At 44.4% G+C, this 72,089-nt stretch overlaps 1 long non-coding RNA gene across 1 annotated transcript; it reads left to right on the top strand.

Annotated features, from left to right (window-relative positions):
• The first annotated feature begins 37,655 nt into the window (after positions 1-37,655).
• Positions 37,656-50,645, top strand: LOC137525693 (uncharacterized). Its single transcript, XR_011022975.1, has 3 exons — positions 37,656-38,123; positions 48,404-48,542; positions 50,557-50,645. It is a non-coding gene; the product is annotated as an uncharacterized lncRNA (long non-coding RNA).
• The last annotated feature ends 21,444 nt before the right edge of the window (positions 50,646-72,089 follow it).

The following is a 72,089-nucleotide window of genomic DNA, read 5'->3' as shown; positions in this document are numbered from 1 at the left end:
TTGTGATCACTATGTGGTAGCACTCAGACCTTGTTAGTATCTGTGATATTATCTGTGTTATTATCTAGACCAGTTGCTGGGTGTTGATGATCAAGGACCTCACACCTCAGTCTAGGGAAACTGTATATTATCTGTGTTATTATTTAGACCAGTTCCTAGGTGTTGATGACCAGGGACCTCACACCTCAGACTAGGAATTAGCTTTACCATCTAGTTATACTCAGACCAGTTCTAGGGTGTTGACGATCAAGGAGCTCACACCCAAGACTAGGCATTGTTGATTATTTGTTATGACCTTCTGCTTTCCTGACTACTCTTCTGATCTCTGATTAGGTACTTCGCTATATCTTATACTCTGTTGCCGAACTCTGCTTGTCTTAGGATTCCGCATCTGTCTCCTGTCTCTGTCCCTGATCTGTCTGTCTGTTGCCGACTCGGCTTGCCCGACCTCGAGAGCTATCTCCTCAGTCAAGAGATAGCTCACAGACTTGGGAATGACACCCTTCTTGGTGTCACTCACACTCTGTCCTTCCTACTCCTAGCCTGACCCCTCTCACGGGAGAGTCTCAGGCTTGCGGAAGGAACGTGTTACTGTGCAGTACTCCTTACTGCTGTGCACCTGCTCCTCAGGTGCAGTCCTCAAAGTATTTCTGTTGCACCAAACACTCTTATTATCCAGGTGTCCAGAGGTTAGAGATATATCTGATTATCGGTGATACTGCAGATCATCAATAATCGGGTATATATATCTGTATTCTCCGTGATACTGCAGATCACCGGTAATCAGACCCTCTCTGTGTTACACCGATCGTTACACTGGCCTAGTTGTCAGCCATATTCATCTATCTAAAAATGGTTCAATTACTTACCCATTACCTAACTTATTAACTTTTATAATTCAAAGTAAACTTTTTGGTTATGCTTCTTGGGAGTTTTCCTGTGCTCACTTGGAGAATTAACTAATTGATGGTCTAGGAAATATTAGTTGTTTTTTTCTCAGAAGATCTTAGACACAACTGGAGCTGGTAAACTCTGTCTTACGGTATTGGCCTTACATAACTGCTCAGTTGATAATGCATATGATATAGGAAGGGTAGATAATGCTGAACAGAAAAAAAAAGAAAACAAAAACAGTAAAGGCAGGTCTAGGCAATCAATAAGAAGGAGGCTCAATGAGGAGTATGGTAAAGACTGGAAAGAGCTAGAAAACAGAAGATAAAGAGAGACACACGTGCAGAGACAGTGCCTAAAGTGAAAGAGGATAGAAAAGGAAAAAGAAAGTGGAGAGAGCAAAGATGATTTAATTAGTTTTGGTCCAAGAATTGATCTTGTCCCTAGTCTGAGATTTTTAGGAACAGGAAAAATTAACCACCCGGCGGTAATCCCAACTGAGTTTAGGCTCCACTTTGGGATCTGAAAGCGGTAAACTCGAGCTCAGTTCGGGCTGGCAAAAACCGCTGCGTGCTCTGCTTTCTCGGGTCCTGATCAGCGGTGGCCAGCGGGACCCAGGATTTTCCTCCATGGCCGCTGGAACCCCCATTACCTCTCTGATCTTCCGGGGACCCAGCGGCCAATCAGAATGACGGAGCGGTGGTGTGCGGCATGATGTCAGGGGGTGGCGTGGGGTTATGGGAGAGGGAAGGAAGTTAAAAAAATTAAAAAAAAAAAATCTGATTGGCCCTAATGTGCATTATATTGGATACAAGGTGATTTGTATTCAACAATGCAATGTTGCCATTTGCTTCCTGGCTGCAGCTGAGCTAGGTGCTGTGATTTGTGTGATCTGTGCAATTTGCTGATCTGCTGGTCTACTTTCTGATTACATGTTACTGATTTTTGCCTGGATTTTGACTATTCTCTCTGCCTTCTGCCTGCAGTGATTTTTGTCTGCTGCCTGTACCGACCTCTGCCTGGATTTGACAACTCTCTGCCTGCCATTTGCACTAACCTCTGACTACCTGTCATTTGCTATTGAGTCAGCCACCAGAAGGCATTTCACTGTAGAAGCGTTGGTGGAGATTGTGGACAGCGATCCTGATCTGCAGTCACTGGCGGACTCGAGTGACAGCGACACACCTGGAGATCTGTCATCTGACCTAGGTCGGGACAGTGACAGTGACTCTATCACCACCAAGGTAAGTGATGTACCGTGTTTGGTGCCCCATAGACCACACTCCGGTTCTGCCACCACCCCCACATTTCCTTTTTACTGGGGAGCCTGGCCTGAAGATAGAGTGTGAGCACAACCCCCTGGCCTACCTGCAGCTCATCTTCACAGACGCAGTTATTGAGGAGACTAATCGCCATATCTGCAGGACATGGGAGCCGGACACCAAACAGGACATTTGGTTGTTTTTGGGCTTAATTATTCTTCAAGGAGTGGTGGGGAAGCCCCTGCAGAAATGGTATTAATTTGGACCACCAATAAGATCACCGCAACCCCTTGATGTGCGAATATCGAGTTAACCTGATAATTAAGTATTTGTACTTCGCCAACAATGACACCTTCGAGGAGTCCACCCACCCTGCTCCAAAACGAAAAAAGATCTGGGAAGTGTATCAGATGGTGGTTGACAACTTCCGGACTACTTATGTACCAGAGAGGGACATAGGCGTGGACGACAGCCTGATGGCTTATAATGGGAGGCTGAGTTGGGTCCAGTACATAGCATCCACTTTACTTTGATGTAAAGTCATACATGCTATGTGAGTCGGCAATGGGTTACATTTGGAACACTGTATTGAATACCGGAAAGGGCATCAAGTTAAACCCCAGGTTCAGTGACTATGGAGTGGTGACATCCTCAGTACTTTCCCTTGTTGAGCCTTTACTGGACAAAGGCTATTGTGTCACAACTGACAATTTATATAGCTCCCCTGAACTGTTTGAGATCCTCATCAAGCATAAGACTGATGCCTACGGCACGGTTAGGCCTAACAAGCGGGAGATGCCATCAGCATTTGCCAAGCAGAAGCTGAAAACTGGGGACACAGTTGCTTGGCAAAAAGGGAAAATGCTGGCTCTCCGCTGGTGTAACAAAAAAGATGTGTGTCTCCTCAGCACAGTTAACAACACCTCCACTGTCCCACCAGAATGAGAGGAGGAAAAGAGATTGATAAACCTCAGGTTGTGGTGGAGTATAATTTCATGAGGGGTGGAGTGGACAGAGCCAACCAGGAGAGTTCCTTTTACCCCGCAGTCCACAAACAACAACAAAAAATAATACTACCTGAAAAACCAGACTGCAGCAGATGCCAGAGTGGGGTGCCAGGCCTCCTACATTGTGAACCCGGAGCGCCTCACTGGCCATCACTGGCCATCACTTCATGGAGTATATAGCACCCACTCCCCCAAAAAATACACCAACCAGGACATGAGTTGTTTGCTGCTCAAAGACTGACGAGAAGGGGTAAAAAGTCAGAAAGGAATCACGCTTCCACTGCCCTGATTGTAATGTTGGACGGTTCCCTGCTTTAAAATTTACCATACGTGGGAGGTGTACTAGGTATACATGTACATACTGTATAATAATCTGCTGCCTTATTTGCGCATTTTTCCTATTTTTTCAGTTTATTGATAAATGTAATTATTTCAACAAATTTGTGTTCTAGTCTTTTATTTATATGCAGAATGTCTACCAGACCTTTATTCTGATATATTTTGGTGAGTTAAGACTTAAGAATTGGATGCCTAAAATTGTTGAAAAAAATTTACTGCTTTTGGCTCATAATTCCAGACGGAAATGCACCGCCAGGGAGGTTAAGCCCATTTAACTCTGAATTCATCTTTAGTCATTTTTGAAGAGAAAACATTTATAGCTTCTAAAAGGTACAAGTATTGTATTAGATTTGACTACCTCGTATATGTTAGGTGGATTTTATTGATCCAGTTTTTTACAATGTTCTTATGTAAGCAAAAGCATCTGCATACCCATGTGCAAGAAATGGTGTGCAAAGTACAGGATATTGAATCATGTAACAAAAAGGAGAGAAAAGACTGTACATAAACTGCACCACCAATACAAAAAGATAATGCCTGAGATGACAACGCGCTTTAAACTGGGGTTCAAACAAGAACCTCAATTAAAGAGTGGAGACTTGGGTCATACAATAGGAGCAAAGCTAAATAAGGTGCAAGTGTTAAAGAAGATAAGAATCCGTGACCTGAAGTGCAAAGAAGCATATGCTCATAGTCATGCTAACAAATAAAGTGAATCATATAATCAAATAATGATAGGCAGGCATGCAGCTGGACAATGTGTAACTACCAAGTGGTATAGCATGCTGTACTGGCCCAGGACTCCACAGGATAACCAATTGTGTGATGTGAGGCTCAGGCTGAGGGAGGCATGAAGAGGCTCCATGTGTGGTGTGGTCCACGTGACCACTTCATCAGGAGCTAAGGATTATGGGGTTCTTTCATGTGTATATAGCTAGGATGGGTGGCAGGATTGGCCAATACGTAATTGTAATTGCTTGCACATGTAAGGAGCGCTCCGGCGAGTTCGCCGGAGTACTTCCTGTTCAGTGAACGGCACAGAGCCATGCTCTGTATGGCTGGGTAGTAGGCGGCGGATGTGCGTCAGCACAAGCTGGAAGTATCCGGCTGTGACGCACCACAGCTTAGCTACGGTGGCCCGCAAGTTCACAATGCCTTTCTTCTTGCCACTCTTCCATAAAGGCCAACTTTGTACAGTGCATGACTAATAGCTGTCCTATGGACAGAGTCTGCCACCTGAGCTGTAGATCTCTGCAGCTCGTCCAGAGTCACCATGGGCCTCTTGACTGCATTTCTGATCAGCGCTCTCCTTGTTCGGCCTGTGAGTTTACATGGATGGCCTTGTCTTGGTAGGTTTACAGTTGTGCCGTACTGCTTCCATCTCTGAATGATCGCTTGAACAGTGCTCCGTGGGATGTTCAAGGCTTTGGAAATCTTTTTGTAGCCTAAGCCTGCTTTACATTTCTCAATAACTTGATCCCTGATCTTTCTCGTGTGTTCTTTGAACTTCACGGTGTTGTTGCTCCCAATATTCTCTTAGACAACCTCTGAGGCCCTCACAGAGCTGCTGTATTTGTACTGACATTAGATTACACACAGGTGCACTCTATTTAATCATTAGCACTCATCAGACAATGTCTATAGGCAACTGACTGCGCTCAGATCAAAGGGGGACGAATAATTATGCACACACCACTTTGCAGTTATTTATTTGTAAAAAATGTTTGGAATCATGTATGATTTTCGTTCCACTTCTCATGTGTCTACCACTTTGTGTTGGTCTTTCATGCGGAATTCCCAAAAAATCTGATTCATGTTTGTGGCAGTAATATGACAAAATGTGGAAAACTTCAAGGGGGCCGAATACTTTTGCAACCCACTGTATGTGCTCTATTTGGCCTGTGAACTTGCGGGCCACCGTAGCAAAGCTGTGGTGCGTCACAGCCGGATACTTCCGGCTTGTGCTGACGCACATCCGCCGCCTACTACCCAGCCATACAGAGCATGGCTCTGTGCCGTTCACTGAACAGGAAGTACTCCGGCGAACTCGCCGGAGCGCTCCTTACATGTGCAAGCAATTACAGTTACGTATTGGCCAATCCTGCCGCCCATCCTAGATATATAAACATAAAAGAACCCTATAATCCTTAGCTCCTGATGAAGTGGTCACGTGGACTACGCCACGCGTGGAGCCTCTTCATGCCTCCCTCAGCCTGAGCCTCACATCACACAATTGGATATCCTGTGGAGTCCTGGGCCGGTACAGCTATACCACTTGGTAGTTACACATTGTCCAGCTGCATGCCTGCCTATCATTATTTGATTATATGATTCACTTTATTTGTTAGCGTGACTATGAGCATATGCTTCTTTGCACTTCAGGTCACGGATTTTTATCTTCTTTTACACTTGCACCTTATTTAGCTTTGCTCCTATTGTATGACCCGAGTCTCTCTGAGTCTTGTTTGAACCCCAGTTTAAAGTGCATTGTCATTTCAGGCATTATCTTTTATTTTGAGGTGAGGCATTGTTTAATATGACATTATCATGTGTCTTCATAAAGGGTTTTGTCTCAGTGGTTATAATACCTCTTTTTAAATGTTTTTATGGTTCTGGTTGTTCAAAAAAATGTGTACTTTTTGAATATTGTATTGGCGCTGCAGTTTATGTACAGTCTTTTCTCTGCTTTTTGTTACAGGTTTTTCACAATGTTATTATTACTAGCTACAATGAGGATCAGGTCAACCATAGGTGAGATGTTACTAAATGGCCAGCACAGCTTGGGGTATGAGGATAAACATGGTCCATAACAGTGTAAACGAGGCAGAAAATACATTATTGGGGGCATTCCAAAAGCCCAAAATGCTTTGCACCAGGTATACAATATTTTTGACAAGAAGCTGTAGAAAATAAGCTGTAGAAGCTGTAAATGAGCGCAGGTTTAAGCTGCTATTTTTATGGAATATACAGTAATTCCTGTGTTAATATCAAATGCATCTTGGTTAAGCTGTAAGAAGAAAATGGTGGGCTCTACATTGTATAAAAACGTATCCCTCTTTTCAATCATCACCCAAATGAGGTAGACCAAAGAGGAGCTGAGGGTGGGCACAAGTCAGTCCTTTTGTGAGCCTTTTGAGCCCAGCTGTCTCTGTGCAAAGGGAGAAACGCTGTAGTTTGCGCACAGATATCTAGGTCAGTTTTACAAAAATACATTTCTTTGGAATAGTTATATAAAATATGAACATTGTGTGATTAAAGGACACCTGTAACTTAACAAAAAACATTTGACAGTTTACTCAGTAGGGGAAAGCCTCTGGATGGTCCAGAGCCTTCCTCGGTCTTCCTTCTCCCCTCTGTTCCTCTGCTGGGACCCTTTAAGCAATCTTCGACTTTAACGCTCACAGCCATGCTCATCTACTTGTACAAACATGGCCACACTGTGCAGGTACAAAATACAGCCGCTCTTGTGTGTCTTACTGTCTTTTTTTCACCATGCATGAGCAGCTACTTGCTAGTTGCTACAACATGGGCACGGGTGGGTGTGTAGGAGCACAGCGGTGCAATGTAGCTGTGCTCCTAAACAGAGGGGAGAGCAGTCAGAAGGATGAAGATGGGCCTGCAGGGGAGGGGTTGAGGTGGAGCATCAACAGGCTTTTCTCTACTGATGAAAGTATGTACATATTTTAACATTATAGGTATAAGTTAATGAATTACATGGTTCCCTGTTTACCTTTCCTAATAGTAAAATCAGGAGAGTGAAGTAGAACTTTGTGCAGCACTGTTGTGTATCACTTTTGAATTAATATGCATTACCTCCACCATACAAACATGTAAACAGAAAGTGCTGTGTTCATTTTGATTACATGAAAGAACAAGATCTGTACCAACCCAGATACAATACTTCAAAACACTAATTACATCTCTATTAACCTTCCTGGTGGTAAGCCCGAGCTGAGCTCGGGCTATGCCACCGGAAGGCACCGCTCAGGCCCCGCTGGGCCGATTTGCATATTTTTTTTTTTGCTGCACGCAGCTAGCACTTTGCTAGCTGCGTGCAGTGCCCGATCGCCGCCGCTACCCGCCGATCCGCCGCTAACCGTCGCGCCGCAGCCCCCCCCCCCCCCCAGACCCCGTGCGCTGCCTGGCCAATCAGTGCCAGGCAGCTCTATGGGTGGATCGGAATCCCCTTTGACGTCACGACGTCGATGACGTCGGTGACGTCATCCCGCCCCGTCGCCATGGCGACGGGGGAAGCCCTCTAGGAGATCCTGTTCTTTGAACGGGATCTCCTGATCGCCGATCGCCGGAGGCGATCGGAGGGGCTGGGGGGATGCCGCTGAGCAGCGGCTATCATGTAGCGAGACTTTGTCTCGCTACATGAAAAAACAAAAAAAAAATAAAAAAAAAAAGATTTGCTGCCCCCTGGCGATTTTTTAGCAAACCGCCAGGAGGGTTAATCTGACAAAGACAACCAAACTATAGTTTACATCCATTCCTTTAATCTTTAAAAAGCTGCATCCAGTAACTGTATAAAGATAATATACAGATCTTTAGATGCAAATGTTTTTCTATGACCTTTATTCTGAAAACCAATAGAAGTAACCTGGACCACTGAAAATGTTAGATGTTTGATTGCAATCACACTGTTTAGGCTTATTTTAACAGCATGTCAAACATTTTCAAGTTATTTTTCTACCTAATGTCTCCAAAGTAGGGTTGCCATTCTGGTATCTGATTAAGCAATCAGTTAGTGCACAGTTTTTAGTTCTGACTATGATGCCTTCCTGTTTGCAAGGCTGTTGTGAATAACATGATAAAGGAGGAAATCAAGAGAATCAAGCCATTTATCAGATTAGCAGTAGAGCCAGAAACTCTTATGCTGGGAATACACGATGAGATTTTTCAGTCGATTTACTGTCCGATCTTATTTCCGATCGATTTTCCAATCGAATGCCTAGTACACACCATACAATTTTCTGTTAGATTTTTCCGTTAATTTTTCTGTTTTATGCTGGGAATACACGGCTCGATTTTGAGCCATTAAGATGGCTCGATAGATCATTTCTGACATGTCTGATCACCGTTCAATCGCTTTTCCGCTCGATTTCTCATTGAAGTGAATTGAAAAAAAGATAAGAAAAATGAGAATTGAGCGGGCAAAAACGATCGGGCGCAGAATCGAGTGCCAGAATCGACCCGTCTATTCCCAGCATTAGATTATTTTCTGTAGAGACTGGTCATTATCTCTGGTGCATTGTCTTCTGGTTATCTCCTGCTGAGTAGAACAATACCTACTTGCTAGGCAGATAGATGGTTAGGTAGATAATTTCCAACACGTTGGAAATTATCTATCTGGCAGGTCAATCTAATGTTGGGAATACACCATGAGATTTTTTGGCAGATAGATGGTTCGATACAGGGGCGTCGCTAGCCCTGTTTTGGGGGGGCACGTGCCCCCAATCTATCCTGGGGTGCCACGGATCTCCGCCCGGCCCCCTCTGGCAGCGGCTTCCTCCAGCCGCCGCGTCACTCAGACCTCAGGATCAGGCGGCGAGCCGGTGACCAATCGTGCGGGCGCTAGGACCCAGCGCCCGCACTGATATGCGGAAGTGACATCACTTCCGCATATCGAGCGGGTGCGTCCAGCGCCCGCTCTTACTGGTCGGGTCGCCGCTGATCCTGAGGTCTGCTTCAAGGTAAGGGGGGTGGGGGGAGCAGCGGCGGCGGGGGGGCCTCCCTGGCACTCACTCACTCCCTAAAGGGGCTCCCTGGCACTCACTCACTCCCTAAAGGGGCTCCCTGGCACTCACTCACTCCCTAAAGGGGCTCCCTGGCACTCACTCACTCCCTAAAGGGGCTCCCTGGCACTCACTTACTCCCTAAAGGAGCTCCCTGGCACTCACTCACTCCCTAAAGGGGCTCCCTGGCACTCACTCCCTAAAGGGGCTCCCTGGCACTCACTCACTCCCTAAAGGGGCTCCCTGGCACTCACTCATTCCCTAAAGGGGCTCCCTGGCACTCACTCACTCCCTAAAGGGGCTCCCTGGCACTCACTCACTCCCTAAAGGGGCTCCCTGGCACTCACTCACTCCCTAAAGGGGCTCCCTGGCACTCACTCACTCCCTAAAGCGGCTCCCCTGGCACTCACTCACTCCCAAAAGGGGTTTCCTGGCACTCACTCACTCCCTAAAGGGGCTTCCCCTGGCACTCACTCACTCCCTAAAGGGGCTCCCTGGCACTCACTCCCTAAAGGGGCTCCCCCTGGCATTCACTCACTCCCTAAAGGGGCTCCCCCTGGCACTCACTCACTCCCTAAAGGGGCTCCCTGGCACTCACTCCCTAAAGGGGCTCCCTGGCACTCACTCACTCCCTAAAGGGGCTCCCTGGCACTCACTCACTCCCTAAAGGGGCTCCCTGGCACTCACTCCCTAAAGGGGCTCCCTGGCACTCACTCACTAAAGGGGCTCCCCCTGGCACTCACTCACTCCCTAAAGGGGCTCCCCCTGGCACTCACTCACTCCCTAAAGGGGCTCCCTGGCACTCACTCCCTAAAGGGGCTCCCTGGCACTCACTCACTCACTCACTCCCTAAAGGGGCTTCCTGGCACTCACTCACTCACTCCCTAAAGGGGCTCCCTGGCACTCACTCACTCCCTAAAGGGGCTCCCCCTGGCACTCTCTGACTCCCTAAAGTGCCTCCCTGTCACTCACTGACTCCCTAAAGGGCCTCCCTGTCACTCACTCACTCCCTAAAGGCCCTTCCTGTCACTCACTCACTCACTCCCTAAAGGGCCTCCCTGTCACTCACTCACTCACTCACTCACTCACTCACTCACTCACTCACTCACTCCCTAAAGGTCCTCCCTGTCACTCACTCACTCCCTAAAGGGGCTCCCTGGCACTCACTCACTGCCTGAAGGGCCTCCCTGGCACTCACTCACTGCCTGAAGGGCCTCCCTGGCACTCACTCACTGCCTGAAGGGGCTCCCTGGCACTCACTCACTGCCTAAAGGGGCTCCCTGGCACTCACTCACTGCCTGAAGGGGCTCCCTGGCACTCACTCACTGCCTGAAGGGGCTCCCTGGCACTCACTCACTGCCTGAAGGGGCTCCCTGGCACTCACTCACTGCCTGAAGGGGCTCCCTGGCACTCACTCACTGCCCTCACTGCCTAAAGGGGCTCACTCACTGCCTAAAGGCACTCACTCACTGCCTAAAGGGGCTCCCTGGCACTCACTCACTGCCTAAAGGGGCTCCCTGGCACTCACTCACTGCCTAAAGGGGCTCCCTGGCACTCACTCACTGCCTAAAGGGGCTCCCTGGCACTCACTCACTGCCTAAAGGGGCTCCCTGGCACTCACTCACTGCCTGAAGGGGCTCCCTGGCACTCACTCACTACCTGAAGGGGCTCCCTGGCACTCACTCACTACCTAAAGAGGCTCCCTGTCACTCACTACCTAACTGGAGGCGCCTGTCACTCACTAGCTAACCTGGGGGTCCCTGTCACTCACTACCTAACGTGGGGGCTACCATATTAAGGGGGGAATCTGCCTATTTATGTGAAATGCTGTCTATTTATGTGCCTCATGACTGCTGAATTTGTCTTGTTGGGAGCCTTATGATTTGTTGGGGGCCTCAAGATTGCTGAATTTGTCTTGTTGGGGGCCTCATGATTTGTTGGGGGCCTCATGATTGCTGAATTTCTTGTTGGGGGCCTCATGATTTGTTGGGGGCCTCATGATTGCTGAATTTGCCTTGTTGGGGGTCACATGATTGCTAACTGCGAGACTATGGGAAAAGCTGAATCCTTATCATATGAGACAATAGCATTAAACCTACTTTTTTAGCTTTTTAAAACAGAAAATAAAACTGGGAGGTTCTAAAAAATTGAATACATTTTTCAGGAGTAGGATGGATGAAATTGTTTATCTTCACAGTTTATGTTCAACTTGGATTTTCCATAATGTTCATGTATGAGTTAAAACGTTTGTACAGTATTTAGTTTAAATTGCGGTTGCCACTTTGCGATAGATAAGTGACTTTTGGGTTGCAGTTTGGGCACTCGGCCTCCAAAAGGTTCGCCACCACTGTCATAATCTAATGTCCCACCATTGCTAGGTTCATGTAAATTTGTTTCCACCCGGCCGTTACCACACCTATATTCTGGTCCATGGCCCACCCATTTTTCGGTGCGGCACGATAAGCACGCCGCACAACGTGATCCTCATATTTTTGGCACGCTAGCTGCAGTGTGCTGAATTCTGCTGCCTACAGTATGTACAGTATACGCTGTTCTCTAGTTGCTGCACTGTGTGCTGATTTACCTCCAGTGTGTACAGTGAAAGGTGTTATGCTGGGAATACACGTTTCGTTTTTGCCTTCGTTTTAGCCTTCGTTTCGTTCGGTAAACGAATCGAGTGTTGAAAACGTATGTGAAAATAGTCATAATCTCATTATAGTTTCGATTAATAGACCCCAAAAACGAACGACTAGTGATCGAACATGTTTGATATTATCTCTCTTTATCCATCTAATCGAGCCATTGGTAGGCTTGATGGCTGTTCAGATCGATTATATATTCGTTTATGTTAGTCCGTCCCTGTAAAAAGGGATTTTCGTTTCGTTTCTTTGCAGCCTTCGATCATTGGAAAAACGAAACCATCAGAATCGGAAAAAAAAACGAAACCGTGGGTGGTGATATTAACCGTATGTTCGATTATTTCGGGATCGAGAAGGACAAAAGGCACAATCGAAACGAAGGTTTAAACGAAGGCAAAAACGAATCGTGTATTCCCAGCATTACTCTGTGCCTTTACTGAGTGTAAACCAGCTATATTGTATGCTGATCCCTGCTACTTTCAGTATGTACAGTATTAGCTGTAAAGCCTGGTACACGCATACAATTTTGATTAGCCAATTTTAGCTCTGTTCATAAAATTCATTGTCTGTTGGCCCACTTACTGCACGGGGGTGGTAAAATTGGGGGTCAGTAATTGACCAATCAAAATTGTATGTGCGTATAGTATACATCTTTGATCTATGCCTATACTGATTGTAAATTATCCAAATAAAGGACAGGGGGCTCCATCCAATATTTCGATGGGCAGGCCCGTTATCTGTAGCTTACACCGCTGCTAAGTTCATGTACATTTGGCCCCACCCATGGTCACGCCCACTCACCGCATGACCACGCCCATTTTTGCCGCGGCGCGCGCAATATAACTCCCCGCCTGGTGCCCACAGATGCCCCCGATCTCCAAGGACCCTAGAAACGCCCCTGGTTCGATATATAATTTCCAACAGGTCTGATCTGATTTTCAATCGTTTTCCTGATCGGTTTCTCATAGAAGTGAATGGAAAAGATTGGAAAAACCATTGGACAGTAAATCTACTGAAAAATATCATTGTGTAGAACAGAAAATCTAACAGAGAATTGTATGGTGTGTACCCAGCATTAATCTCTTAATTATGTCTGTTATATATTATCTCTGTTATATCTCTGTAATGGTGGCCATACATGGTACAATTTTTTCATCCAATCTTACCATTTCTATGTAGTATAAGGGTAAATTAAATGAATATACTGAAACGATAATTTAGGCAGTTCCCTTATATTACATAGAAATGGTAAGATTGGATGAAAAAATTGTACCATGTATGGCCACCATTAGAGGGCACACCACCCACACCAGATACCTGTTTACATATCTTACATTCCTGGATGTCTCCCAGCTATCCAGTCAGCGAGGAGAGGGATTGTAATTCTGAGCTTTGTTGCAGGGAAGAGAAGCACACTGGAGTTTCTCACCTGTCACGGGCATCTGTGATGTGTCGTCCCTGTGTGATCAGCACCAGCTGGCTGATCTCTGCCAGCCCGATCTCCTGCACCTTGTGTAATCACATGAGGTGCAGGAGAACCAGGAAGTAGGAAGGAAATAATTATGGCAGCCTCCATATACCTCTCACTACAGCTGTCCTTTAAAAAGCTCTTGTGGTGTGCACCAGCCCTTATTTAGGAAAAGCTCAATAAGGGGCAGCAGCAGAAAACTAAAGCAGATTCTGCTGCAAATTCATTTCATAGAATACCACCACTGATTTCTACTGTTCAGGAAGTTAGAAAGGATCTGTACTGAAAATAACATAATTCATGAAGTTACTTATTATTATTTTTTCCAATATTATTTTATAGAGATGGGACGACGAATCCGGCGAATCCACGAATCCCTCGAATATTGGGAAATATTCGAGATTCGTGGATTCGAATCCCGACGCCATTTTCCACTTTACGAATCCGCCGAATCCCGATGCTGCATCGCCGCGCATCCGCCGCTCGCACTCGTCCTCCTCCGACCCGCGCCTCCTCCGACCGCCCCGCGCCTCCTCCGCCCGGCCGCCCGCATACTTTGTATCAACTCACCCGTCCAGTGGAGCGCAGACAGAGCGGCAGACCTCTCGCTGACTTCCTGGTTCCCTCTAGTGACTGCTTTTACAATGACGTCATCAGTAAAAGCCGGTCCGGCCACTAGAGGGAACCGAGAAGTAAGGACGAGGTCTGCCGCTCTGCGCTCCACTGGACAGGTGAGTTGATACTTAAGCAGGGGTGAGCGAGGAGGCACGGGGGATGGAGGAGGCCATGGGAGTGAGCGGAGGAGGCACGGGGGGGGGGGGGGGGGGAAGCGACACCTACCTACCTACCACTTTACCTACCTACCTGCCACTATACCTACCTAAGGGCCCCCTATACGTACCTACCTACCTACCGGGCACTATACCTACCTACCTACAGGCCCCTATACCTACCTAAAGGCCCCCTATACTACCTACCTACCACTATACCTACCTACCTACAGGCCCCTATACCTACCTAAAGGCCCCCTATATGTACCTACCTACCTAAAGGCCCCTATACCTACCTAAAGGCCTCTATACCTACCTACCTAAAGGCCCCCTATACGTGCCTACCTACCTAAAGGCCCCTATACCTACCTACCTAAAGGCCCCTATACCTACCTACCTACATACCTACCTATACTTAAGGCCTTATACCCTGCTACCTATACTGAAGGTCCCTTTAACTACCTACCTACCTACAGGACACTATACCTACCTACCTACCGGCCACTATACCTACCTACCTACCTACAGGCCACTATACCTACCTAAAGGCCCCCTATACGTACCTACCTACCTACCTACCTAAAGGCCCCTATACCTACCTACCTACCTAAAGGCCCCTATACTTACCTACCTACCTACCTACCTAAAGGCCCCTATACCTACCTACAGGCCTCTATACCTACCTACCTACTTAAAGGCCCCCTATACGTGCCTACCTACCTAAAGGCCCCTATACCTACCTACCTAAAGGCCCCTATACCTACCTACCTACATACCTACCTATACTTAAGGCCCTATACCCTGCTACCTATACTGAAGGTCCCTTTACCTACCTAAAGGCCCCTATACCTACCTACATACCTACCTATACTTAAGGCCTCTATATACCCTGTTACCTATACTGAAGGCCCTATACCCTGCTACCTATACTGAAGGTCCCTTTACCTACCTAAAGGCCCCTATACCTACCTACATACCTACCTATACTTAAGGCCTCTATATACCCTGCTACCTATACTGAAGGCCCCTATACCCTGCTACCTATACTGAAGGCCTATATACCCTGCTACCTATACTGAAGGCCCATATACCCTGCTACCTATACTGAAGGCCCATATACCCTGCTACCTATACTGAAGGCCCATATACCCTGCTACCTATACTGAAGGCCCATATACCCTGCTACCTATACTGAAGGCACATATACCTTGCTACCTATACTGAAGGCCTATATACCCTGCTACCTATACTGAAGGCACTTATACCCTGCTATCTATACTGAAGGCCCCTATACCCTGCTACCTATACTGAAGGCCCATATACCCTGCTACCTATACTGAAGGCCCATATATACCCTGCTACCTATACTGAAGGCACATATACCCTGCTACCTATACTGAAGGCACATATACCCTGCTACCTATACTGAAGGCCTATATACCCTGCTACCTATACTGAAGGCCCATATACCTTTCTACCTATACTGAAGGCCCATATACCTTGCTACCTATACTGAAAGCTACCAATATTGAAGGCACCCATACCTAGCTAGCTATACTGAAGGCACCTTTACCTCGCTACCTATACTGCGGGCAACTATACCACGGATTGCACAATTCGTATGTGCAGGATTCGTTAGATTCGGGATTTGAAAGGTTCGAGATATTCGAGAACCTTTTTAGATTCGGATCCGGATTCGGATTCGAAGAAATTGTGGATTTGTCCCATCCCTATTATTTTACAAATGATATAGTCAATGTTTACCCATTGTACAATCTTACCTCACCCTTGCCTCACCCCGATTTACATTCTGAAATTTATCACAGGTGGCAACATCTTTAGTGCTGACAGGTGCATCTCTGTTTAATGTTTGTTTATTCTGTGTTCTGAAGCCTGTATAAATCAGTAGGAGCAACACATGGACCCATACTAAATTCACATTTTATTCTGAGTTTTCTCCTAAGTGATATTTTCACTCATTATCAATAACATGCCTTTTATTCCACCAGTAAGTAAGAAAATACTCAAAATCATTTTGACAGTACTTTTCCACCTACTTTTTGGTACTTTTTCAATTGTAAAATCCTGAACAGTTATTTTAAAGAGCAGATGAAAAATTACTTTCAGGAGAAAATGTAGATGAAAATCTTAATTGCATAGGGGCCCTGGCCTTCCAAAATGCTCTCGGAGGAGTTAAATATCACTATATAGCAATATATAGCTATAGGAAGTGTTTCTGGTGCTGAAACCAGAATATTTCATGTAAAAGTGGGTATTAATAAACTACAGTCTACTTCATGTCACTATGGTGCCTTTGTACATGCATGCAAAGATATAATGAGTAATAAACTATAGCTGTCTGCATTTATTTTTTTGTTTTAAAACAGTTTACTTTTGTTTGACAAATGCTATACAAAAGTAATAACATTAAACACAAGTTGTTTGAGTGGTCAGCATCTGTGATCGACAAAAGTAAGAGAATAGGCAGCTATAACAAAGGTACATCATGTCTCGCAATGGTAATACTAGGGGAATCAATAAATTCTTAGCAAAAGGCCAAGAGTCGGAATGGAAAGAAGAAAAAGGCAAAAATAAAGAGTATGACTAAACTGATAAGCTACTTATAAATTTACAGCTTACAGCTTATAGTGCAACCCCTTATGCTTCACATTTACGAAATAGTATAAGAATTCTTTAGCACCCACAACCTTAAAAGCCAAGCAATACTGAAAAGAACTCAAAAACTCAGCACTTACATAACTACCCTACTCAGCTTTCTGTTGTTCTGTATATGGAATATTGATCTACAAAGCCACTTATACCATGCTATGTTATGCTGTTACGGTATGTTTACAGCATGTCACAGTCATTGATGTTCATATTATTATCACTATATCAACACTGTTTTTTTATTCTATTACTTTGTACTTGTAGTAGACTTGTATTTTTATTTTTTTATCTTTCATTTCTTTTTTTTTTTTTATTTACGTCTGGGATCAACAAAATACCCTGTATTGCACATCAACAATCGCAGTGATTGTGACAAAATGTACATATATTCATTTGTTCTAGACTTTTTCTTACCTGATGAAACCAGATATTTCTGGCTAAACAAATTATGAATAAAATCTTTCATTCAAATTGATTGATCCACAGCACTCTTGTTTAGGAGGTACGTCATCACCTATAATATGTATATGTATATATATATATATATATATATATATATATATATATATATATATATATATATATATATACATATATATATAGCCTCTTGATGTAGTCGTAAAAGACAGTATATTTCTCAAGCTTGTCATCACTGTTACAAATAATTTCTTCCCTTTCCGTGCTTTAATGATGGAATACACTGTGCGACATGACAAAAAAAGTCTTCGGCGATAGTTCTCCTTCAGCTGTCAATGTCAGTGACTTCTGAGGTTAATTGTAAAGCCCTCATGCATGCTATTATCCCCAACATTTCTAGGTATGTTTGGGAGAATACGTAAAAAAAATCTAAAGACCTTATAGTTTTTGAGAAAATAAATTTTAAATCTACAATAGGAAAAAAAAGTTTCCAAAGGCAGTTAAATGATGGCTAAGGAATCTCTACCCATTGGGAATTTTCTGCCACGGCTTCTTGTAATTCAGTACACAGACAGTGTAACGACTAAAAGGACACCCCAGGCCTAATTTATTGCTTTTGCCATGGAATATTGTACAGCCCCAATACTACTTCTTGTATGAGCTCCATCCATAGCAAGCACCGGCCAGAGCTAGTGCTATAGTCATATGGGAATCATCAATCCACCGTGGGACACCACCGGGAACTCACAGCACGGGAGTGGACATTGCTAAAGACCAATTGATATGCTGACTATACACCCAGGCTGCATAAGTATATATGGGAAGTGCAGGCAGAGACCATCTGTTTTTATGCTGTTTTTTGTTCTTATGATCTCATCTTTGGAGTGACATTGTTGAATTAAATGTTTGGAAAAGAAAGAGATCTATGTGGCTATGATTCTTGACCCAGCTACATCTGGCTATATCTGAGATATATAAAAGTGTATGATCCATCTGCATGTTGAGATGTTTAGCATCTGGGGACTCGTTCGCTGTAGTGTAGAACACTTTTTTTCTTACCATCACAACGGGAATCTCTGTGCATGTGTAGTGATGCTACTTAAACTGTATTACACTATAGCTTCAATTCACTAAGCTTTATCAAACACTTCATCAAACGTTTGATAATTTACCTCATGGGTAAAACCTAATTTTGAATTCACTAAGGTGTTATAGATTTATTGAACGTTTTATTAATAAAACATTTGACAAATATACAACACCTTAATGAATTCAAAATTAGATTTTGCTCATGAGGTAAATTATCAAACGTTTGATAAAGTGTTTGATAAAGCTTAGTGAATTGAGGCCTATGTGGAGCGCTATGTTTTTGTAGGTTGTCTGAAACATCGGAGAGAGCAGCAGAATTGCTGTTACGTTTAAATCATCCATCTATGTTCTGATGTGAGGCAAGGGAGCCTTCCAGTCCAATCACGCTGTATCTGTAAAGCATATGTTCATCAACCTGGGTGCTCAAACCCATTGTCTGTCAGTGGGCCTGTGCTACCCCCCCCCCCCCAATGTTATTGTGCAGGAATATGGGCAGTGGCAGAAATACAAATCGTGGGGCCCACCAGCATTACTTTGATAGGGCCCCCCGACATGCACACCCCTTCTCTTGCTTCCCTTTGTGACCCTCACAGTCTGGGGGTCCATCTTGCAAGGGTCATAAAAAAAAGTGTGGCCTTCATAATCTTCACACCCATATAATGTGTAGCCACAAAAACAGCTGCTCTGAAGGATGAACTCCTTTACTGGAGGAAGGGAAGGTTAGTGGTTTGGGCCCCATCACAGCTCTGCCCCCCCTGCAGTTGCAGTGGCTGCTCCCCTGTAGTTAGGCCCCTGAGAATGATTGAACTGAAAATACTCACCATTCCTGTGGATTAAATCTTTAATACGGTGTCACTTTATTGGTAAATCTTGAAAATATAACAGAGACTGCCACATTCTAGGTTTCCTTCTTTATTTGACCTTAGCTCTGCTTTTAGTAAATCACCCCCAATGGGTCGGAAGAATCTACGAACCTGCTGAATAAAATCTTCAGATGACATATAACCCTGAATCTATACACTGAATGCTGACAGATGCACCTAGTGATATATATTTACACGTCTCCCAAACATATACGTTACATATGACATACTATACATCTATTACAGGCTAAATGAACTAATCCTGTCTAAGGCTCACACAAGATTTACTTTTATAAACCCCCGAAGGCACGGAAGAAGAAAACAGAGCATGCAATAGACTCAGTATAAATCAACCAAATAATATTGAACTTTCAGAAACACCTTACAATAATCTTGCACTCTGCTCTTCCACAGCCTGGGGTTCATATATATTACTGTCATTTTTATACTGTTTTTCTGCAGCTGGTAATTTTCTCCCCATCTCATTTTATATTTCCCAGTGGACTCACCGGGTTAAAAGCGCTGAGATTCTTCCTCCATTCACTTATTAGAGGTCTTCAAATTAAATTAACTGTGGCCAGTTGAAAGGTAGTAGCAATTTGTATGTAAATATTCCCAGAAAAGACTCATAAAAATAAATGATTGCCCTAGATAGTAGTCATTTTCAGGTAGCTATTTCAAATGAAAATATTAGATCCTTAGTATAATTACAGTTTCTAAGTATGATTATAAATTGAGTTGAAATAAGACGTTGCGCTTGCTACATGGATGTATGTGCATGTTATGACTTTAATTACGGAAAATGCCATTTGAAAAGAAATATTTCACAAGAACAGCTTAACTTGTTGCAATTTCAGTTTAGTGATACAGAATTGTACCTTGGATATAAGTATAGTGGCATATACAGACTTTCTTTTACGGTATGCCAACCTTTTTTTTTCTTATATTTAATTTTTTTATTATTATTATTATTATTTTATAAGGCACCATCATGTTTATAGTGCTGTACAGTTTAATAATATATAAAGTATAAGCAATACAGTTCATGTGGACAAACATGACTAACAATGATAATACTCAGTTATACAGCTCACCTTATAAAATGTACATGCGGCTAAGAGAGCAAAGTATATACAGCAATCTCATACAAATATCCACTTACCCCAGAGGGAAACCATATTTAAGGAATCAAATGCGTAAGCTCATGATCAGTTTGCTGGTAGCAGGGATATTTGTCTACAGCTGGAATTTTTTCTTGTCTAAAATTATTTCCCCTCTTGGATCAGTGGAGGAGAATTCTTAGCTTAACACTACTAGTATTGAAAATTGCAGGACTAGATGTAGGTGAGCAGGATTGTGGTTGCAGGGATGCTGTAATTGGTCACATTGACCATTTCTATAAACACTACACAGCCGCCACTATTTGAATTGAATTAGCTTGTGGCTGTTGTGATCCTATTGGTTAATCTTTTCACTGTTCCACTACAAACACTTGGCTATTACTGGAATATACAGATATATAAAAAGATCTAGAACCTGGATTTTATTATGTAGCTGTGATTTTCTTTGTGAGGTTGTTGCATGGATTAAAAGGTGCAGCTGAGGTACTAAGATGTATTCTGCACACTAATAGACATTTTTAATTGATGAAATGTTAGATGTCAAAATGTCAAATCTAACAAAAATCTATCAAAAAAACACACTTGACTGATTTTTGATCAAATGCTAATTTTGATCAAATTTTTCATCACAATTGTCATTTAACTCAAATGGTAACGAAATCAACCATGGGGGATTCCCTACTTGATTTGGTCATTTTAAATAGAACAAATATTATATCTAATGTGCAAGTTCAAAAACACTTGGGAAATAGTAACCATAATATGGTGACATTTGAGTTAACAGAGCTGTGAGCAAGGAGTCAACTAAATCTATGCATTAGAAAAGGGCCAACTTTAAAGGGGCCTTACAGTGAAAAACTGTAAAATTTAAAATATGTGCAAACATATACAAATAAGAAGTACATTTTTTTCCAGAGTAAGATGAGCCATAAATTACTTTTCTCTTATGTTGCTGTCACTTACAGTAGATAGTAGAAACCTGACAGAAGTGACAGGTTTTGGACTAGTCTGTCACTTCATAGGGGATTCTCAGCAAAGCTTTATAAAGATATTCCTGAAAAAGGATTTAAACAATGATGCTGTCCAGCTTCCCTGCTCCCTACACAGTTTTCTGGCAGTTGGACAGAGCAACTGCCATTCACTAAGTACTTTTGAAAATAAATATATCCCTGAGAATCCCCTATAAAGAGATGGACTAGTCCAAAACCTGTCACTTCTGTCAGTAAGTGACAGCAACATAGTAGAAAAGTAATTTATGACTCATTTTACTCTGGAAAAAATGGGCTTCTTATTTGTATATGTTTGCACGTATTTTACATTTTACAGTTTTTTTGCTGTAGTGCCCCTTGAAAAACTTTGAAGGACTACTGTAGGGGGGTAGGGAGAAAAAGAGTTGAACTTACCTGGGGCTTCTAATGGTCCCCGCAGACGTCCTGTGCCCGCGCAGCTGCTCACCGTTGCTCTGGACCCCACCTCCGGTTGACTTCCGAAATTTGCGACTTTAAAGTCGAAAAATCACTGCGCCTGTGCTGCCACGCCCTCTCTCCCGCTGAAGTCACCAGGATTGTATTGTGCAGGCCAAGTAAGGTCTGTTCTTGCACAGTACGCTCTTATGACGTCAGCGGGAGTGAGGCGCAGTGATTTTCCGACTTTCAAGTTGTAAATTCCAGAAGTGAACCAGAGGCGGGGACTGGAGCATCGGTGAGTAGCTGCGTGGGGGCGCAGGATGTCTGCGGGTGACCATTAGAAACCCAGGGTAAGTTCTAACTCTTTTTTTCCCCTACTCCCCTACAGTAGTCCTTTAACCACTTAGTGACAAGCAGGCATATTAAAAGGTCCTGCTGGAGCCTCTTAACGGCTCCAGGACATTTTACTAAGTCGAACACTGCTGCCGCTGCTGTGAGCGCTCCCATGTGCGTGCATGCTCCCATGCATGTGCACATGCACTCCCACAGGTTTTTTGTTTTTTTTTTGCACTCCCATGGCTTTTACCCAGAGATGAGTGATTGGGGATAAGCATTCAGTATGCCCTGAGCCAATCAGTAGTTAGAATAAAGGCTGATCACAGTTACAAGCCAGTAACAGTGTTCAGTCTGTAGAATGTTTGTAAATAAGTTATTTCCTCTCCTCCAGCTCATCTATCACCTCAGATAGCTGTCAATCAGCAATCAGAGGTGACAGGAGCTTGGAGAGAGACTCTGGTAGGCATTTCCCCCCTATAAAATAAAATTTTAACCCCATATTTGACTAATTAACTCTTTATCCCCCCCTCCTTAGCCAAATAGCCCTCCTCATTCTTACTTTTTGTACTTTTCCTCTCTCTACCCTCCCGACCTATATTTCTACCTTTACTCTTCTATTCTTTCTTTTCATTTTTCCATTAAAAATAAAAAAAAAAAACCTCTCTCTTTTTATTCTCATTCTTTTCTACCTACCTATAATCTGTCTATCCTATTGTTTTCTATGTGAGGGAGGCTCTTTTCTGCTGAGGAGGCAGCCGCGATCTTCCAGCAGAGCAGCAATGGTGGGGACGATTTGGGGAGCGAGTGTCTCCCTGAGACTGGGTCTGAGTCAGAATCTGACAAATCAAAGACTGCAGGGCCGCCATCTCGCTGTATCAGGAAGGATGAGGAATCCACTGACCCGTCAGGTGCCATAGCAGGGGGCTCGGTGGGCAGCATGGCTGCAGCTGGCAGCACAGGTCACACTGGAGCCAGGCCAAGGCGGGTTGTCTGGGCCACCACTTCCTGATGAATTAATTAGTGGCACCTGGTCACCCACCAACTTAGAAATTCCCAACAGCCCGCCTTTTACAGGGGCAAGCGGCATTTCGGTGCCCACAGACCATTTTAGGCCTGTGGACTTTTTTAGCCTTTTTGTGACTGAGGATTTGCTGCAGCATACTGTCATGCAAACAAATTTGTATGCGCAGCATTTTTTAGCCCAGAAACCCTCCTCTCGTATGTCCAGAAGATGGCAGCCCACCACTGTAGCAGAGATAAAAACTTTTCTGGCCCTAACACTACACATGGGCATACTCCAACAGCCAGAGATCCGCCTGTACTGGTCTAAGGACATTTTACACAGTACACCTTGTTTCCAGCTACAATGGGCAGGCAGCACTTTGAGGATCTAGCAAAATGTCTGCACTTAAATGACAATACTCAAAGCGCACTCAGAGGTGACCCTGCCCACGACAAACTTTTTAAGTTGAGGCCTATCATTGACATCCTCTCTACAAAATTTAGAGAAATATACACCCCAGAAAAAGAAATAGCAGTGGATGAATACCTCCTACCCTTCTACGGCTGATTGGGGATCAAGCAGTACATCCCAAGTAAGGCTGCATAATATGGGATAAAATTTTACAAGCTATGTGAATGTGGCACTGGCTACACATACGCGTTCATGATATACAAGGGGAAAAATAGCCTTTTACAGCCAGCTGGGCGCCCAAAGTACATGTCTACCTGTGGGATGATTGTGGTGGAACTAGCAAATCCACTCCTCCACCACGGCTATCATGTGTATGTGGATAACTACTACACAAGCGTTCCACTTTTTAAATTCTTGTACGCTCCCCAGACTGGCGCCTGTGGGACGGCAAGAGCAAATCGCAAAGGCCTCCCACCACAGGTAGTTAATAAAAAATTAAAACAAGGGGAATCCTGCAGTCTCAGGTGTGGTGAGTAGTGTTGGGCGAACAGTGTTCGCCACTGTTCGGGTTCTGCAGAACATCACCCTGTTCGGGTGATGTTCGAGTTCGGCCGAACACCTGACGGTGCTCGGCCAAACCGTTCGGCCATATGGCCGAACTAAGAGCGCATGGCCGAACGTTCCCCGAACGTTCGGCTAGCGCTGTGATTGGCCGAACGGGTCACGTGGTTCGGACCCGAACGCGCTCTGATTGGCCGAACGGTCACGTGGTTCGGGTAAATAAATACCCGAACCACGTCATATCTCCGCCATTTGTCTGTGGGTTTAGCTTTGGGTAGGCAGGCAGGGTAGTTCGCGCTCCAGCCACGCTAGCCAGGGTCCCCCCTGTCATTGTGTCACTGCTGGGAACAGTAGTACACCGCTTGCTCAGCCACACTATATAGCATTCTGTTTACTGCCACTCTGTGTACCTCGCTCAGCCACACTATATAGCATTCTGTTTACTGCCACTCTGTGTCTGCTGGGAATAGTAGTACACCGCTTGCTCAGCCACACTATATAGCATTCTGTTTACTGCCACTCTGTGTACCTCGCTCAGCCACACTATATAGCATTCTGTTTACTGCCACTCTGTGTCTGCTGGGAATAGTGGTACACCGCTCGCTCAGCCACACTATATAGCATTCTGTTCACTGTTCTGTGTCTGCTTGGAATAGTGGTACACCGCTCGCTCAGCCACACTATATAGCATTCTGTTTACTGTTCTGTGTCTGCTGGGAATAGTGGTACACCGCTCGCTCAGCCACACTATATAGCATTCTGTTTACTGTTCTGTGTCTGCTGGGAATAGTGGTACACCGCTCGCTCAGCCACACTATATAGCATTCTGTGCACTGTTCTGTGTCTGCTGGGAATAGTGGTACACCGCTCGCTCAGCCACACTATATAGCATTCTGTTCACTGTTCTGTGTCTGCTGGGAATAGTGGTACACCGCTCGCTCAGCCACACTATATAGCATTCTGTTTACTGTTCTGTGTCTGCTGGGAATAGTGGTACACCGCTCGCTCATCCACACTATATAGCATTCTGTTCACTGTTCTGTGTCTGCTGGGAATAGTGGTACACCGCCCGCTCAGCCACACTATATAGCATTCTGTTCACTGTTCTGTGTCTGCTGGGAATAGTGGTACACCGCTCGCTCAGCCACACTATATAGCATTCTGTTCACTGTTCTGTGTCTGCTGGGAACAGTAGTACACCGCTCGCTCAGCCAGAGTATATAGCATTGTGTTTACTGCCACTCTGTGTACACCGCTCAGCCAGACTATATACCATTGTTTACTGACACTCTGTGTACACCGCTCAGCCAGACTATATACCATTGTTTACTGACACTCTGTGTACACCGCTCAGCCAGACTATATACCATTGTTTACTGCCACTCTGATTCTGCTGGGAACAGTAGTACACCGCTCGCTCAGCCAGACTATATAGCATTGTGTTTACTGCCACTCTGTGTACACCGCTCAGCCAGACTATATACCATTGTTTACTGACACTCTGTGTACACCGCTCAGCCAGACTATATACCATTGTTTACTGAAACTCTGTGTACACCGCTCAGCCAGACTATATACCATTGTTTACTGCCACTCTGATTCTGCTGGGAACAGTAGTACACCGCTCGCTCAGCCAGACTATATACCATTGTTTACTGACACTATATAGCAGACTATATAGCATTGTGTGTACACCGCTCAGCCAGACTATATACCATTGTTTACTGACACTCTGTGTACACCGCTCAGCCAGACTATATACCATTGTTTACTGCCACTCTGATTCTGCTGGGAACAGTAGTACACCGCTCGCTCAGCCAGACTATATACCATTGTTTACTGACACTCTGTGTACACCGCTCAGCCAGACTATATACCATTGTTTACTGCCACTCTGATTCTGCTGGGAACAGTAGTACACCGCTCGCTCAGCCAGACTATATACCATTGTTTACTGACACTCTGTGTACACCGCTCAGCCAGACTATATACCATTGTTTACTGCCACTCTGATTCTGCTGGGAACAGTAGTACACCGCTCGCTCAGCCAGACTATATACCATTGTTTACTGACACTATATAGCAGACTATATAGCATTGTGTGTACACCGCTCAGCCAGACTATATACCATTGTTTACTGACACTCTGTGTACACCGCTCAGCCAGACTATATACCATTGTTTACTGCCACTCTGATTCTGCTGGGAACAGTAGTACACCGCTCGCTCAGCCAGACTATATACCATTGTTTACTGACACTCTGTGTACACCGCTCAGCCAGACTATATACCATTGTTTACTGCCACTCTGATTCTGCTGGGAACAGTAGTACACCGCTCGCTCAGCCAGACTATATAGCATTGTGTTTACTGCCACTCTGTGTACACCGCTCAGCCACACTATATAGCATTGCGTACTCTGCCAGTCAGTGTGTATATTGCTGGGATCAGTAATACTCCACTCACCGTCAACCACTATATGAGCTCAACATGAGTTCCCCAGAGACCTCCGCTGTGAGCAGCACTCCCAACAACAGCAACAGCCAACGCCCCACGCAAGCTATAACATCCACCCCAGCAGCCAGTGGTCAGCAGCAGCCCTCCCCGGAGGAGAACGTTGTGTCCATCAGTCCGTCGCCAGAGCGATTAATGAGGGCTGCCATTGAGGAGATGATGGGGCCTGATGTGGAGGAGGAGGTCTGGCTCAGGCCAGCATCCCAAGTTAATGTTGAGGACGATGAGGGGTCTGTGTCTGGGGATGTTGGGGTGGCAGAGGTGGTGGGTGGGTCAGACTCAGGAGAAGAGTTGTATGATGAGGATGATGATCGGGACCATCTGTATGTGCCTCAGAGTCCGACCCCGGAAAACATGTTGTATCGTGTGTTTAGGTACTAAAATCTGCGTTCCCTCCCAGTAGTGTTGGGCGAACAGTGTTTGCCACTGTTCGGGTTCTGCAGAACATCACCCTGTTCGGGGTGACTATATAGCAGACTATATAGCATTGTGTTTAATGCCACTCTGTGTACACGGCTCAGCCACACTATATAGCATTGTGTTTACTTCCACTCTGTGTCTGCTGGGAACAGTAGTACACCGCTCACCCGCCACTGTATAGCATTGTGCTCTGTGTCACTGCTGACAATAGTGGTACACCGCTCACCCACCACTGTATAGCATTTCTGTACTGCCACTGTACTGCTGCCAGTCAGCGTGTACTTTAAGGATAAGTGAAATGAGGAAGAAATCCGGTGAAAGAGGGAGGGGCAAGGGAAGAGGTGTTTCCCCTGACAGTTCACGTACAGGCCACAGGGGAGCACCCAAGAAAACCCACTCAATACTGCCCATGTTGTCCAGGACAACAACCCTCACAGATCCAAAAGAACAGGACCAGATAATTACTTGGATGACCTCTCAAGCGTCCAGCAGTGGGTTAAGCAGCACCAGCACATCACGCACGAGGTCCGAGTCCTCAGCCAGTTAAAGTCTGGGCTTTCTTTGAAGACTGCACTGAGGATGTTACCATGGCGATTTGCAAGGTGTGCAAGACCCGCCTGAGCAGGGGGAAAAGTATTAACAACCTCTCCACCACCAGCATGAGCCGCCACATTCTATCCAAACATCCCACTCTGTGGGCAAACGCGGCAGGACAGGGTACCACCAGCAACACTGCCTCCCTTGGGTTCACCAGACTCACCACCAGACCCGCCTCAGCAGCAGCAGTAGCCCAGCCATTGCGTGGTTCACAACATTCACAAACATCAGACGATGCTGACACTGTCACTTTCCGGACTAGTGCTCTTGAGGTCTCCCAGTGTTCATCAAACACAACAACCAACAGCCCTTCGGTGTGCAGCGCTACGGTTGAGTTGTCTGTCTCTGAGATGTTTGAGCACAAGAGGAAATTGCCAGCAAATGACCCCCGGGCCGTGGCAGTAACAGCCAGCCAGCATAGCCAAGCTTCTGGCCTGCGAAATGCTGCCATATCGAGTGGTGGAGACAAACAGCTTCAAGGGCATGATGTCAGTGGCCATCCCACGTTACGTTGTTCCCAGCCGCTACCACTTTGCGCGCTCTGCAGTGCCTGAGTTGCATGAGCACGTGGTCAGCTAAATAACCCGAAGCTTGAAGAATGCCGTTGCCTGCAAGGTTCACCTCACCACTGACACCTGGACGAGTGCGTTCGGCCAGGGTCGATACATCTCCCTTACCGCGCACTGGGTGAACCTTGTGGAGCCTGGCAGCGATTCCTCACCTGCTACGGCGCGGGTGTTGCCCACGCCGCAAACAGCTGGATAACAACAGCAGCACCTACCTCTCTGACTCCTTCTCCTCCAACGCATCTCAAAGCTGTACCTCATCCGGAAATGCTAACCCAGCACCAGCAGCAGTAGGATCGTGGAAGCAGTGCAGCACAGCTGTTGGCATGCGTCAGCAAGCGTTGCTGAAGCTGATCTGCCTTGGGGATAAGCAGCACACAGGGGAGGAAATTTGGAGGGGAATAAAGGAACAGACGGATTTGTGGCTGGCACCGCTGGACCTGAAACCGGGCATGAAGCTAGACACCTGGCACGAACTGGCAATGTACGCAATAGAGGTGCTGGCTTGCCCGGCAGCCAGCGTTATGTCGGAACGCTGTTTCAGTGCTGCCGGAGGCATCATCACAGATCGGCGTATCCGCCTCTCCACAGAAAATGCAGACCGTCTGACTCAAATTAAAATGAATCAATCCTGGATTGGAAACGACTACGCAACACTCCTGGACCCCAACCAAGTAACATGACCGATGAACATCTGGGATGGTTTAGCGTTTCCGGTCCCTGTTTATTGAACCTCTCATCTGTATTACATTTATGACTGCATGGCGGCAAAAAGCATTGCTGCTATATCCGCACGCTTTTTGTCCTCATGCAAGGCCTGGGTTGTTGTGTCTCACAAAGCGTGGCCTTCTCCTCCTGCGCCTCCTCCTGTTCCATCACGTGTGCTGCTGCTGCTGCTGCTGCTGCTGCTGCTGCTGCTGCTGGGTTACCGTTGCCGGTCCCTGTTTATGGAACCTCTTATCTTTATTACATTTATGACTACATGGCGGTACAAAGCATGCTATCCGCACGCTTTTTGTCCTCATGCAAGGCCTGGGTTGTTGTGTCTCACAAAGCGTGGCCTTCTCCTCCTGCGCCTCCTCCTGTTCCATCACGTGTGCTGCTGCTGCTGCTGCTGCTGCTGGGTTACCGTTGCCGCGTGGTCCCTGTTTATGGAACCTCTTATCTTTATTACATTTATGACTACATGGCGGTACAAAGCATGCTATCCGCACGCTTTTTGTCCTCATGCAAGGCCTGGGTTGTTGTGTCTCACAAAGCGTGGCCTTCTCCTCCTGCGCCTCCTCCTGTTCCATCACGTGTGCTGCTGCTGCTGCTGCTGCTGCTGGGTTACCGTTGCCGCGTGGTCCCTGTTTATTGAACCTCTTATCTTTATTACATTTATGACTACATGGCGGTACAAAGCATGCTATCCGCACGCTTTTTGTCCTCATGCAAGGCCTGGGTTGTTGTGTCTCACAAAGCGTGGCCTTCTCCTCCTGCGCCTCCTCCTGTTCCATCACGTGTGCTGCTGCTGCTGCTGCTGGGTTACCGTTGCCGGTCCCTGTTTATGGAACCTCTTATCTTTATTACATTTATGACTGCATGGTGGTACAAAGCATGCTATCCGCACGCTTCTTGTCCTCATGCAAGGCCTGGGTTGTTGTGTCTCAAAGCGTGGCCTTCTCCTCCTGCGCCACCCTCCTCCTGTTCCATCACGTGTGCTGCTGCTGGGTTAGCATTACCGGTCCCTTTTCCTGGAACCTCTTATATGTATTACATTTATGACTGCATGCCGACAAAAAGCATGTTACCTGTGCAAAGAAAACAGACATTTCCCGCATTTAAAAGACAGTTTTCCCTTTGAAACTTTAAAATCGATTTTCTCAAAAACTATAAGCTCTTTTTGCTAAATTTTTTTTTCCTCTTGTACCCACTCCCAAGGTGCACATACCCTGTAAATTTGGGGTATGTAGCATGTAAGGAGGCTTTACAAACCACAAAAGTTCGGGTCCCCATTGACTTCCATTATGTTCGGAGTTCGGGTCGAACACCCGAACATCGCGGCCATGTTCGGCCTGTTCGGCCCGAACCCGAACATCTAGATGTTCGCCCAACACTAGTGGTGAGCTCCTCGCTGTCAAATTTAGGGACAAGAGAGACGTATTGATTCTCACATCAATCCACCACGAGGCAATGGTTCCTGTCACAACATGGAGGGAACGCATTGAAAAGCCAATGGCACTGGTTGAATACAACAAGGAGATGGGTGCGGTGGATCTTTCAGACCAAATGCTGGCACCCTACTTACTCAAAAAAAATGGAGGGCATGGTACAAAAAACTTTGTTTTTACCTGTTACAAATGGCCATGCACAATGCATATGTGGTTTTTAAAAAAACAGGCCATGATGACAGCTTCCTCCAGTTTCATTGGGCAATGATAAGGTCGATGGTAACTGAAAGTGAGCAAATTAGGGATGTCGTCACCCAGTGGCGTATGGTCCATTGGGTGCAGGGGGCGTGGCGCTCCGGGTGACAGGCTGGGAAGAGGGGTGTCAAAAAGGCCAGCTCGAGCTCATAACAGATCATCAGCAGCCAGCCACAGCCAGTAGTACCTATTTCGCCTCCCTCCTCTTCATTGATTGGCTGCAGCTGACCCAGACCCTGTTGGCCCCGCCTCCGTCACCTTGTCTACGCAGGCAACTTCTGAAATGAATGCACCTTCTGCGGAAGCCGGGGCTGCACGTGGGACACGTGGGGCATCCCTCTGTCGTGATCGGGCGGGGAGGATCGTTTATCTGCAGGATCCCTGCCGCTGCCACCACTGCACCTCTGCAACATGGGGCAACCAGACGCTGCCAAATACTTGTGGGCTGTGGCTGCTCAACCGCTACGAGAGGAGGATCCAGAGGCTGCCTGAGTCTCACCCACGCTGGCTGCTCTTGTGGCTCCTCAGCACGTGGAGTGCTATTCTCCCCCCACCTTCCAGGCTCACAGAGAAGAGAACTCAGAGGCCCTGCCGATGTCCAGGCTGGATCACTACATGAGGAAGAGGTCTGCTTGGACCAGGAGAGGCCTGACCACCGCAGCTCCTCTACCGCTGTGGCCATGAGAGACAGATGCCGCTGCTTCCTCGCCGACTAGCTGGACCACCATTCCAGACACAACCCCGCCTGACACCATGGCTGGAACTGAGCTGCAACATCTTCTGCTGCAGCAGCTGCAGACAGTACACCACTGGACATCCAGTGCCAGTTTCAGCCATCTTGCGGCCCTTGTCCTGGTCCTGCTATCTGAACTCCCGCCGTCTGCTGCCTATTTGCAACAGCCCCCTGGACACAGCGCTGCTACACTGACTATGCAGACCTGGAGTGAAGCTCTGCACCCCTCCTGCAAGATGTGACCCCTTGTGCCACAACTGCCGTCCCTACAATTCCAGGCCTCTCTCGACCGATGCTGGACTAGGCAGCGATGCTGAACTTAGTGGGGCCTACATTCACCGGTAACTAGTCTGCTTTTTTCTTATTTTTAATTCTTTGGCACTCCTTTTCTATCTTCTTTTTTATGTCTTTCTCTTGTCTGTCTCTCCTCTTTCTCTCTCTCTCTCTCTCTCTCTCTCTCTTCCTCACTGTCCCTCTGTCTTCTTTGTCTCATGTCTCTCCTCTCTCTTTCTCTGCCTGTCTCTGTTTTTCCTGTCTCTCTGTCTTCTGTCTCCTCTGTCTCTCCTCTCTTTCTTCCCTGTCTCTCACTCTCCTCTGTCTCTTCCTTCTGTCTGTCTGTGTCCGCTCTCTCTTCCCCGGTCTCTCTCCATCCCTCCTATTGCTTTCTCTCTGTCTCTCCCTTCTGTCTCTCTGCTCTCTATTCCTCCTGTCTCTCTCTCTCCTCTGTCTTTCGCAGGCACGTAACAATAGGGGATGCAGCCCATGCGTCCGCGGGGGGGCCCGGGCCCCCCCCTTCGGCCCGCTCATGGCTGATTTGGGGGGCTGGAGTGGTCGCACCATGAGGGGAAAGCTATGGCCACACTCAGTGGAAAGGGGGGAAGGTCCCATCCCTCCCTCACCTTGGGATTTCCCCTCTGTGCTCCCCTCCAGCTTCTAACTATACAAGTGCAGCGAGCGGAGCGGCGGGCAGCGGCAGGCAAACATACCTTCCGTGCGTTCCAGCGCAGACACTTCTCGCTCTAGTGACTGACACGGCTTCCTGTATAAAACAGGAAGTCGCGTCAGTCACTAGAGCGAGAAGCGTCCGGACGCACGGAAGGTATGTTTGCCTGCCGCTGCCCGCCGCTCCGCTCACTGCACTTGTCTTGTATAGTTAGAAGCTGGAGGGGCGCACAGAGGGGAAAGCCCGAGGTGAGGGAGGGGGGGACCTTCCCCCCTCCCCGCCGAGTGTGGCCATAGCTTTCCCCTCATAGTGCAAACCCTCCAGCCCCCCAAAACAGCCACGAGCGGGCCCTAGGGGGGGAGGGGGCCCGGGGGCTCTTAGTTACGCCCCTGGTCTCTCCCCCTGTCTCTCTCTCTGCTCTCTCTTCCACCTGGCTCTGCCTCTCCCTCCCGTCTCTATCTCTCTCCTCAGTGTCTACCTGTGCTCTCTCTTCCTCCTGTCTCACTCTGTCTATTCGTTCCCTCCTGTGTCTCTACCTCTCTTCCACCTCTCTCCTCTTTCTCTCCCTCCTATCCCTCTCTGCCTCTCTACCCTCCCTTCCCTCTGTCTCTCCTTCATGCCTCTCGCTTCTGTCTCTCTCTTCATCTGTCTCTGTCTCTCTGTCTCCTCTGTCTCTCCCTCCTGTCTCTCTGTCTCTCTCTTCCACCTGTCTCTCTCTCCTGTCTCTCTCTCAGCTCTCTCTTCCTTCTGTATCTCTCCTCTGTCTCTTTCTCCTGTCTCTCTGCTCTCTCTTCCACCTGCCTCCAGGGCCGGATTTCTGGGAAGGTCACAGAGGCCACGGCCTAGGGCGATAAAAATCAGCAGGGCGCAGGACTTGGAGAGATAAGAGGTCACATGTCAATGTAAATCACCTCTCCTGCTTTGCTCTGGTCTGCCTGAATTCCAGAGATCCCTGCATCTCTCTCACTTGTGCACTCACAAGTGTGTGTTATGGCAGTCAGCATCTGCTGTCACCTGTATGATGAGAGGGGACAAACAATCTGCTGTGAGAAGAAAAATATATGGGCTCACGTAGCAGAACTCTTGAGTTCCGATTCGTTTTTTTCATGCAGCACGCATTCACGGGCAGGAATTAGCAGCTCTCCCCCTCCCTGACTGTTGTTAGTTTATTACTAGTAGGTCAGGCTGTTAAAGACCTCAGAACTGTTAATTTTATGGCTTTTTTTTCTCCTAGAGAATGACAGCAACATTCTTTGTGCTAGTTTAACTCTTTCCTGGCTTTTTTTTGCCAGCAAAGAGTACAGTGTTGACCATCAGTGAAAGCAGGATGTTTTGAAACAGAATGACAACTGTGTTGCATTTATTTATATTTACAAAACAATCAATGCATCTCCTGCTGACTGTTTATATAGCTGTGTGCCTAACATCTTGTATACAGTAACACAGTCTGAAGACGGCTCATTAGCCAAAGGTTCACTGTTATTCTTTTGGTTAGCCAATAAAAAGTGTTATTCTGTTACAAAACTTCCTGCTGACTGATTTTAAGATCTGTCTTAAGTGTTAAATTGCCACTGTGTAAAGTACACCTGAGCTTCTGCTGGGTACACACAAATGTCATTTTCTGACAGATTTACTGTCAGATCGACTATTTCCAACATGTCCGATCTGCTTTCCAATCAATTTTCTGAATGATTTTTCATAGAAGTGAACAGCAAATTGATCGAAAAATTGAAATCAGATCAAACATGATGGAAATAATCGACCTGACAGTAAATCTGTCAGAAAATTGCATCATGTGTACATAGCATTACACTACATATATGCAGGGCCGGCGCTACCATAGAGGCAAAGGAGGCAGCTGCCCCAGGGCCCCAGAGCTTGTAGGGGGCCCCCAGTGGCTACAAGAGGAAAAACATTTTTTTCAAATCGACCTTATAGTTTTTGAGAAAATCAATTTTACAGTTTCAAAGGAAAAAAACATACACATTTAAAAACCAGCCGACTTTAAGGGTTAATAGCAAATCCACCTTAAATTCTAGAAACCCTAAATTTGCAGGATATGTTAAGGAGGTCATTGGGAATAAGAGGAAAAATCAATTTTTCAAAAACACCTTATAGTTTTTGAGAAAATCGATTTCAAAGTTTCGAAGGAAAAAAGTATAAACGGTAAATGTCACTTTTACTACCTAACGGTAGTGTAATTTTACATGTATCAAAAGAAAGAGCAATACATTTCCTGACGGGGTTTCCAGGGGGTCCATACGCAGCCGCAGCGCTTTGGCCAGGGATCGCTATACAGCCGCAATATGGCTGTATGAAGATCCCTGGCATTTTCTTTCCTATTTTCCCAATTTTTTTTTTATGTTTAGAGTGTGGTAAAAAAAATTTTTTTAATTATGTGGGGTCCCCCCTCCTGAAACTTTTTAACCCCTTGTCCCCCATGCAGGCTGGGGTAGCCAGAAAGTGGAGCTCCGACCGATTGGGGCTTCAAACCCTGACTATACCAGCTGCAAAAAAGGTCCCTTAATGCCAATTTTTGCTCCGGGGTATCTGTTGGGGGGGCCCCCCAGGTTTATTTTGCCCTGGGGCCCCATTGTTGCTTAAACCGGCCCTGCATATATGCCAGTGTGTGTGTAGTGTTGGATCCTTCTACTTACCTGTCTTCTGTTTTGGATGGGCTTCTCTGCATTGTGCTGCACTGTCCCCTATTCGTGGCTCTGACGGCAGCAAGGAGCACAGAGGACAAAGAAGCAGCGCTGTCCACTGGGGCTCCCTGTAATTTTGCACTCCTGTATGCATGTGCACAGGAGCCAAGGGAGTGTTATGGGTATGCGTACTTGACAAGTGCTGCTCATACATGAGCATCATTTCTGAAGTATGCAAGCCCAGAACACTATCGCCTGCTGTGCATGCAGACAGGAGCGTAAAATTACATGGAGTGGATAGAGCATGCACTGCTTCTTTGTTGAACCGGGCAAAGCAGCAAAACAGAGGAGGGCCCTTTTAAACTAGCCTGAATTGGACAGAATGGGGAAAGGGGGGGGCGGTTGGTGACAGCCGGCCTAGGGCGCTGGAAAGTACAAATCCGGCCCTGCCTGCCTCTCTCTCTGTTTCTCTGTTCTCTCTTCCTCCTGTCTCTCTCTCTGTCTCTCCACTTTCTCTTTCTCCTCTCTCTCTCTCTCTCTCTCTCTCTCTCTCTCTCTCTCTGTCTCTCCACTCTCTCTTCCTGAACTGGCTGTACACAATGGCTATATACAGGGAGATCTGACTATATACACTGGCTATATACAGGGGGATCTGACTATATACACTGATGAGGGATCTGGCTATATACTAATGGGAGATCTGGCTATATATACTGTAATTGAGGATCATGTTGGTTACCTAACCTAAATAGGGGTTTATCTAGCTACCTATACTATAAATGGGGGAGGGGGGTCATCGGGCTACCTATGCTAAAGTGGAGTTATCGGCTATCTAATCGCTGGCACATTGTATATATTTTGGCAAAACACTGCTGCATCATGTGTATTTGTAGGGAAACACTGCACATTGTGGCTATGCTACAATACCTATACTGGGGGCAGCTATTCCAGGATGCCTATACTGGGGGTACCTATACCTAGCATTACCCGCCGCTTAGCATGCCACACTCCTTCCTTTTTTTGGGTGGGGATGGGGTGTCATTTAATACCCAGCACCGAGGGTTAAATGCCCTAGGTACGCCACTGTCGTCACCCCAGTGCAGATAGATGACACCGTTCGACTAAGTGGAAGACATTTTCCAGCCCTGATACCCCCAAATGAAATCAAGCAGAAGCCACAGAAAAGGGTGTGCACTAAGAACAAGATGCGGAGTGACAGCAGATACCACTGCCCAAAGTGCTCCTCACTGACAGGACTCTGTGTTGCCGACTGCTTTGAGGCTTATCATACCCTCAGCAGTTATTAGACATCATTTTTATATTATTATTATTTTTTTAAATAACCCTACATTTTCACTTGACTTTATTTTCTCCTCTCTACTTACATTTGCCACCTAATGTCCCTCAAAGGAGCTCACAGCTACCACTAGTCTACATTTAACCTACCACAGCTTTTTTATAGTGTGTAAGGAAACCCTGAAGATTGGAGGAAACCCAAGACATCTACAACCAAATAGTTTTTCGCTTGGACTTTCTACTGCAAGGCGATAGTGTTAGCCACAAGACTTTACTCTGCAGACCAACCCATCTTCTGACCACTGGCTTGCTTGGCGTCTGACTCCATCCTGCTAGACCTGCAATGGTGAGTTCCAATGTATTTGTCATTAGTGTTAAGGGTGGTGATATAGATTTCACTTAGGGACTAAGCTTTTTAAATATGTATGCCATGAGGGTGTATTACAGCTGCATTTGCTAATAAGGGCTTGTAACCATTGGTAGTGTGCAATGAGAAAATAAAAAACACAACGTAGAAAAAATACACCTTTATTTCCAAATAATATATTGTCACCATACTTTGTACTAGGGACATAATTCAAACCTTGTGATAACCAGGACAAATAGGCAGATAAAATGTGTGGGTTTTATGTACAGTAGCAGTGTTTATATTAAAACTATAGGGGATGACATTGGAGAAATAGTGTATTTTTTCATTTTTTCCTTGTTTTTCCCTTTAAAATAGAAAACAAAGTAATTACTGAAAACAAATAGCAACCCCCAAAAAAACTAATTGGTGGTGAAAAAAACAAGATATAGATCATTTCATTGTGATTAGTAGTGATTAAGCTATTGGCAAATGAAAGGGATGAGCACTGAAAGGTGAAAATCGCTCTTGTCCGTAATGCTGGGAATAGACGGGTCGACCGGCGGCTCGTTTAGCCGCCAGATCGACCCCAGTCGCGTCCCCGCTCGTCCGCGCGGATCGATTACCGATCAAGTGGGCGAGGGTCGAGCGGCTTGATCGGGCCAGCTGAATATTATCAGCTGGCCGGATCAGCTGGTCGATACACGGTACAGAAATGTACCGTGTATCCCCAGCATTAGGGTAAAAACCTCCTTGGGGTGAAGTAGTTAAAAAGTTCCATGACTCACTAAGTCTGGTAGACTGGGATAGTAAATTGTAGGGAAATTACCCTGAAAGTAAATGGGAAGCTTTCAAACAGATTTTTAAAGAGGCACTGCAATGACATATGTAAGAATGTAATTCATCATTCAGGATGATTTTATAAAGGGGCACTATGGAAAAACTATACGTCTTATTTGTTTATGTTTGCACATATTTTAAATTTTATAATTTTTCGCCAGTAAAATGAGCCACAAATTACTTTTCTCCTATGTTGCTGTTACTTACAGTGGATAGTATAAATCTGACAGAAGTGACAGGTTTTAGACTAGTATATCTCTTCATGGGGGGCTTATCAGGGATTTATTTATTTTCAAAAGCACTTAGTGAATGGCAGTTGCTCTGTCCAACTGCCAAAAAGACTGTGTAGCAAGCAGGGAAGCTGGCCAGCATCTTTGTATAAATCCTTTTTAGGGATGGTGCACACCAGAGCGGGTTGTTTTTTCCACAACCGCAAACTCAGGGGCTGCAGCATTGTTTAGATTTCTGAGGCATTTCTGCCTCAATGTTCCAGTTCAGGAAAGTGGAAAACCTCTGAAAAACGCAAGATCAGAGCGGTTTTTCAGGCATTTTTGTTACAGAAGCTGTTCAGTAACAGCTTTACTGTAACAATATTTGTAATCTGCTACACAAAAACTCTCCAAAAAATGCTAGGCAACATGCCTAGAATTGCTCTGAAATCTGCTTTAAAAACCTCTAGCATTTGTGGATCTGCTAGAGGTTTTTGGTGTGCACTGGGCCTTAGGGGATATCTTTATAAAGTATAAAAGCCTTGCAGAGAATGCCCTATGAAGTGATGGACTAGGCCAAAACCTGTCGCTTCTGTCAGATGTCTACTAACTACTGTAAGTGACATGGAAATGGATTCATAAATTGGGAACATTTACACCCACGGGATTGAATATTGAATTTGATTTAAATTGTTTTATAGCTAATGACTGAAGGGTCAGAGGTAAATACGTAAATATATAAATATTGATTAAGGTAATATCTATTGTAGGATGCTGGGGTTATGTATAGATGGGTTTGGAAGGGTGGTATGATATTTGGACACTAGATGGCAGCAAACCGTGCACTACGTGTAAGCTTTGATGTGTAAATATGTATATTATGTGTTAGTTGGTAACTTCTATGAAATGTAATTTATATAGGTAGAGATGGGTAGAGAGTATGCTAATTATTGATACATTATTATTCAGCGAATGCACTGTATAAATTATTATTCAACTAATGCACGGGGGGATAGTGGAAATGTAAGTGGTATGCGACAGCGGAGGGTCCATGGGCGGAGTTAGGATAGGACGTCACGAAGGGAGATGCTCATTACCGGCTGGCATACTGGCAACGCGAGCCCCTGATGAGTCTTGATGACGAAATGCGTAGGGCAGAGCCAGTACGCCTGACGCATGTCACGGAGTGGAGGTGGAACGCGGAAGGACCTAGGTGGGTACACACGGCTAGGAGCGATACTATACGGAGTGTTGGACGCTAAGCAAGGGAGATCCACCGCTGTAGCACACCATCCATCTTTAAAGTTTCTTTTTTAATTTGTTTTATTAAAAAGGCCTAATATTAAAAGTTGATGCTGAGTGTGGATCACTGATGAGCGGGGTGAGACACACAATGTGAGCGTTATTGCCACCTGCAGATAGGTGGTTTGGATCTGGTGAGCCTCTTGTTTGATGAGGTGGTGGGAACACAGTATTGCACCGCTTGTCACCTGCACGGAAGTTTTGGTGAAGTTTGCCCTCTGAGAGATGAAACAGTATTACGCTATGTAAAGCTATCTTTCCAGGGTCCTGGGAGAACGCAGTGGATTATTGGTGTGGTGTTGTACAGATTCAAGTGGACTGACCATAGCGCACTAGAACAGGACATTGCTGATAATCGATTGTGGACATTGGGTTTGTGCAATCATTATATAGGTGGCGCAGCATATTGTTGTATTTACTGTAAGTGACCGCAACATAGGACAAGTACTTCTTATTTGTCTATGTTTGCACATATTTTAAATTTTACAATTTTTCACCATAGTGCCCCTTTAATTAAGTTATGTTCAGGCCTCTTGCACACTGAAAATCGCAATCCGATTTCCAATTCTGATTTGCGATTCCGATTTTCCCTGGATGCTATCAACACAAGAACAAAAAAAGCAGAATAAATGCAGCATGCAGTACCAATTAAAAATCGCAAATCTGAATTGCATGTAAGGCAATGCAATTCCAATTTTTGACTTTGACCTGATTTTACATGTGTTTCCGATTTTTAATCGATTCCGATTATTAATCGGTCCTGCATGCTGCTTTTTTTCTGCATTTTTCTTCTTGTGTTGATAGCATCCAGGGAAAATCGGTATCGCAAATAAGATTTGTGATTTGCAGTGTACATAAGGGCTTAAATCGCGTCAAAATCGCAAGAGGCCTCAGTAAGGTTGATGCTACTTGTATTTTTCTTGGGAGGTTTTTCTTGTGATCAGGCTTCATTCTAATACGGTACTTTTTTTTTGTTTTGTTTTTTTATACTCACCTTGCCTGAAGCATCACAGTGATCTCCCTGTTTGAGTCTGCCTATTCTTACTTTTTCAAAAGCATAATAAGTATCTCTATATTTTGACCAGTGACGGATACAGAATACAACAGGGGTTAGGAACTTTTTTGGCTGAGAGAGCCATAAACCCCACATATTTTAAAATGTAATTCTTTGAGAGCAATACAATATGTTTAAATTGGGACAGTAGGGCTGATGTCCCCGTTGCCATGGTGATGTGTACACAGTTGATCCTCCGGGCAGCTGAAGTGTCAGACATGTCTTCAGCTTCTCTTGGGTTTCAGCAACATCAGCAATTTCCCTTGCTTGTACAATTAGCTAGCTGACTTGGGGGTTAATTCACTTTGTAGGATGAGATCCTCGCACTTTGGCCCAATAGGCTGCCTGTCAAGTGACAGACAGCCTATTGGGCAAATCGATGTGCGGGGATCTCATGTATACAAGTCTTATGGCTTATTTCCACTTGGCCATTTCTGATTTGGCCACAGCTCCTGTTCTGATGCATAGCCACAACCCAAATCACTAAGCCATGCCATGCATGGTTATGGTGATTTGCTGCGTGCTGCAGAATTCTGCAGCATACCATACAGATTTGCACCAGAGTGTGATCTGGCTGGCAAGCCACTAGATAGATAGGCAGTGGACGGTCCTCTGTGCAACTTGCAAGTGAGGAAACACTGCAGATTCATCTTTATGGGAAATAGGCCCTTATGCACTATCATGGAAACATTTTCCCTTTATACTCACTGTCCATCTGCTGACTATAAGATGAAAGACTAAATGTGACTCAAGCAGCAACAAATACCATCATCCAACTCAGTTGGGAGATTTTTAGGATAGTTCAGATGACTTTTTGTGTGTTTCAAAAGGATACATATACCAAGTGTCCTTATTTATCCTTTAACAGTATTATAGGTATTGCTGCAAAAACCTCGGGACTTTGTTATAGAGGCTTTAGGTTTGTCTTAGCTATAATGAATATGTTGCCCCTTTTTGTGATCTTATGTAGAGATTAGTGTTGGGCGAACAGTGTTCGCCACTGTTCGGGTTCTGCAGAACATCACCCTGTTCGGGTGATGTTCGAGTTCGGCCGAACACCTGACGGTGCTCGGCCAAACCGTTCGGCCATATGGCCGAACTAAGAGCGCATGGCCGAACGTTCCCCGAACGTTCGGCTAGCGCTGTGATTGGCCGAACGGGTCACGTGGTTCGGACCCGAACGCGCTCTGATTGGCCGAACGGTCACGTGGTTCGGGTAAATAAATACCCGAACCACGTCATATCTCCGCCATTTGTCTGTGGGTTTAGCTTTGGGTAGGCAGGCAGGGTAGTTCGCGCTCCAGCCACGCTAGCCAGGGTCCCCCCTGTCATTGTGTCACTGCTGGGAACAGTAGTACACCGCTTGCTCAGCCACACTATATAGCATTCTGTTTACTGCCACTCTGTGTACCTCGCTCAGCCACACTATATAGCATTCTGTTTACTGCCACTCTGTGTCTGCTGGGAATAGTAGTACACCGCTTGCTCAGCCACACTATATAGCATTCTGTTTACTGCCACTCTGTGTACCTCGCTCAGCCACACTATATAGCATTCTGTTTACTGCCACTCTGTGTCTGCTGGGAATAGTGGTACACCGCTCGCTCAGCCACACTATATAGCATTCTGTTCACTGTTCTGTGTCTGCTTGGAATAGTGGTACACCGCTCGCTCAGCCACACTATATAGCATTCTGTTTACTGTTCTGTGTCTGCTGGGAATAGTGGTACACCGCTCGCTCAGCCACACTATATAGCATTCTGTGCACTGTTCTGTGTCTGCTGGGAATAGTGGTACACCGCTCGCTCAGCCACACTATATAGCATTCTGTTCACTGTTCTGTGTCTGCTGGGAATAGTGGTACACCGCTCGCTCAGCCACACTATATAGCATTCTGTTTACTGTTCTGTGTCTGCTGGGAATAGTGGTACACCGCTCGCTCATCCACACTATATAGCATTCTGTTCACTGTTCTGTGTCTGCTGGGAATAGTGGTACACCGCCCGCTCAGCCACACTATATAGCATTCTGTTCACTGTTCTGTGTCTGCTGGGAATAGTGGTACACCGCTCGCTCAGCCACACTATATAGCATTCTGTTCACTGTTCTGTGTCTGCTGGGAACAGTAGTACACCGCTCGCTCAGCCAGAGTATATAGCATTGTGTTTACTGCCACTCTGTGTACACCGCTCAGCCAGACTATATACCATTGTTTACTGACACTCTGTGTACACCGCTCAGCCAGACTATATACCATTGTTTACTGACACTCTGTGTACACCGCTCAGCCAGACTATATACCATTGTTTACTGCCACTCTGATTCTGCTGGGAACAGTAGTACACCGCTCGCTCAGCCAGACTATATAGCATTGTGTTTACTGCCACTCTGTGTACACCGCTCAGCCAGACTATATACCATTGTTTACTGACACTCTGTGTACACCGCTCAGCCAGACTATATACCATTGTTTACTGAAACTCTGTGTACACCGCTCAGCCAGACTATATACCATTGTTTACTGCCACTCTGATTCTGCTGGGAACAGTAGTACACCGCTCGCTCAGCCAGACTATATACCATTGTTTACTGACACTATATAGCAGACTATATAGCATTGTGTGTACACCGCTCAGCCAGACTATATACCATTGTTTACTGACACTCTGTGTACACCGCTCAGCCAGACTATATACCATTGTTTACTGCCACTCTGATTCTGCTGGGAACAGTAGTACACCGCTCGCTCAGCCAGACTATATACCATTGTTTACTGACACTCTGTGTACACCGCTCAGCCAGACTATATACCATTGTTTACTGCCACTCTGATTCTGCTGGGAACAGTAGTACACTGCTCGCTCAGCCAGACTATATACCATTGTTTACTGACACTCTGTGTACACCGCTCAGCCAGACTATATACCATTGTTTACTGCCACTCTGATTCTGCTGGGAACAGTAGTACACCGCTCGCTCAGCCAGACTATATACCATTGTTTACTGACACTATATAGCAGACTATATAGCATTGTGTGTACACCGCTCAGCCAGACTATATACCATTGTTTACTGACACTCTGTGTACACCGCTCAGCCAGACTATATACCATTGTTTACTGCCACTCTGATTCTGCTGGGAACAGTAGTACACCGCTCGCTCAGCCAGACTATATACCATTGTTTACTGACACTCTGTGTACACCGCTCAGCCAGACTATATACCATTGTTTACTGCCACTCTGATTCTGCTGGGAACAGTAGTACACCGCTCGCTCAGCCAGACTATATAGCATTGTGTTTACTGCCACTCTGTGTACACCGCTCAGCCACACTATATAGCATTGCGTACTCTGCCAGTCAGTGTGTATATTGCTGGGATCAGTAATACTCCACTCACCGTCAACCACTATATGAGCTCAACATGAGTTCCCCAGAGACCTCCGCTGTGAGCAGCACTCCCAACAACAGCAACAGCCAACGCCCCACGCAAGCTATAACATCCACCCCAGCAGCCAGTGGTCAGCAGCAGCCCTCCCCGGAGGAGAACGTTGTGTCCATCAGTCCGTCGCCAGAGCGATTAATGAGGGCTGCCATTGAGGAGATGATGGGGCCTGATGTGGAGGAGGAGGTCTGGCTCAGGCCAGCATCCCAAGTTAATGTTGAGGACGATGAGGGGTCTGTGTCTGGGGATGTTGGGGTGGCAGAGGTGGTGGGTGGGTCAGACTCAGGAGAAGAGTTGTATGATGAGGATGATGATCGGGACCATCTGTATGTGCCTCAGAGTCCGACCCCGGAAAACATGTTGTATCGTGTGTTTAGGTACTAAAATCTGCGTTCCCTCCCAGTAGTGTTGGGCGAACAGTGTTTGCCACTGTTCGGGTTCTGCAGAACATCACCCTGTTCGGGGTGACTATATAGCAGACTATATAGCATTGTGTTTAATGCCACTCTGTGTACACGGCTCAGCCACACTATATAGCATTGTGTTTACTTCCACTCTGTGTCTGCTGGGAACAGTAGTACACCGCTCACCCGCCACTGTATAGCATTGTGCTCTGTGTCACTGCTGACAATAGTGGTACACCGCTCACCCACCACTGTATAGCATTTCTGTACTGCCACTGTACTGCTGCCAGTCAGCGTGTACTTTAAGGATAAGTGAAATGAGGAAGAAATCCGGTGAAAGAGGGAGGGGCAAGGGAAGAGGTGTTTCCCCTGACGGTTCACGTACAGGCCACAGGGGAGCACCCAAGAAAACCCACTCAATACTGCCCATGTTGTCCAGGACAACAACCCTCACAGATCCAAAAGAACAGGACCAGATAATTACTTGGATGACCTCTCAAGCGTCCAGCAGTGGGTTAAGCAGCACCAGCACATCACGCACGAGGTCCGAGTCCTCAGCCAGTTAAAGTCTGGGCTTTCTTTGAAGACTGCACTGAGGATGTTACCATGGCGATTTGCAAGGTGTGCAAGACCCGCCTGAGCAGGGGGAAAAGTATTAACAACCTCTCCACCACCAGCATGAGCCGCCACATTCTATCCAAACATCCCACTCTGTGGGCAAACGCGGCAGGACAGGGTACCACCAGCAACACTGCCTCCCTTGGGTTCACCAGACTCACCACCAGACCCGCCTCAGCAGCAGCAGTAGCCCAGCCATTGCGTGGTTCACAACATTCACAAACATCAGACGATGCTGACACTGTCACTTTCCGGACTAGTGCTCTTGAGGTCTCCCAGTGTTCATCAAACACAACAACCAACAGCCCTTCGGTGTGCAGCGCTACGGTTGAGTTGTCTGTCTCTGAGATGTTTGAGCACAAGAGGAAATTGCCAGCAAATGACCCCCGGGCCGTGGCAGTAACAGCCAGCCAGCATAGCCAAGCTTCTGGCCTGCGAAATGCTGCCATATCGAGTGGTGGAGACAAACAGCTTCAAGGGCATGATGTCAGTGGCCATCCCACGTTACGTTGTTCCCAGCCGCTACCACTTTGCGCGCTCTGCAGTGCCTGAGTTGCATGAGCACGTGGTCAGCTAAATAACCCGAAGCTTGAAGAATGCCGTTGCCTGCAAGGTTCACCTCACCACTGACACCTGGACGAGTGCGTTCGGCCAGGGTCGATACATCTCCCTTACCGCGCACTGGGTGAACCTTGTGGAGCCTGGCAGCGATTCCTCACCTGCTACGGCGCGGGTGTTGCCCACGCCGCAAACAGCTGGATAACAACAGCAGCACCTACCTCTCTGACTCCTTCTCCTCCAACGCATCTCAAAGCTGTACCTCATCCGGAAATGCTAACCCAGCACCAGCAGCAGTAGGATCGTGGAAGCAGTGCAGCACAGCTGTTGGCATGCGTCAGCAAGCGTTGCTGAAGCTGATCTGCCTTGGGGATAAGCAGCACACAGGGGAGGAAATTTGGAGGGGAATAAAGGAACAGACGGATTTGTGGCTGGCACCGCTGGACCTGAAACCGGGCATGAAGCTAGACACCTGGCACGAACTGGCAATGTACGCAATAGAGGTGCTGGCTTGCCCGGCAGCCAGCGTTATGTCGGAACGCTGTTTCAGTGCTGCCGGAGGCATCATCACAGATCGGCGTATCCGCCTCTCCACAGAAAATGCAGACCGTCTGACTCAAATTAAAATGAATCAATCCTGGATTGGAAACGACTACGCAACACTCCTGGACCCCAACCAAGTAACATGACCGATGAACATCTGGGATGGTTTAGCGTTTCCGGTCCCTGTTTATTGAACCTCTCATCTGTATTACATTTATGACTGCATGGCGGCAAAAAGCATTGCTGCTATATCCGCACGCTTTTTGTCCTCATGCAAGGCCTGGGTTGTTGTGTCTCACAAAGCGTGGCCTTCTCCTCCTGCGCCTCCTCCTGTTCCATCACGTGTGCTGCTGCTGCTGCTGCTGCTGCTGCTGGGTTACCGTTGCCGGTCCCTGTTTATGGAACCTCTTATCTTTATTACATTTATGACTACATGGCGGTACAAAGCATGCTATCCGCATGCTTTTTGTCCTCATGCAAGGCCTGGGTTGTTGTGTCTCACAAAGCGTGGCCTTCTCCTCCTGCGCCTCCTCCTGTTCCATCACGTGTGCTGCTGCTGCTGCTGCTGCTGCTGGGTTACCGTTGCCGCGTGGTCCCTGTTTATGGAACCTCTTATCTTTATTACATTTATGACTACATGGCGGTACAAAGCATGCTATCCGCACGCTTTTTGTCCTCATGCAAGGCCTGGGTTGTTGTGTCTCACAAAGCGTGGCCTTCTCCTCCTGCGCCTCCTCCTGTTCCATCACGTGTGCTGCTGCTGCTGCTGCTGCTGCTGGGTTACCGTTGCCGCGTGGTCCCTGTTTATTGAACCTCTTATCTTTATTACATTTATGACTACATGGCGGTACAAAGCATGCTATCCGCACGCTTTTTGTCCTCATGCAAGGCCTGGGTTGTTGTGTCTCACAAAGCGTGGCCTTCTCCTCCTGCGCCTCCTCCTGTTCCATCACGTGTGCTGCTGCTGCTGCTGCTGCTGGGTTAGCGTTGCCGCGTGGTCCCTGTTTATTGAACCTCTTATCTTTATTACATTTATGACTACATGGCGGTACAAAGCATGCTATCCGCACGCTTTTTGTCCTCATGCAAGGCCTGGGTTGTTGTGTCTCACAAAGCGTGGCCTTCTCCTCCTGCGCCTCCTCCTGTTCCATCACGTGTGCTGCTGCTGGGTTAGCGTTGCCGCGTGGTCCCTGTTTATTGAACCACTTATCTTTATTACATTTATGACTGCATGGTGGTACAAAGCATGCTATCCGCACGCTTCTTGTCCTCATGCAAGGCCTGGGTTGTTGTGTCTCAAAGCGTGGCCTTCTCCTCCTGCGCCACCCTCCTCCTGTTCCATCACGTGTGCTGCTGCTGGGTTAGCATTACCGGTCCCTTTTCCTGGAACCTCTTATATGTATTACATTTATGACTGCATGCCGACAAAAAGCATGTTACCTGTGCAAAGAAAACAGACATTTCCCGCATTTAAAAGACAGTTTTCCCTTTGAAACTTTAAAATCGATTTTCTCAAAAACTATAAGCTCTTTTTGCTAAATTTTTTTTCCTCTTGTACCCACTCCCAAGGTGCACATACCCTGTAAATTTGGGGTATGTAGCATGTAAGGAGGCTTTACAAACCACAAAAGTTCGGGTCCCCATTGACTTCCATTATGTTCGGAGTTCGGGTCGAACACCCGAACATCGCGGCCATGTTCGGCCTGTTCGGCCCGAACCCGAACATCTAGATGTTCGCCCAACACTAGTAGAGATGTACGATGATGGAGTGCATCACTTTGATAATCACACATTATGTTTATTGCATTCAAGTTAAACCTAGGTACCAGCTCTCTTATGGGCTTTCAGTGGTGATAAACAACATTCCTTTCATTGAGTGAGAAGCTCTTTTTCATATAAATGTTTATCTTTTCAACAACAGCAATTCTCCAAGGCTGCATCAATTGATCTCTTGGCCACCAGCTTACAGTTTCCTGCCACTAGGAATGTCATCCTCATTAAGAGAGAGGATAGGTTTGCAAACATTAGAAACCAATTTGTTTAGGGCACTGTAACTCATTAAGCAGCAGAAACAATTACCACTGTATAAACAAATTTTATTTTTACTGCCGGTGTATTGGTCATACTGTGTTATGTGTTAGCAATCACTGTGGTTTATTACTAAATGGTTTTTAATTGCATCAATTACCTACACTAGATATCTTTGATTCTTTTGTGCTTCCTTGGTACAAAGCATATTATCTCCTGATTGCAAGATACAGTATGAAGAAAAGCTTACTATAATATTTATTTATTTATGTCTATGGTAGGCTCCTCCCCAATAGCATCTGGCCACAACTGTCAAATGCCTTAAAGAGAAACTCCGACCAAGATTTGAACTTCAGTAGCGTATACCCCCTTTTACATGAGAAATCTATTCCTTCCCACAAGAAACAAGAAAAGTACGAACTCTTGGCAGTTTCCTTTCTGTGAACCTTGCTGCATTGTGGGAAATAGCTGTTTACAGCTGTTTTCAACTGCCCAAAAAAAAAAAAAAAAAACATGCAGCAGCTACATCACCTGCCAACAGTAAAAATGTCACCATGTAATAAATGTCAGAATGTAAATCAGGGATATAAAAGATTTTACAATGGGCAAACACTGACTAAATCATTTATACATAATTATTGTAAAAATGAAGCACTTCTTTATTACATTATTTTCACTGGAGTTCCTCTTTAAGTTCAAGTAAAGGGCCTAAGTAAAGTTATAAGGTGCATCCCCCCACAGTTTACAACCAGTTTTCAATAGTTAAACCTGTGATCTTCATACACTGGTGTGATTCTATAAAGTTAAAAAAAAGTAAAAAAAAAATCTAACATTAGGCCTTTGGTCTATCTGTTTTATAATAGTACTCATAGTAGTAGTAATAGTATAATAGCACACTTCCTGTTGGTCCTTAATGCTGGATTTGTCTGTTTTGCACCTCTAGGCTACTCTTCTATTTATTGCGGAAACCCCTGTGCAGATATTCCCCTAATCCATGTGCAGTCCACTATGTGCAACTTTGTAGTTCCATTTACAGGCTTTTTCTTATACCAACAAACACTGGGACTGTTGCATGTAAAGAGGTAAAGCATGTGCACCTTCCGTCCGTTGCTTGTAGTGTTTATTAGCAGTGGATCACTTCCAAAATGAAGAATACATTACAGCATGGTCATAGGCATATACTGGCCTGTGAAGCAGCCATGGTGAAGGAGGTAAGCACACCTCCCAAAGTGATTTGGCAGGAAAAACCAAGCACAAGTGGAGAGTATTGCTTTTTTTAGTTTACTTTCTCACTTTATGCCTTGATGATATAGAGAGTGCCGCGCTATTGCTTTTTCTTGTATACAGATAAACACTGGGACTGTGACCAGACCCTGAATAGCCCTTTCTCAACGGTACTATAGTACCTAAAATGTAACTTTTAATAAAAATAGTAAAACGGGCCATACGCGTGAACAGATGCGCGATCGTTCCTTGCCGGTTCACAGAGCGGAGCTTCGTGAACAGCCTGCTAGCCATAATTGCGGCTAGCAGGCTGTTTTCTAAAGAAAGGGGAAATAATTCCCCTTTGTTTACCTTTGTACAGCGCTGCGATCGCCCTCCAGCAGCGCTATGCGGCAGACAATCGGCTGTCCCCCGGATTGAATGAAGCCCTCTCATAGGCTGATGCCTATGAGAGGCAGAGATGAGTTCCGATCGACGTCCTATGGCGATTAGGACAGCACAGTGGGGAGGGAGGGAGAGGGATGAAGGAGGGAGGGAAAACCCTCTCTTTTCTCATAAAAAAAAAGATTGCAGCAGCGATCAGAGACCTCTGGCAGAGTGTCCTATTAAGGACAACAAAAGGAGGCAAAATTCATTTGTGTGGTGAGTTGTAGGGCTGTGCAGCAACCTGACCAAGATGCACAGCCCTGTACTGAAAAAAATGGCCTAGTTACTAGGGAGTTGTAAGCTTGCGGTCCTGAAGTGGTTAATTCAGTGTTTGAGCACCATGGCAGCTGTACTGCATACAGTGGGATTGGGATGCGAAAGTTTGGGCAACGTTGTTAATCATCATGATTTTCCTGTATAAATCGTTGGTTGTTACAATAAAAAAAATGTCAGTAAAATATATCATATAGGAGACACACACCATGATATTTGAGTAGGCATCTTGCATGCCAGTCTTCACCATCCCTGCTGCCAGCTGTGCCTTCACTTTGCCCAAGCTGAGGGTCTTGGAACTGTACCGAGTTCCACACATGGTTGCCAGCTGTGGCGCTTAGCAGTGGCAATACTTGGAGGACCTGTGGAATGGTGTTTGTGGAAGTTACACCCCCCCGCCAATCTGTAGACACTACAGAAGCCAGCTTGGGTAATCTGATCTCTGCAAACAATGGCATCAATAATCAGCTGGGTTTGTCTTGCATGCTTTGCTCCTTACAACATTTTGCTGAACTTTCTGCCTACAATGTGCTTATGTGCCCCTTAATATTGGCTTGTACTCAAAGGCTTTTGCACGAGCTTGGCTTAATTTGATGCACAGATGCCCAAGTTGGAGAACTGTTCCTAAATAAGGAGTTGCTTGATTTCTGATCAATAAACATATGTTTTTTAACACTAATGGCTGGTAAAGCACTTTTTGTGGGGTTTGTTAGACATAAGTGTGCGAATCGGGATTATTTCCTTGCAGTAGAAAGACAATATGGTTTTCCTCCATTTTCCCCCTCCATTTTCCTCCTTACCTAAGCCCCATTTCCACCATGGTAGTCCAGTAGACAATTCCCCTACCGCCAATGGGAGGGAATTTGTAAGAGAGAATACACTGTTATTTGGGAAACTGAGGCTTGCAAACTACAGACCCTTCTAGGATTTTGAACTTAAAATTTAAGAGCCATTCTTCAAATGCTGGAGCCAAGAAATATCAAGTGGAGCTTAAAATTGGGAGGATGTTGAGATGAAATGTGGATGGGGAGAAATATATCTTGCTCAACCTGAAGACCTACATTATTAAATATTCAGCAGTGGCTATATCTCTATCTTGATTTCAATTTGATTTTGGCTATATAGAACTAGAAGAGATGTTATTCGCTGTATCTGACTCTTTTTTTCTTGCAGACACATTAGACCCCTTTGCAACCGGAAATGGGACGACCCAGCAGTAGAAGGGATTTCTGTTCATGAGCTTCAGCTGCTTTCCCTTTTTAGACACAATAAAGGCTAAATGTTTATTCATTCCAAAATTGCATCTGTTTAAAAAAACTGCACCTTCTAGCGGCCAGAGGGAATATATCTTCAAAAATTGTGGCTAACTGCTAGACATATTGGTCCATATCCTATTCACTTTTCTCCTGAGTTTTCTCCAAAGAGTTATTTTCAAGCCTTGCCAATCATATATAGAACCTTTAAAGTAATCCTGAAGCGAATATATGAAAAAAATGATACTATGGAAAGGGAAGGTTCTGGGTCCTATAGACCCTTACTGTTCCCCTCACAGCCCCCTCGTTCCAACACTGTCATCGCCATTCAAATCTCCCAATGGGGGAGGCTTCGGAAATCTTCAGGAGCCAAGTGCTTCCAAAGACAGGCGTCTTCATACTATTCATGTGCAAGTGCGTGAGAGAGCATGCTCAAGAAGGCGCATTATAGAGCTGCCCTTCTTCGGAGCACTTGGGCTCCCAAAGACTTCTGAAGCTTTCAGCAGTGGCACTGGGCAGTCTTCGACCCATTGGTCAAACACTGCTAACAGACGTGACAGAGCTGGAAGGAGGGGATAGTGAGAGGGACGGGAAGGCTCTATAGGACCCAGAGCATTCCCTCTGCATAGGTATCTTTTGTTTTTGTTTTTTTTTATTTGCTTCAGGATTGCTGTAAAGCTCCCTGCATGCAAGAAACCCTCAAATAAGTTTACTATTATTTTTTTTACCTTCTTTTTAGTACTTTTTCAATTGCTAAATGCCGAAAAGTTATTTTTAGATGAGATGAAAAATTATCTCGTAGCAAGAATCTTTAAAGGGGCACTATGGCGAAAAATTGTAAAATGTAAAATATGTACAAACATATACAAATAAGAAGTACGTTTTTTCCAGAGTAAAATGAGCCATAAATTACTTTTCTCCTATATTGCTGTCACTTACAGTAGGTAGTAGAAATCTAACAAAAGCGACAGGTTTAGGACTAGTCCATCTCTTCATAGGGGATTCTCAGGGATTTATTTATTTTCAAAAGTACTTAGTGCATGGCAGTTGCTCTGTCCAACTGCCAAAAAACTGTGTAGCGAGCAGGGAGGGTGGCCAGCATCATTGTTTAAATCCTTTTTAAAGAATCCTTTTATAAAGAATCTTTATAAAGAATAAAATCCTTGCAGAGAATCCCCTATGAAGAGATGGACTAGTTCAAAACCTGTCGCTTCTGTCAGATTTCTACTACCTACTGTAAGTGACAGCAACATAGGATAAAAGTCATTTATGGCTCATTTTACTCTGGAAAAAAAAACGTATTTCTTAATTGTTTATGTTTGCACATATTTTAAATTTTACAATTTTTCGCCATAGTGCCCCTTTAAGCAAAAAAGTTAATTAGAGATAAGGTCCATTGTCTTGGCTCTCAAAGCTGTAAGCAGGTAGTCATTACTGACTCAAAAGGGTGGAGTAAGGAGGGACTTTATAAAGGTGCTTATTTATAACCTTTTAAATTACAGTTTATTTCTTGCTGCAGCTTGCAATTACCAGTAGGTTTTTGACAGCTTGTTCATGAGGATCAGGGTTATAAATGAGTTAAATGGTTTGCACCAACAGTTGCTAGGCAACAAATCTATACTGTACATCAGATATACAAGGAAAATGGAAAACATCCAATGTGCTACATGGGAAGTAAGCAGACCTATGTTTGAGAACCAAACAAATATTATATAAAGTACAAAAATGCAGGATTGTAATGGTAGGTGACACAATATACAACAGGTGCTTTCATAATTCTCAGGAAGGTAATAACTAGGGATAAGCAAACATGCTTCTGTTCAGTTCAAGGGCACTGCAGCCTGTATTTTATCTGGCCTGGAGGAAAACATGGGAAATACAGATCCTATCCCCTCTGCTGTTTGCAATCTACATGTTGCCACTCGGTACACTTATCCAACGACATGGCCTGACGTACCACTGCTACGCCGATGACACACAGCTATACCTGTCCTTCAAACCTGGTGGAACAGACCCTACCCCAAAAATAAACTCTTGCTTAGCTGAGCTTCAGGCATGGATGAATGATAACTGGTTGAAACTGAATGCTGACAAAACTGAGGTCCTGTTTGTCCAAAGCCAGTGCCCGCCATCAAAACAGCTCTATCCTAAAGCAACACCAATCAGGATTGGGAATTCAGACATAAACAGCTCCAACCTTGTGCGCAGCCTTGGCGTACTAATCGATGGGGAATTGAGTTTCAGAAACCAAATTTCATCTGTAGTTAAATCTTCCTTTTTTCATCTGAAGAACATTGCAAAGATTAAACATCTGATTCCCCCAGAGGATCTTCAAACCCTAGTCCACGCCTTCATCACATCACGGCTGGACTACTGCAATGCCCTTTATGCTGGCCTCCCCAAAAAGGACCTGCGTCGCTTGCAATTAGTGCAGAATGCTGCTGCCAGATTGCTAACAAACCAGCCTCGCCACTGTCACATTACACCGATCCTTCGCTCACTGCACTGGCTACCAGTAGAATGGAGAATACTCTTCAAGATTGGACTGCTGACATTCAAATCCCTGCACAATCTGGGCCCTGGATACATGAAGGACTTGCTGAAGCTGCACCACACCTCTCACAACCTCAGATCAGCAAGTTCTATAAACTTGGTCACTCCCAGAGTGCACCTCAAAAAATCTGGAGACAGAGCCTTCTGTCATGCTGCCCCTACTCTTTGGAACTCCCTACCACACCCAGTAAAGACAGCACCATCCCTGGAGCTATTCAAATCCAGACTGAAAAGCCACCTGTTTAGCCTGGCATTTCCAGATTTATAAAATTCTTCCTCTGTACCACGATGGTCGGAGCCATGCTTATGCGCTTTGAGTCCCACGGGAGAAAAGCGCTTTACAAATGTTATTTGTTGTTGTTGTTGTTGTTATCATGTACAGGCTTGTGGAATACAATAATACTGTGCATGCTGTTACCGATTTGCTAGGGTCATTTTTGGAACTCCCAACAGCAGCACTGTACATAGGCAGTAAACATTTCACTCTATGTGCCAATAATTTACTTTGTAAATACCGTGGTTTATATCATGTAACATCAGAAGCACCGAGAAGTACACATGTGTAGAAAATTAACTTTTTTATTTTATAAAAGGGAAAACACATACAAAACTCACACAATAATATAAATATATAAAATCCACACATTGATGTATTTATATGGTCTCATTTCTTTGCAGGGGTACCTGGGAACACTCCACTGGTTGCAGAAAAGGACAACTCCTCCCAAGACATTTGTCTCATTGCCAATTTTTGCCTCAGGTTCTCAAAGATTTAACATTAAGTGAATAAGCCATAGTTGCTGTGAATCTGACATTATGAATATTACTTAGTAATCCCTATTCCCTAGTGAACAGTAGTTCAACTTTTCAGTTAATTGTTCTTCTTGCAGAGCTTTGTCCCAAGCTGGACTTGCTTGTGGATAGTGCATAGAAGCAGGTAAATATTGTGATACTGGAGAAAAAACAAGGTCTGGGCACAGTCTATTTAAACTGCCCAGACAAACATGTGCGCAAGTATCACTCATGTTATATGGCTCTTCCCTCTGCACCCACCTCTTTTTGCCTGACCTTTCCTGGTCTCACAAACTGTTACTGCACCAGTGTCGATCATCCACAATCAAGAGGTTTGTACACACAGACGTCGTCTTTTCTTCTGCATCACAAGACCTTTCTGCATGACCTTAACTTTGCAGGAACATTATAGTTCCTTCTGATATTGTTTAAAGAGTACCTAAGGTAAAAATGAAAGACTCTGTCTTAGTGAGGATAGATTGGAGATTTGTGGCGTTAAATACTTACCTGTTCTGGTGTCATTCCTCAAGGCAGGCGATTGCTCCATCCCACCCCAGAATAGAATGGCCTGTAAGTGTTCCAAGACACAGATAAAACTGAATATGGGTCTTAGTGGTTGTTGAGTCTTAAACTACTGGGTATGGTGGTGGAGGCTAGTCTATTCCTTATAAATGAGACAGATTTTTGTTTGAACTGAAGAGAATGCCATTCAGAAGCTACAGCATTGTTATCACTGGACTTTTTATAGTTCATTTGCATGTCAGTTTTCAACCTAATCATGCAGTGCTGCGTTCTAACATTGGATTGTATTTGTACGCATAAAGGAGGCAATCCGATCTGAGCAATTCTGCATTTGTAATCTGCATTTGGGACACTTATACAATCTGCTACAACCTCTTTGAAAAAAAAACTTTCGTAACTGTAAACAAATTTCTTGCGCTCCTGGACTCAGGCTATCACATATAGATGCTTCCTCTTCAAATGAACGCACTGCAACGCTCCGTTAAGGGTTGCTTGGCAAAGGATCTCTAGAAAAAAGAGGAGCGCGCCATAGTGCGTTACATCCAAGAGGGAAAATTTATTGTGGTTACAAGTTATACTCACAATGTTACAGGTATATAAGGCGTGTCAGCGGGTTAGCCAGCCGCTTCAGTTCAGTGGAGGATGACGCGCTGTGGCCAGCAGCGCGAGTCCCGATCGCCTGGGTTCCGTCACACTGGAAGTGGGCGTGGCTTGGCGCTTAGCACGCGTATGACGTCATTACGCGTTTCGGCGCTCTGCGCCTTCGTCTGATCTGACGAAGGCGCAGAGCGCCGAAACGCGTAATGACGTCATACGCGTGCTAAGCGCCAAGCCACGCCCACTCTTGGATGTAACGCACTATGGCGTGCTCCTCTTTTTTCTAGAGACTCTTTGAAAAAAAAAGTGAGGAAAAAATAATTCATAGTTCTAGGTGAAATTTACTTCTTCTAAATATGTGTACACCTGTACTTTAACCACGTCACTACTGAGGGTTTTTTTCCCTTGTGGACTGGAGGAATTTTCACCTTTCATTGCTCCTCCCCTTCATTCGCCAATAACTCTATCACTACTAATCACAACTAAATGATCTATATCTTGTTTTTTTTTCACCACCAATTAGGCTCTCTTTGGGTGGTACATTTTGCTAAGAATTATTTTATTCTAAATGCATTTTAACTGAAATAATAAGAAAAAAAAGGTGACAAAATTCATTATTTCTCAGTTTTCAGCCATTATAGTTTTAAAATAAAACATGTTGTTGTGGATAAAACCTACACATCTTATTTGCCCATTTGTTTAAAGTATGTCCCTAGTACAATGTATGGTGACAATATTTTATTTGGAAATTACATTTTCAGTTTTGCGTCTGTCACTCATTACAAGTACTTACATGCAAAAATAACAGTAATATACCCTCCTGACATACATTTTTAAAAAGTTGAGTCCCTAAGGTAACTATGTTTGTATTTTTTTTAATGTAATTTTTTTTTTAATACAACACAAATATTTTATTTTGGTAACTATGGAAAAGTGGCGGGAAGTAAGGAGTTAATTTTAATAGGAAAGGAAAGCATTAGCATGTAAGGTACTGTATTAGGTTGTAATTTACTATTTAGCCACTAGGTGTCCCCCCTCAGTTTATTTCTAACGTGTTGTTTTTCCCACATGCACACGTTACAGAAAGTAACGCGTGCATGTTTTCACTTTCATTTTGAACACACGGCATCTCGTTGATGCTGGTGTTCACTGAATGGAAACTGTGTTCTCATTTTTCGCTCTCTCTACTAATGAGCGGCAGTGAGAACACAAGCTGCAGCATGCACAGGAGTACACAAATCGCTGGTGCGGTGAGGTACGTATATCTACGCCCCTGGAGCCATTAATAGCCATCAGCGGGGCATAGATCATATTTTCTCCGCTGCAGTAAGTAGTTACATTTTGCAATAGTGGTCCTTTTAAAATCAGATATCCAGTACAGATTTGTTGGGCCGCTAATAATAACCTCCCTGGACACCTTTGATTTTTTTAATTTTTATTTTTGAGGTAGTAGGTGTACGGGTGTTTTTTATTTTTACATTATAAATAAAGATTATTTCTTAATAGGGTAGCTATAAAGTATATTTCCTTCTTTCAGAGACCTACAATTCAGCTGAATCTGCTTTCCACTGCCTGATGCCTGTCGGAATCAGATGCCCATCATTATTTGATTTACTGCTGCACACACAAGGTATTGTTTTTAGAATATTTTCAATTAACTCTACCGCTATTCTCCCATTCCAACTTAATTTTTCTCTCCTGGCTCATTGCAAGTTTCCTGCATGTACATGATATTTTACCCATTGGAACATTATAGCTTATTCCTGTGTGACAAAATTTAATTAAAGTTCCAGGAAAATAATTAGCGAGAATATCTGTAAAGGCATTCAAGAATAAAATAAAAAATAAAATCTGATGTGCTATTAAGGAGCGAATAGAGTTAACACTGTCATGAAAGATCAAAGCCATCAAGGCACGTGAGTGAATGTAAAAGGCAGCCACAATGTAATGAAGAAGGCTGCAGAAACAGCTGTGGTTTGCTGCCTCTTGGGTCTCATCTAGAAATTGATTTGACATAGAAATTTCCCAGTGGATGCTTAAAAATGGTGATATTTCATTAATTACATAGCAAAGAATGTACTGTCTATAATTTATAATCCATTAGCAAACTTTATGTACTTTCTCACTGCTTCTGTTTGCAACTTCTAATTTTGTGAGTGCTGAAATTGCACAACTATATTATTATTTTGCAGTGCAGCTGAAAGCAGCTCTGACAGTTGTCATTGTTCCTTCGATGTGTCATAGCAGGACAAAAAATAAAGTGAGTTTCTTTCACTGAGTTCACTTTTTTGACAGTTTTCTTTTCCAACAGTTTTTGCAGCTAGGGAATACTGAAGGCACAAGCTTTTCACATAGTACTGTATACAGTAAATCTGCACTTTTAGAAACATAATTGTGTTTATTAGGTTGGGAAGCTTTTTTGTCCAGCTTTCTTTCCAGAAATTATCTTAAAGTAGCTAAAAAGCTCCTATTCATTAGTTCTGCTTCATCCACTTTCTTTTGACTAATTCCAGCTTTGCTTATGAAAGAAAAGAGTATTGGGAGTAAACATGGCTAAACACTATTAAATGATTAGTAGATCACGTAAACAGTCCTGATATAACTTACTTCACTTAAATTACCACCTTTCACCACTAGATGTTTGCGCAGATATCTGACTGAATAATAATAAAAATGCCACCACCTCTAGGTTTGTTCCACTCAATGCAATACAAGTCCTTATAAGCCCATCAGCCTTTGCCACCTGCATTCTCACTTGAGGCTTATATAATAAAGTTCTGATCAAAGATTGATTGAGGGCCCTTTTCCACTAGCAATCACTAGCGTTTGTGCTAAACGCTAGCGATTGCGATTCAGCAAAGTCCTTTTTTTTCCCCGCGATTGTGATTTTGCTATGCACTGCATAACAAAATTGCGGCAATAATCGCTCCGCGTCACGATCGCGCTTTTGTAAAAATCGAATCGCGGTACTGGAAATTATCTACCGCAATTCTTATGTTATTTAGCAAACTCTAGCAATTTTAAAATCGCTAGCGATTTGCAATTTTGCGATTCAGCAGTCACAATCGCCTCTAGTGGAAAAGGGCCCTGAGAGAGAGAACCATAATTTTTAACCACTTCACCTTGAAGGGTTTTTCCCCTTAAAAAAACCAGAGCAATTTTCACCTGTCAGCGCTCCTTCCATTCATTCACCTATAACTTTATTTCTACTTATCACAACAAAACAATCTACATCTTGTTTTTTTTTGCCACCAATTACGCTTTCTTTGGGTAGTACTTTTTTCTTAAGAATTATTTTTTCTAAAAGTGTTTTAACAGGAAAAATAAGAAAAAAAATGGAAAAAATTCATTATTTCTCAGTTTTCAACCATTATAGTTTTAAAATAATACACGCTAACATAATTAAAACCCACACATTTTATTTGACCATTTGTCCCAGTTATTTCAACATTATAAATTTTTCCCTAGTACAATGTATTGCGCCAATATTTTATCTGGAAATAAAGGTGCATTTTTTCAGTTTTGTGTCCATCCCTACTTACAAGCCCATAATTTATAAAGTAATGGTAATATACCCTCTTTACATACATATTAAAAAAGTTCAGTACCTAAGGTAACTATTTATGTATTTTATTTAATTTGGAGTCTTTTTAATTTTTTTTTTTCAAAAAAAATAAATTGGTAACTATTGGGGAGTGTGAGAGGTCAGGGGTTAATTTAAAATGTAAAAATAAGGTAAAAAGGGATCCTTTATTGAATAAATAAAATGTAGATGTAATTTTACAATTTGGCCACAAGATGTCCTTGTAGGTAGCTTCATTATGCGTAGTATTACTACGTAATCAGGAAGCACTGCATGGATGGTCTTTATGAATGAAGGCGCCATCTAATAGATGACGGTGTTCATTCACACGGGGACTTAGCTCAATGAATGGGAACTGTGTTCCCATTCATTGATCTTGCGGCTACCAATCCGCAGTAATGAGCACTGAGGCGAGCAGGAAAGCGTGGCGGGGAGGAAAGCAGTAGCTACATCCCTGCACATAGTTATGGCATTTTGCAAGGACGTAGTTACTCGTTCCGGGGAGGGCAAATGGTTAATAGATTTTCAGAGATCTGATAGAACATGAAGACAGAACACACACCAGATTTAAATATTTAAACACAGATTAGCCTTGAAAGAGGAAAAAAATAAGAAAAAAATAAAATAAATAAAACATAATTTTTAAGGAAAGATCAAAGATAAAAATGCAGCAGCGCTAATATCCTCAGCTTACATTGCAAGGGATAAATTCACTCTTCTCACTGCACTAATACATACAAAAATACACCCCCCTAGATTAATAACCAGACATGTTTTGGTCCCTCTATATAAATGGGGATCTTCCTCAGGGGAACAAAAAGGTGCTAAACGTACAAGGTGCTAAGTGCTAACGTGCATTAAAAACAGTACATTGTATTTTACCACACGTAACAGTATGATAGCAACTGTTGCTTGTGATAAATTACAATGTACAGTTTTTAATGCTTTAGCAGCGCAGCTTAGTGAATCAAGCCCATAATATATGATTGGTAAGAAATAAAAGCCAGTTTATGCAAACTAAAATCCTATTTTTCACTACTTTTTAAAAAAAATGTTTGCATTTTTTTAATCGATGAAACATTTAACAATTTAAAAAAAATATTTTAATTATTACTAATAAATTATTTATTACCAATCTCCTTCCTAGTTTAGGCAGGAATTGGCACTATGTGTAAAGTTTTCTACAGTATAGTATACTAACTGTATTTGCTGATTACATTACTTAGTACAAAATACTTAATAACCTTTCTCATTACCCTTCTCAGTTCAATATATACACTAATCAGTAAGAATGCTTTAATGCACAGTGGCCAGCTCCGAACTGCCTTTCCAAATAGATAGCCTTTATCTTCTATAGTAACAGCAACTTTGAATGCCATGTTTTATATTTATGCAATTTTTAAAAGCATAACATATTATAAAAAAGAACATAAAATTATTTTCAAGCAACTTAACTAACTTTGTTTGTGCTTTACCAAATTGAAAAAAAGAACATGAGATGTGATGAGTTTTCAGCAGTAACTACTAATTACCATTTGAACTAAAAAAAAAAGAATCTATAATGTTATTTTGACCTTTTACCATCAAAAGGCAAGTAAAGAATCTCATTAGGGGGAATACATCCCATAGTCATGTAACGTAAACATATCTAATGGAGAGTAAAATACTGATGCATTGCACTAAACCCGCCGTAAGTACAAATCTGGGATAATTTACTTCTTAAAGTTTTACTATATTTTCTGCTTTTTGTTAAGATCGTGTATGTCTGTGTTGCAAATTGTACAGTACACTGAGACTGAATTATGCATTTCAGTTAGTGAACAAAAATGCATACAGATACTAGTCACAGCTGATATTTATATCATAATTACTGCTGTGATTATTACAGAGGCGTAGCTAGGGTTTTCAGCGCCCGGGGACAAAGACTATTAATGCGCCCCCTAAGTTGAAGGGTCGTGACCAAATGTGGGCGTGGTTATGGGTACTCCACATTTGGTCACGCCCCTTCAAATGTACATGGAGGTTAGCAGGCTCACGCTCACCCACCCTCCCTCAGTATGTACCTTCCAGCATGTTCCAAGACAAATTCAGCAATCATGAGCCCCCCCCCCCCCCCCCATCAAGACAAATTCCGCAATCATGAGCAAACATGAGGCCCCCAACAAGACAAATTTAGCAATCCTGAGGCCCCCAACAAGACAAATTCAGCAATCATGAGGCCCCTAACAAGACAAATTCAGCAATCATGAGGCCCCTAACAAGACAAATTCAGCGATCTTGAGGCCCCCAACAAATCATGAGGCCCCCAACAAGACAAATTCAGTAACCATGAGGCCCCCAACAAGACAAATTCAGCAGTCATGAGGCACATAAATAGACAGCATTTCACATAAATAGGCAGAATGTCCCCTTAATATGGTAGACACCTCTCACCTGGCAGCAGTTCCCCAAAATACACTCAATCTGACAGCAGTGCTTGCCCAAAAATAGGTAGCCCCAGGTCTATAGGTGTCCCCAGAATAGGTGGCCAGCAGTATAGATGACCCCAGAACAGGTAGCCAGGGGTAGAGATGTCCACAGAACAGGTAGCCAGGGGTATATGTGCCCAGTATATGTAGGCAGGGGTATGTGTCCCCAGTATATGTAGCCAGAGGTATATTTGCCCAGTATATGTAGCCAGGGGTATAAATGCCCAGTATATGTAGCCAGGGGTATATGTGCCCAGTATATGTAGTTAGGGGTATATGTGCCCAGTATATGTAGGCAGGGGTATATGTGCCCAGAGTAGGTAGCCAGGGGTATATGTGCCCAGAGTAGGTAGCCAGGGGTATATGCCCAGTATATGTAGTTAGGAGTATATGTGCCCAGTATATGTAGGCAGGGGTATATGTGCCCAGAGTAGGTAGCCAGGGGTATATGTGCCCTGAGTAGGTAGCCAGGGGTATATGTGCCCAGAGTAGGTAGCCAGGGGTATATGCCCAGTATATGTAGGCAGGGGTATATGTGCCCAGAGTAGGTAGCCAGGGGTATATGAGCCCAGAGTAGGTAGCCAGGGGTATATGTGCCCAGAGTAGGTAGCCAGGGGTATATGCCCAGTATATGTAGTTAGGGGTATATGTGCCCAATATATGTAGGCAGGGGTATATGTGCCCAGAGTAGGTAGCCAGGGGTATATGTGCCCAGAGTAGGTAGCCAGGGGTATATATGCCCAGTATATGTAGTTAGGGGTATATGTGCCCAATATATGTAGGCAGGGGTATATGTGCCCAGAGTAGGTAGCCAGGGGTATATGTGCCCAGAGTAGGTAGCCAGGGGTATATGCCCAGTATATGTAGGCAGGGGTATATGTGCCCAGAGTAGGTAGCCAGGGGTATATGTGCCCAGAGTAGGTAGCCAGGGGTATATGCCCAGTATATGTAGGCAGGGGTATATGTGCCCAGAGTAGGTAGCCAGGGGTATATGTGCCCAGAGTAGGTAGCCAGGGGTATATGTGCCCAGAGTAGGTAGCCAGGGGTATATGCCCAGTATATATAGGCAGGGGTATATGTGCCCAGAGTAGGTAGCCAGGGGTATATGTGCCCAGAGTAGGTAGCCAGGGGTATATGTGCCCAGAGTAGGTAGCCAGGGGTATATGCCCAGTATATGTAGGCAGGGGTATATGTGCCCAGAGTAGGTAGCCAGTGGTATATGTGCCCAGAGTAGGTAGCCAGGGGTATATGCCCAGTATATGTAGGCAGGGGTATATGTGCCCAGAGTAGGTAGCCAGGGGTATATGTGCCCAGAGTAGGTAGCCAGGGGTATATGCCCAGTATATGTAGGCAGGGGTATATGTGCCCAGAGTAGGTAGCCAGGTCAGGTGTCCCCCTCCCCAGCAGGAGGGGAGCAGGGCAGAGAAGAGCTGCTCTCCCTTCCTCGCCCTCCCCTCCAATGTCCGGGTGGCTCAGGCTGGCAGCGGCGGGCGGAACTTACCTCTGTCTCGTCGCAGCGCCGGATGGATCTGCCACTACTCTGGTCTGGTCCAGACCAGAGCAGCGGCTGCGCACCCGAACTTCCGGCCGGCGCTGGAGCGAGACGGAGGTGAGTTCCGCCCGCCGCTGCCAGGCCAGCCACCCGGAGGACATTGGAGGGGACAGCGAGGGAGGGAGAGCACCTAAGGTGAGGGAAGGAGGGGGGAGATGGCCCCCCCTTCCCCACCGTCCGCACAGCTCTCCCTCTTCTTTGCGCTGCTCCCCTTCCCCTCCGCCGCAAAAAAAAACAAAACCCCGCAGCTCAGTCAGGCTGAGGGCGCCCTCGGGGACCAGGCGCCCCGGGGCACTTGTCCTACCCTGACCCCCCCTAGCTCCGCGCCTGGATTATTATATTCTTACAACCTTATGTATATTGATTATTAAATTATTAACTTCTGCCTCCCATGTCGCAGAGAAATAGAGCAATCCTTATCTAATCAGAGTAACCAAGCAGCTCAGGGTGACCCAAACTACTAGGAATGTATAGGGGGTTAAAAGGAACCAAAAAGCCCTCCTACTAAAAAAGCAAAGCTTGGCGTAATTGCCTTCTTAAAACAGAAGGAAATTTGCAATAATTCAGTTATAAATGAACATTTGTGGTTACCCACAATGCACACCTACTAAATATGCAAATTATCCCTTTTTGCCCTTGGTAAGCCAAGCAAGCATCCAGAACCGCTGGTTTATAGCAAGCCTATAGCTTTAAGTTTTACACAGCCATATCAAACCCACATGTAGACAGCCTGTTTTGGACTTTTGGTCCTCATCAGTACATGGTAGGGATTGATAAGGCTGTATGAAATAGGGCTTGGTCGAGTACAACAGAGTAACCAAGCAGCTCAGGGTGACCCAAACTACTAGGAATGTATAGGGGGATAAAAGGAACCAAAAAGCCCTCCTACTAAAAAAGCAAAGCTTGGTGTAATTGCCTTCTTAAAACAGAAGGAAATTTGCAATAATTCAGTTATAAATGAACATTTGTGGTTACCCACAATGCACACCTACTAAATATGCAAATTATCCCTTTTTGCCCTTGGTAAGCCAAGCAAGCATCCAGAACCGCTGGTTTATAGCAAGCCTATAGCTTTAAGTTTTACACAGCCATATCAAACCCACATGTAGACAGCCTGTTTCGGACTTTTGGTCCTCATCAGTACATGGTAGGGATTGATAAGGCTGTATGAAATAGGGCTTGGTCGAGTACAACAGAGTAACCAAGCAGCTCAGGGTGACCCAAACTACTAGGAATGTATAGGGGGATAAAAGGAACCAAAAAGGCCTCCTACTAAAAAAGCAAAGCTTGGTGTAATTGCCTTCTTAAAACAGAAGGAAATTTGCAATAATTCAGTTATAAATGAACATTTGTGGTTACCCACAATGCACACCTACTAAATATGCAAATTATCCCTTTTTGCCCTTGGTAAGCCAAGCAAGCATCCAGAACCGCTGGTTTATAGCAAGCCTATAGCTTTAAGTTTTACACAGCCATATCAAACCCACATGTAGACAGCCTGTTTCAGACTTTTGGTCCTCATCAGTACATGGTAGGGATTGATAAGGCTGTATGAAATAGGGCTTGGTCGAGTACAACAGAGTAACCAAGCAGCTCAGGGTGACCCAAACTACTAGGAATGTATAGGGGGATAAAAGGAACCAAAAAGGCCTCCTACTAAAAAAGCAAAGCTTGGTGTAATTGCCTTCTTAAAACAGAAGGAAATTTGCAATAATTCAGTTATAAATGAACATTTGTGGTTACCCACAATGCACACCTACTAAATATGCAAATTATCCCTTTTTGCCCTTGGTAAGCCAAGCAAGCAAGTAGTTTGGGTCACCCTGAGCTGCTTGGTTACTCTGTTGTACTCGACCAAGCCCTATTTCATACAGCCTTATCAATCCCTACCATGTACTGATGAGGACCAAAAGTCCGAAACAGGCTGTCTACATGTGGGTTTGATATGGCTGTGTAAAACTTAAAGCTATAGGCTTGCTATAAACCAGCAGTTCTGGATGCTTGCTACAACCCCGCCGTATTTAACATGCACATCGAGAACAAATACAATGCTTTGCATTTAACACACTCATGCATAGCTCATGCATGATAACTGGGCAGTTTGAATGGCACTATTATGTATTACAGAAAAGGATTTTATTTAGAATTACTCAGGACACATACTCATAACATCTTGACTGATCACTATACTTTAGCATTAGTGTAAACATACCCAAACATAACGCATTTCAATACAGAATGGTCATGACTAGGGATGATCGGAACCCGCAAATTCCGTTCCGCCGGAAATCACGGATTCCGTCACTGTTAAATTCCGTCGCTATGAAAATTCCACCGGATTTATACGAAATTCCGCGGAATTCCGGATTCCGTAGGAAAAATTAAATAAATCTTTCTTTTTCTCTCTCTCTCCCTCTCTCTATCCTCCTCCTCCTCCTGTCTCATCTTCCTGTCTCATCTTCCAGGGAATTGTAGTATTTCAAAAGCCAGCTTACATACCATGGCTGGGAATTTTGATTCATATTACCTGCCATATCTATTGGACATAGGTGAATAATCAAAAATGTTTTGAAAGGTTCATCCTCTTCATATGATCTTACTACTAAGGAATAACCATATCCCCACTTTACCACTCTCTGCTGTAAAGAAAAAAACTTGTGCTCAAGAATCCTTTCTGCACTTTTTTTTATTGGTCCTACAGCTGTCCATAAGGAATTGCTTTTTATTGTTGATTTAGGGTCAGTAGCATGAAGACGATTTGTTTCAGCTTTTCTTTCTGAAGCTTTTTAACAATTATAGGAGGCTGGTCCAGTGGCAAGTGAAGTGATTTCCAGAACTATAAAAAAAACGGGATATGCGGCAAAGTGATGCAGATTTTATGGAAACTTGGGGAGAGGAACATCTTGAACATGTGTAACATAAAATAACTGTAGTGCTGCAGCGGTCATAAAAACAGTATTAAAACATTATATTGTTTCTAAACAGTTAAGGAGAGATGAGAAAAAACACTTGAAAAAAATTGGTTGAATTGAGTTGAAATAAGATGAATCCAGCCCATGCTTTTAAGATATCATGCTTTTAGGATATCATGGGCCTGATTCAACTACAATTAGTGTTAAAGTCAACTAGACCTTAACTAGTTTTAAGGCCTACTGCAGCAGGTGATAATCATGCAAAAAAAAAAAAAAAAAAAAAAAAGAAAGAAAAAGAAAAAAAACTTTTATAGGACTTTCCTAAAATCCTAATGTTTTTATTGTCTCATCTGAATGACACAGTCTATTAATGTTTCCCAGTCCCCATCTTGAACTATTGACCTCTTTTTATTATTGCTCTGCATTCAGAAGTGTTTCACTGCCATGCAAAAGTATTATGGCTTGTAATTAGTTGTGAGTGACAGTTCAACTCAAGTCCAACTAAAAAGAAAGTGTAATTTACATACCTGAATTCTTAACCCTTACAGTAAGAAAAAGGAAACACAGCCTAGTTTAATGTAGGTTTCAGACAGTAACATATCACATGTCAGTTCAGGAACCCTTTAAGCAAAAAAAAAAAAAGATATGATTTTTATTTTTGTGCCCTCAGTAAGCACATCAAATGCATTTAAAACTGTTGACAAGGTTCTTTCCTTTTACTTGATTTTATTCTGCAGCTTACCTACTTTCTACATGTAATTTCTTATAATGCTACTTTTTAAATTCAAGCCAATAGTATGCCTTTATCATTATTTAGCATTTGAATGAGACAGGCATTTTTAAGTATTTATGATTAATGCTTCTATCAAAAGAACAATTTATACTGTTATGATTTTTTTCATACTGTGCTTATTATTTTACAGAATAAATTCATTTTGCAAGATGCTGACGCTTACTTCAAAGTTGTTTCTAAGCAATGATAATTGCTAACTATAGTAACATTATACAGTACAATGCTGCATTTTTCAGTTTATATCTACTTGCAACCTTAAAAACAGATTTTACAGAATTATTTTTCTAAACTTGTTAATGAATATCTAAACTTAAACACACTTTTGCAAACAAAAGCTATGTGTGAGCTGCCCTCATAAACTCAACATAAGACTTTTGTTTACAAATGTAATGCTTTTTTCAGGAGATACCGTGTTTCCCCTAAAGTAAGACATCCCCTGAGAATAAAACCTAGCAGGAATTTCAAGAATGCTTGAAATGTAAAGGTAGCCATACACTGTTCGATTTGCCATTAGATCGACCAGCTGACAGATCCCTATCTGATCGAATCTGATCAGAGAGGGATCGTATGGCTGCCTTTACTGCAAACAGATTGTAAATCGGTTTCAGCCTGAAACCAATCACAATCTGTTGAGCTGCTCCTGCCGCCTGTCCGTCCCCCCCCCCCCCCCCGTATACATTACCTAAAGCTGGCTCCGGGTCCTCTTCTCCGCGCTGCATCCCGCACCGCATCCCAGCGTACACTGTGTCACTCCGTGACCAGGAAGTTCAAATAGATCGCCCTGCGGGATGGAAGCAGGAACAGAGCGGTGCAGCGCGGAGAAGATGCCCGGGAGCCAGCGTCAGGTAATGTATACCTGATCAGATCGGCCGCCGCTAGCGACGCGCTCTCTACCCGCGGGCGATCGACGGTATTTTTCCGCACGGCGCGATCGACGGACCGATCCGATTTCGGGAGGAAATCGGATCGGCGGGTGCGTTTAGCGCAAACGATTGGCAGCAGATTCGATCCTAGTGATCGAATCTGCTGTCGAAACGGCCGCAAATCGGGCCAGTGTATGGCCAGCTTAAGACATCCCCCTGAATTTAAGCCCTAGCAGCAGCCAACATGACACCAGCAAGTCACGCTGAATACAAAGCCTGGATACAGGAGAGCAGCAGTATAATGTGAGTTCTACACAGTCCTGTATATGTGTCAGGCAATTTGTGTTTCTGTTGGAGCCAGCCCTCCTGATCTGTTGTGATAAGCATCACCGGCACTTCACCTCTTCACCTCTTTCCAGGACACACACACAGCTCATCTGCCTGCAAGAAATAAACTTTTACCCACATGATCAGCAGAATCAATTTCTTGTAATTGAGAGCCAGTATCTGCAAACCACAAGCTCTGTGTATGTTGCACATGGCATACAGTATGTACATTTTGTATAGGAAAATACCAGTGTGTTTACCCAAAAATAAGACATCATCTGAAAATAAGCCCTAGCACATCTTTTAGAGCAAAAATGAATAAAAGACATTGTCTTATTTTTGGAGAAACATGGTATTGACTATTTTCGCTGTTTGGTCTAGTTTTATTAGGACAGTGTATATAAAGTCAAGCACAAATACTATTTTTTTTAACTCAACACACCAAGTTTATTGTTAAAAAAAAGTAATATCCACATAGTAATATCTGATAGATGCTCCTTCAAGCCACTCACCCCCATTCCTTCTCTTTCTTTACCTTCCTTTGAAGTCCATGCAGTCCATCTATACTCTCCCTCTAACCTACAGATCGCAATAATCTACCGCCCTCCTGGCCCTGCTTCCTTCTTCCTAGATCACTTCTCTGCATGGCTCCTCCAGTTCCTGTCCTCCGATATCCCTACCATCATTATGGGCGACTTTAACATTCATGTTGACACCAACAATTCTGCCGCCACTAAACTTTTGTCACTTACTTCCTCCTACGGCCTGTCTCAGTGGTCCACTGCTCCAACTCACTCTAATGGTCATACACTTGACCTCATATTCACTCGTCTCTGTTCTATCACTGATTTCACTAATTCTCCTCTCCCGCTCTCTGATCATAACTTACTAAACTTCTCTCCCTGCCTCAAGTACGCTCATATACACGCAGGAACTACCGCAACATAGACATGCAATCTGTCTCTGATGCCTTGGCACCTCTCCTCACACAACCATTCACTGACCCTGACTCAGCAGCTGCACACTATCACTGCTCAATCACGCAAGTCATGGATGCAATCGCAGCCCTCACCACTGTCCGCCCACACTGTGTCAGTCGCCAACCCTGGCTGACCAAAGCTACTAAACAGCTAAAGGGGTGCTCTAGGGTAGCTGAACGCCATTGGAGAAAAACTAATACTAATGAGGATTTCATTACTTACAAAAAAGAGTTGAACAAGTTTAAAACCGCTCTCTCTTCTGCAAAACAATCATACTTCTCCTCCCTCATATCCTCCCGCTTGCACAATCCAAAGCACCTGTTCAGTACTTGCAACTCCCTTCTCCGTCCACCCCCTCGTCCTCCTTCTTCATTCTTATCAGCTGAAGAATTTGCAACATAGTAGTGTGTTTTCCACGCAGACATCAAACTCCATCTCCACTCCTCTTGTTTACTGCTCTCTTTCCAGTTTCTCTCCACTCCCCGAACATTCGCTCTCTTCCTTTATCTCCAAATCCCATCTAACCACCTGTTCTTTGGATCCTATCCCATCACATCTCATTCCACAGCTATACACAGCCCTCATCCCTGCCCTAACATCGCTGTTTAACCTATCCCTCTCCACTGGAATTTTTCCATCCTCACTCAAGAGGGCTGTTGTAACACCACTACTTAAAAAAACATCTCTAGACCCCACCGAACTTGCTAACTACCGCCCAGTGTCACTTCTCCCATTTGCATCTAAGTTACTTGAACGTCACATTCATGCTGAACTAAGTCAGTATTTATCTGCAAATTCCTTGCTTGATCAGTTCCAGTCTGGCTTCCGGCTAAACCACTCCACAGAAACAGCCCTCACCAAAGTAGCTAATGATCTCCTCACAGCTAAATCCAAAAGCTATTATTCCATACTCATCCTTCTAGATCTGTCATCAGCATTCGACACTGTCGACCACACTCTACTCCTACAGATCCTTTCATCTATAGGAATAAAGGACCTCGCTCTCTCCTGGATATCTTCCTACCTCTCTGGAAAGTCTTTCACTGTTTTTTATTCAGATCAGGCCTCCTCTTCACATCCTCTGTCTGTAGGGGTACCTCAAAGCTCTGTCCTCGGTCCCCTCCTCTTCTCCATCTACATGCATGGTCTTGGTAACTTAATCAGCTCATTTGGTTTCCAATACCACCTATATGCAGATGATACACAACTCTCGGCCCCAGACCTTAACTCCCACCTCACACGGGTTCCCGACTGCCTGTCCGCCATTTCCTCTTTCATGTCCACTCGCTTCTTAAAACTTAATATGAATAAAACTGAACTAATAGTCTTTCCCCCATCCCTGTCCACCCCTTTGCCTGATATTACAATAAATGTTAACAACACGTCTATAACATCAGTTCCCAAAGCACGGTGCTTGGGGGCAATATTTGATTCTTCTCTCTCATTTACTCCTCACATTAACTCCCTAACCAGCTCCTGCAATTTCCAACTGAAAAAGATAGCACGTATCCGACCTTTTCTCTCCCATGACACAACCAAAATGTTAGTACATGCTCCTATTATATCTCGATTGGACTATTGCAATATATTGCTTGGTGGACTTCCAACTAACCGACTAGCACCGCTCAATTCTGTACTGAACTCTGCTGCTCGACTCATTCATCTTTCCTCTCGCTCTTCCTCTGCTGATCCTCTCTGTCAAGCTCTTCACTGGCTACCAATTAATGAGAGGGTTCAGTTCAAACTCTTAACCCTAACCTACAAAGCTCTCCACAATCTCTCTCCCCTGTACATCTCCTCACTAGTCTCCAGATACCAACCCAACCGCAATCTCAGATCTGCACACGAGCTTCTTCTATCCTCTTCTACAATTACCTCCTCACATTCACGTGTACAAGACTTCTCACGTGCCTCACCCCACCTCTGGAATGCCCTTCCACAACACATCTGCCACTCTCCCACCTTTGAAATCTTTAAACGCTCCCTCAAAACCCACCTTTTCCGACAAGCATATTCTCTAGCTTAGGCCATGCACCCACTAAATAACCTAATTATGCACTGCCTGTACATATACTGTATACTTTCCCACCTCTTGTTTCCACCCCATTCCTTTAGATTGTAAGATCGCAAGGGCAGGGCTCTCACCCTTTTGTGTCATGGAATGTTATTAATTTATTGTTTGCACACTGTTAGACATTTTTACATTTTAGTCATCATGTTAAATCAAATTGTAATCAGCAGAGCTGTATCTTGTATCAGTGTTCATATTTGATATCATTGTCTGTATCATTATGTATCCCTTGTTTGTTTTCGTACATTGTACAGCGACACGGAATATGTTGGCGTTTTATAAATAAATAACAATAATAATATCTTCAGGTGACAGTAACAATAATATATTTAGATTTCACAGGTTATCAGTAGTAAGAAAAAAGGATATAGTTTGGTGTGCATTAAAAACAAAGCATACAATAAGAAAAATACATCTATGCCCTATACAACCAAGTCAAGGCAATGTATAAAATAACTCAAAACATTACATTAAAGAAACAGAATTAAGAGGAAGGTTAGATGTTTGTGGGGTCTGGCTGTTTCCAGAGAAACTACATGTTGTCATTGTCAAACTTTCAGTATAGTAGTAGCAGTGGAGTATTGTACAGTGTTAGGCATCAGTCAAATAAAGAAGTTTTGAATTAGGATGATACCACTTATTGGCTAACATTTTTGGCTATAAAGCCAGATAAGCTTTTGGCTATGAAGCCGTCCACATACGTGATTCCTGTGTACAGGAATCAAGTGTGAGCAAGGCTTTATAGCTGAAAGCGTACTCCTTTTCTTCTAAGTTAGCCAATAAATGGTATCATCCTGATTGAAAACTTTTTTCTTTGTCAAACTTTACAACAGTACCACAGTGTTCATTAATTAATTTGTGATATGGCAAAATAGAATTGACATTACACACCCAGTCTGAGCAAGTAGTGACAGGGGCGTAGCAATAGGGGGTGCAGAGGTTGCAAATGCATAGGGGCCCTTGGGCCAGAGGGGCCCCAGGGGACCCTCCCTCAACCACAGTATTAGCTCTCTATTGGTCCTGTACTCAGAATAATCACTTCTATAGATACTTTGAATGGTTGTAATAATTAACAAAGTGCTCCCCATCCACTTCTTACACCTCTAACAGTGTAGTTGTCATTGGCAGGTTTTGGTGCGCCATATCAATTGTTATGTATAGAGTGCTTGGGGGGCCCCATTGTAAAACTTGCATCAGGGCCCAGAGCTCCTTAGCTACGCCACTGAGTAGGGACTGTAGGCCATAGCCAGAATTTGGTTAGACTTTACCATGCTAAGTGAAGGTATTGCAAGCTTTAGTGCAGTAATAAGAAATTTTATCAGAAAAGAGATTAAGAGGTTGAATTACTATTGATAGTGCAGCGTAACAGCGTGACTAAGCTACTGTTATGCGTGCTAATCAAGCACTACAACTTAATGAGTGCTCCCTGCATGCTACGCA

Source organism: Hyperolius riggenbachi, chromosome 7 (genome assembly GCF_040937935.1).
Source record: "Hyperolius riggenbachi isolate aHypRig1 chromosome 7, aHypRig1.pri, whole genome shotgun sequence".
NCBI classification, from domain to species: Eukaryota; Metazoa; Chordata; class Amphibia; order Anura; family Hyperoliidae; genus Hyperolius; species Hyperolius riggenbachi.
This window is presented reverse-complemented; position numbering and strand designations above follow the sequence as displayed.